We start from the raw sequence: 57,193 nt of genomic DNA, 5'->3' as shown, positions 1-57,193 counted from the left end.
TCTGTCGCTACATCCTTGTTTCTCCTTTTCTTTCTTCTTTTCTCAATCATCTTCATCTTTTCCTTTTTTGTGGTGATAGCAAATGTAGATTGCATCAGGCTGGCCGAGGCAGCTGGTGGCGAGAGCAGGATCGTGCTGCAAGGTGAGGCTGAACTCAAATGGGATAGGTTGAGCCCATGTGGGGTGTCAAAGGTTGCCACGCGCTTATGGACTGTGGTGTTGACTGTGTTTCTTAATTTTTCAACTTTTTTAGTAAGAAGGACTGTAATGTTTAATTTTTAAATTTTGTTTTCCTTATGTTTCTGCTTTGTAACTAAGATTATGTACCTAGGTACCTTTGTATCTAAGATGGTGCCGAAAGTGGCAACTTATAAACTTTCTACTGTATTCATGTGAGTACATGTGACAATGAAACTAATTCAATAGGAAGATTCACAGCATCAAAGGCAATGATGATATGTAATGGTGGGGATCAGCCCATAGAGAGGAGGAAGGGCACAAGAGAAATAACTGAGGACGGAAGGATGGAGAGTGGGGGGGAGTACATCAATGAACTCTTCTATATTCTTCTTCCTCTCCTACCTACTTCCGTTCTCCCTCTTCTTCAATGTGATTCTGTTTCCTAACTCTCCTCCCTCCTCAATTTTCTTTCTCACCCATGCTCTGCCTCTCTCTGTGATCTCTTCTCCACCAATATTATTAATGATGAGGGGGATAGAGAGTGCAACATTTCAAACTCTAATATAAGTGAAAATACAAAGAAAAATCTTTGTCGTTATTCCTATATTAAAGCATTCTTAGTTATTTGTCCTGTTCCTATGACACAACTGAAATAAACTACATTCTGTAGTTTGCTGAATAATCTGCTGTTCACAGTATGTAGACTGGAGTTTTAATTATGACTGATTGTTGGTGCTTGAACTCACAAAACCTCTGACGGTAATTTGAAGAGCCACCTCAAACAGGTGCAATCAGCAGAAACTCACTACTCTCACTATTCACGAGGCTGTGGTCATTTCTGTGTTTGGTATCAACGCCCTGGTTGATATTTAATGAAATAGTGTTAAAGCTCACAAAAATTTAATTTATTTTAGAACATAATTTATATTTAAAATTCTTCAAACAGTCATTTTCAACCAGCTTATGCTGATACAAGCCAACGAAAACATTCAGCCACAACTGATGTGCTTCTGTTTTTTGCAGATTGGTAAACAGGTTTTATTCAACCAAATGTTCTTTCCAGATATGAGACCAACTGAAGCAGTTTAATTTGAGGATGATACTCTGTGGTCTGATTTGCTTCATGATCACTGCACAGAGTAAACATTGATAATTATAAAAATCACACAACACCAGGTTATAGTCTAACAGGTTTATTTGGTGGTACTAGCTTTAAGAGCGCTGCTCCTACATCAGGTGTTCTGAAAACTAGTATCTCCAAATAACCCTGTTGGACTATAACCCAGTGTTGTGTATTTTTAACTTTGTTCACCCCAGTCCAACACCGGCAACTCCACATCATTGATAATTTTGTCAGACTCAAGACATATTGCAAACCTTTTCTTAGCTTTTAGCCCAAATAATTCTTAGTATTAGTAAATTATTAGACCAGACTAGATTCCCTACAGTATGGAAACAGGCTCTTCGGCCCAGCAAGTCCATACCGACCCTCCGAAGAGTAACGCACCCAGACCCATTCCCCTACCCTATATTTACCCCTGACTAATTACTGATTAAGGATGATCAACCATGATCATATTGAATGGTGGTGCAAGCTCGAAGGGCAGAATGGCCTACTCCTGCACCTATTGTCTATTGTCTAATGAACTTAATACTGGGCAATTTAGCATGGCCAATTCATCTGACCTGCACATCTTTGGACTGTGGGAGGAAACCGGAGTACTTGGAGGAAACCCACGCAGACACAGGGAGAATGTGCAAACTCCATACAGACAGTTGCCCAGGTGGGAATCAAACATGGGTCCCTAGTGCTGTGTGGCAACAGTGCTAACTACTGAGCCACCATGCCACCCCAGTACCCGTAGGAAATCCACGCAGACATGGGGAGAATGTGCAAACTCCAGACAGTTGCCCAGGGTGGGAATCAAACCTGGGTCCCTGGCACTGTGTGGCAACAGTGCTAACCACTGAGCCGGCCCAACTGTTTGTTAATTTTTTATTTGTTTTGTCATGACATCTGTGCCATGACAATTATAGTTACTTGTAGCATGGAAGTTGATAACTCTGTGTATGGAGAATGGACAAAGAGGTGGTTGAGATGAGGAAGCTGAAAATGTGTTGCTGGAAAAGTACAGCAGGTCAGGCAGCATCCAAGGAACAGGAAATTCGACGTTTCAGGCATAAGCCCTTCTTCAGGAATGAGGAAAGTGTGTCCAGCAGGCTAAGATAAAAGGTAGGGAGGAGGGACTTGGGGGAGGGGCGATGGAGATATGATAGGTGGAAGGAGGTCAAGGTGAGGGTGATAGGCCGGAGTGGGGTTGGGGCGGAGAGGTCAGGAAGAAGATTGCAGGTTAGAAGGGCGGTGCTGAGTTCGAGGGAATCGACTGAGACATGGTGGGGGGAGGGGAAATGAGGAAACTGGAGAAATCTGAGTTCATCCCTTGTGGTTAGAGGGTTCCCAGGCGGAAGATGAGGCGCTCTTCCTCCAACCGTCGTGTTGTTATGTTCTGGCGATGGAGGAGTCCAAGGACCTGCATGTCCTTGGTGGAGTGGGAGGGGGAGTTAAAGTGTTGAGCCACGGGGTGGTTGGGTTGGTTGGTCCGGGTGTCCCAGAGGTGTTCTCTGAAGCGTTCCACAAGTAGGCGGCCTGTCTCCCCAATATAGAGGAGGCCACATCCGGTGCAGCGGAATTTGTGGCGCATATGGAAGGATCCCTTGGGGCCTTGGAGAGAAGTAAGGGAGGAGGTGTGGGCGCAAGTTTTGCATTTCCTGCAGTTGCAGGGGAAGGTGCCGGGAGTGGAGGTTGGGTTGGTGGGGGGTGTGGACCTGACGAGGGAGTCACGGAGGGAGTGGTCTTTTCAGAACACTGATAGGGGAGGGGAGGGAAATATATCCCTGGTGGTGGGGTCCATTTGGAGGTGGCGGAAATGACGGCGGATGATACGCTGTATATGGAGGTTGGTGGGGTGGTTGAGAACCAGTGGAGTTCTGTCCTGGTGGCGGTTGAAGGGGTGGGGCTCAAGGGTGGAGGAGCGGGAAGTGGAGGAGATGCGGTGGAGGGCATCATTGATCACGTCTGGGGGGAATCTGCGGTCCTTGAAGAAGGAGGCCATCTGGGCTGTATGGTATTGGAATTGGTCCTCCTGGGAGCAGATGCAGTGGAGACGAAGTGGAATATGGAATGGCATTTTTACAGGGGGCAGGGTGGGAGGAGGTGTAGTCTAGGTAGCTGTGGGAGTCAGTCGGTTTATAGTAGATGTCTGTGTTGATTCAGTCGCCCGAGATAGAAATGGAAAGGTTTGGGAAGGGGAGGGAGGAGTCTGAGACGGTCCAGGTGAATTTGAGGTCGGGTTGGAAGGTGTTGGTAAAGTCCGTTGAGATGAGGAAGGCAACAAAGACTGAAGAAGTCTCCAATGGACAGCCTTGTGATCACTAATTATTGGACAAAGGTCAAAACGATGTATTTTTCATTTTCAAACATCTGCAGGAACTTGTTATTGTCATACTGAGCCTGAATAAAATTTCATTAATTGCAGCTGCTGTTTCAGTTCCCTTGGTAAATGTTTGACAGAGATTTCTAGTGTGGCAATAGCATTCTTCATCTCAGAAGCTACAAATTGACAACATCAGTTGGGACGTGTATCCTAAGGTGTATTTAACAGCAGATCAAAAGAGGAATACCCATACATCCAAGGCAGCAATGACATTAAGTGGTGAATTCAGTATATGCACAAGTGGGATGGTGGGACATTCCTGATGATGCGCTTTTGCCCGAAATGTTGATTTTCCTGCTCCTTCTGATGCTGTCTGACCTGCTGTGCTTTTCCAGCACCACTCTAATCTGGACTCTAATCTCCAGCAGTACCCATTTTCGCCTACAAGAGGGATGGTGACAGTTGAAAGAGGGACAAAGGAGGAAGAATCCAATGAGTATCTCTGTGCTGGAGTGAAGATCTTCACCAGACATCTGTGTCAGCTTCATGCCCCTCACTCTGTTTCCCATGTCTTACTTGACTCTAAGCACTTTTGCAGAAATTGGGAGGCAACTGCAGGCTCAAGAACTTGGAAAAGTAAAGAAAAGTTAGAGATAAGACATTAGATTTCAAGGACAAAGGGGTCAGGGGATTTTGTTTCAGGAGATGGTGATAATGGCAGATTGAAAGGAGAAAGGGACAACACCTGAAGAGAGAAAACTCTGAACTACATAAGCTAACGTGGGAACCAGAAGGTGCATCTCATCGGCAAGATGAATTCAGAGGGAACAGGTGGGGAACTAGGAGAGAAAGTAAAGGATGATGTGAGTTCAGGGCTAGGGCAGGTTAATGGAAGTTTGTCCCAGTGGGTTCGTGAAAGGGGGGGGGAAGTGACAGAGGCAGTGAATGGGATTGTTTTGCTCTTACTTTCATGAGCAGTGAGGTCGATAACCAAGGAGCAGAGTTTTAAAGTCTTATTTAACTTAGGAAGTAGTAAGAATATGGAACTTACTGTCTGAAAGAGTGATAGATGCAGCAATCCTTATTAGATTTTTAAAAACTCAGATATTAATTAAAGGGATTAACTTCTCCGTATTTAATTTGAAATAATCTTTCCATGTTTACACTATCCCATTAGATACCAGGTAACGTATCCCAGCTGACAATGACATTTACCAATATATTGCGTACAGAGCCTGAGTATTTTGGTGTGAAAAACACAACAGGCTAAGAATTACCCGCCCTCGACCTCTTTATAGCCAACTGCCGCCGTGACATCAACCGACTCAACCTGTCCACCCCTCTCACCCACTCCAACCTCTCACCCTCAGAACGTGCAGCCCTCCACTCCCTCCGCTCCAATCCCAACCTCACCATCAAACCCGCAGACAAGGGAGGCGCGGTGGTAGTTTGGCGCACTGACCTGTATACCACTGAAGCCAAACGCCAGCTCGCGGACGCCTCCTCTTATCGCCCCCTTGACCACGACCCCACCTCCCACCACCAAACCATCATCTCCCAGACCATCCAGGACCTCATCACCTCAGGGGATCTCCCATCCACCGCCTCCAACCTCATAGTCCCACAACCCCGCACCGCCCGTTTCTACCTCCTGCCCAAAATCCACAAACCTGCCTGCCCCGGCCGACCCATTGTCTCAGCCTGCTCCTGCCCCACCGAACTCATCTCCCAATACCTCGACACGGTCCTGTCCCCTTTAGTCCAAGAACTCCCCACCTACGTTCGGGACACCACCCACGCACTCCACCTCCTCCAGGATTTTCGCTTCCCCGGTCCCCAACGCCTTATTTTCACTATGGACATCCAGTCCCTGTACACCTCCATCCCCCATCACGAAGGACTCAAAGCCCTCCGCTTCTTCCTTTCCCGCCGCACTAACCAGTACCCTTCCACTGACACCCTCCTTCGACTGACTGAACTGGTCCTCACCCTGAATAACTTCTCTTTTCAATCCTCCCACTTCCTCCAAACTAAAGGAGTTGCCATGGGCACCCGCATGGGCCCCAGCTATGCCTGCCTCTTCGTAGGATACGTGGAACAGTCCATCTTCCGCAACTACACTGGCACCACCCCCCACCTTTTCCTCCGCTACATCGATGACTGTATCGGCGCTGCCTCGTGCTCCCACGAGGAGGTTGAACAGTTCATCAACTTTACTAACACCTTCCATCCCGACCTGAAATTCACCTGGACTGTCTCAGACTCCTCCCTCCCCTTCCTAGACCTTTCCATTTCTATCTCGGGCGACCGACTCAACACAGACATCTATTATAAACCGACTGACTCCCACAGCTACCTGGACTACACCTCCTCCCACCCTGCCCCCTGTAAAAACGCCATCCCATATTCCCAATTCCTTCGTCTCCGCCGCATCTGCTCCCAGGAGGACCAATTCCAACACCGCACAACCCAGATGGCCTCCTTCTTCAAGGACCGCAGATTCCCCCCAGACGTGATCGACGATGCCCTCCACCGCATCTCCTCCACTTCCCGCTCCTCCGCCCTTGAGCCCCGCTCCTCCAACCGCCACCAAGACAGAACCCCACTGGTTCTCACCTACCACCCCACCAACCTGCGCATACAACGTATTATCCGCCGCCATTTCCGCCACCTCCAAACGGACCCCACCACCAAGGATATATTTCCCTCCCCTCCCCTATCAGCGTTCCGCAAGGACCACTCCCTTCGTGACTCCCTTGTCAGATCCACACCCCCCACCAACCCAACCTCCACCCCCGGCACCTTCCCCTGCAACCGCAGGAAATGTAAAACTTGCGTCCACACCTCCACACTCACTTCCCTCCAAGGCCCCAAGGGATCCTTCCATATCCGCCACAAGTTCACCTGTACCTCCACACACATCATCTATTGCATCCGCTGCACCCGATGTGGCCTCCTCTATATTGGTGAGACAGGCCGCTTACTTGCGGAACGCTTCAGAGAACACCTCTGGGCCGCCCGAACCAACCAACCCAATCACCCCGTGGCTCAACACTTTAACTCCCCCTCCCACTCCACCGAGGACATGCAGGTCCTCGGACTCCTCCACCGGCAGAACACAACTACACGACGGCTGGAGGAGGAGCGCCTCATCTTCCGCCTGGGAACCCTCCAACCACAAGGTATGAATTCAGATTTCTCCAGCTTCCTCATTTCCCCTCCCCCCACCTTGTCTCAGTCGGTTCCCTCAACTCAGCACCGCCCTCCTAACCTGCAATCCTCTTCCTGACCTCTCCGCCCCCACCCCACTCCGGCCTATCACCCCCACCTTGACCTCCTTCCACCTATCCCACCTCCATCGCCCCTCCCCCTAGTCCCTCCTCCCTACCTTTTATCTCAGCCTGCTTGGCTCTCTCTCTCTTATTCCTGATGAAGGGCTTATGCTCGAAACGTTGAATTCTCTATTCCTGAGATGCTGCCTGGCCTGCTGTGCTTTGACCAGCAACACATTTGCAGCTAAGAATTTGGATCGCTTGGATTAAGCTAAACAATGAATTTATTGTGAGGCACATGTCTATACAGAAGATTGAAAAAACAACAGACAAACAAAACAATGTTCAGCATATACCCTAACCTTCTTCTCTCTAACAAAAACAGCCTCAAGTCCCTCAGCCTTTCCTCATAAGACCTTTCCTCCATAACAAGCAACATCCTAGTAAATCTCCTCTGCACCCTTTCCAATGCTTTCACGTCCTTCCCATAATGCAGCGACCAGAACTGTACGTCATTCTCCAAGTGCAGCCACACCAGATTTTTGTACAGCTGCAACATGACCTCATGGCTCCAAAACTCAATCTCTCTACCAATAAAAACTATCACACCGTATGATTTCCTAACAACCCTATCAACCTGGGTGGCAACTTTCAGGGATCTATGCACATGGGCACCGATGTCTCTCTGCTCATCCACACTACCAAGCATCTTACCATTAGCTCAGTACTCAGTATTCCTGTTAGTCCTTCCAAAGTGAATCATTCACGCTTTTCTGCATTAAACTCGATTGATAAAAGGAATCAAAACTGCATAAACAAACCGGTTTAACAACTGCTTGATAACTGGCTGCCTTATGCCACAAGGACAATTGATTGCCCTGCAGAAAAATTTAAAAGATTCATAGCAGGACAGGCTGTGTTTCTAACAGACCGCTAACAGTGAATGTAACAATGAACAGAGAAGCTGGATTGTGAGCAACTGGCTTTCCCTCCTGTAAAAATCCAAAAGACAGTTAGTTTTAACTTACTTGCTATAAGATTTACAATATTAATTTTTGTTGTAAAGTTAGTTATAAAATGTAAAGTTATACAGCTACTTCTACTGTCAGCACTTTGTAGCTAATGGGCTGTGAACAATCTATTTTGTTCAGGAAGTAAGAGATGTTATTTCCTAAAGCTAGTTAACTTCACACCTGGGTCTAAATGCTTTTTCTTCCAAGACTTTCATTATGCTTTGGTTATATGTATCTAACTATATGTTGAAAACTATCCCTATGATTCTTTGAAGAATCTTTAACTAGAACCTTTTTTAATATTCTGAAACATCCCTAAAATCTAATTATAATGAAGTAACTTTGCTGTTGTTCTGGTAGCTGCTTACGGTGTTAATAGGCTGTATCTCACACCTGGTGTTTATTGATTTACTGGGATAATTATTCTTTCATTAGTCACTCGTCTGTTTTGTAGGCATGTTCTTATTAAAACTGTCTCGAACAAACTGTTCATTCTGTTTACTCTTCTCAGCCATCTAGTGTTTTAGTGCTGGGACAGGCTGCCCCATCTTGTTTTGTCGGCCATTTTGTGTGAACAAACATAGGTCAGTTTGGTATAAGCATGTACAGTCCACACCTACATTCACAGTGATATTTTCTGCTTAAGTATGATAATTCAATCTGTTAACACCAGAAAGAACATTTTGAACAACTCCTTAACCCTGAATCCATAAGGATGGCTGTTCCCCTCCGATCAACACCCCCAGTGCCCTGTAGTAGAATCCATGGATGAGCCTCCGTCATGAGAAAGCTGCAACAGGAATCAAACATATGGGAAACAACAAAGGCTGAAGCCATAATAGTATTCCAGGTGAGGGCTACAAAGCAGGGGGAACTTTACACACATCAAGACTCCATGAACGTTTTTTTTCACATTTGAGAGGACATTAGTGAACCTGATGGAATTTTACAATAATTGATAATGGATTAATGGCCGTCACAAAACTTTTAATCCCAGATTTTTATTAAATTCAAATTCCACCGTCTACTGTGGTGAGATTCAAACCCAGGTCCCCAGAACATTACCTGGGTATCTGGATTAACAGTCCACGAATAATACCATTAGGTTGTCATCTCCTTATTGCTGTGTCAGCAACTTGGAATTCCTTCCTTAATTGTGAGTTTATCTATACCACATGAACTGCAGCAATTTAAGAAGGCAGTTCATCACCACCTTCACGAGGACAACTATGGATAGGCAATAAAAGTATTTGCCAGTCAGCAACACCCACATCTAACAGGTGAATAAAAATAATTCAGATAACAGGATATTTTGAAAGGTTCTTTACTGTTAAAGGAAACAAAGGACCCAATGATTGATGCCCTTGATACTCTTGTCTCAATATTTGTTTAATTGGTGAACTTCCTATTAAATCACTTATTTATCACTGACCATTTGCTTTTTCCTTAGAGTCAACCATTATTTAATGTTAGCGAGTTTTGAGAAGATTTGTTCCTCATGTTGAGGTTCTGGATTTCGGTTTGCTCGCTGAGCTGGAAGGTTCATTTCCAGATGTTTCGTCACCCTACTAGGTAACATCTTCAGTGGCCCTCCAGCCTCTGGAAATTAACCTTCCAGTTCAGCGAGTAAACTTACATCCATTATTTGATGTGTGTTTTGCTTCTGCTGCATTTGAATGTTTGGAAAAAGTTACATTTTAAAAGCAAAATTTCGGCACCATACTAGGTATGGACGGCACAGTGGTTAGCACTGCTGCCTCACCCTAGAGACCCAGGTTCAATTCCCGCCTCAGGCAACTGTCTGTGTGAGTTTGCATAATCTCCCCGTGTTTGCGTGGGTTTCCTCCAGGTGCTCCGGTTTCCTCCCACAGTCCAAAAATGTGCAGATTAGGTGAATTGGCCATGCTAAATTGCCCATTGTGTTAGGTGCATTAGTCAGAGGTAAATTTAGGGGAATGGGTCTGGGTGGATTGCCGTTCGGAGGGTTGGCGTGGACTTGTTGGGCCAAAGGGCCTGTTTCCACACTGTAAGTCAACTAATTTAATCTAATATAAGTAACATCTTCAGTGGCCCTCCAGCCTCTGGAAATGAACCTCCCAGCTCAGTGAGCAAACCTACATCCATTACTTAATGTGTGTTTTGCTTCTGCTGCATTTGAATGTTTGGAAAAAGTTACATTTTAAAAGCAAAATTGAAAATAAGACGAGGAAGCACTAAATAGAAAACACTAATCTCATCAAATTGTTACACAGGATATGTTAAAATTTCAAAGGATTATACATTTGTAATAATGTGCAAATTTGCAGAACTAACTCAAATACAAAGGTTACATTTAATTAATTGATGCACTTCAAGAAAAAAATAAATCAGACCCAGTACAAGGACACAGCTTAGGTTATCACTTCTTGGGAAGAACGAAAGGGCAGGAATATACCACCTCTGTCTTTTTCCACCTTGGAAGACTAGACATAAGCTACACAGAAGCTAAATAAGGACATCTCATCCTTACAGCTTGCAGTCTCAAACATTAGGCTTTCATCTGCACTCTGTGTAATTCATCATGTATTTCTTTGTCAAATGAAGCTAAGCAGAGTCACATAATGTTACAGTACCAAGCAAACCATACCAGTAAAACCCTGTTAACTCTGCAAAGTCCTCCTTATTATCATAGAGTGTGGAAGTTGTAAGAACTTAACATACTGCTGCACGATGGGATATTTGACCACGTTAAAAGCTGACCTGGCTCTCATGCTCACAGCTGTAGTGGAAATATACTGCTGGAGATAAAGACAATTGTATGATTATAGCTTGATGAAATATAGAGAGTGTATATTAAGCTCATTAGTCTCTCTGTCCTCGAGCAACATCGGGAACAAAGGGAGTTGTTGCACTGTACTTTTCTCTATCTTGATTTATTGTATTCAAGATTACTTGAGCGCTGCATGTAATTGAAGTAAAACAAGCAAAGTTGTTGTTGTGGAAATGACTTAGTCTGAGACTTTGAGTCTTGTTTTAAGAAGCTTTATTTTACTGTGAATTCACGGAGAGGCTGCCACAGTCTTCACTGTCCTACAGCACTCTCCCGAGCCGAACAGACAGCCTATATTTATACAATGATGCAAACAAGTTTGCTGTTTTACTTACATGTCAGACCTCGGTACAATATCTCTGCTGCATGCTGGAGAACAGTACCAACTGCCTGGGTCCTGATCATGTTACTGCTATTCTCAACATCCCACGACCCTCGACACAACAGGAGATGCTGTCTTTTTTTGGCATGGCGAACAATTGCTGCCAATGGGTGCCTGAATATCGGTGCATGGATGCGATTTTGCATGAGGTTACCCTCCAGGGTCAGCCTCATTCTATTAATCGGACCCCCGAGCGGCTGTGAGCATTTGGGAAACTTTGTACTACTATGACACAGGCCCCAGCCTTCGGCTCACCCGATGATTGTCGGCCTTTCATTCTCTATGTTAAGGATTGAGAGGGTTTCACAAGTGGAGTCTTTGCCCAAAACCATGGCAGTTTGAAGTGACCAGTGGTCTGTTAATCCTCTCAGTTCCCTCCGGTGGTCCGTGGCCTGCCATCCTGCCTCCGCTGTTGCCGCTGCTAACATGCTGGAAAAAGCAAACCCCGTTGTTCTGGATCGCCATTGTACTGTTATGACCCCTCATGCCGTTTTGCTTCTTTTCAATTCGACTGCTATTCAGCATTACATTGCAGCCTGTAAGTCTGGGTGTGAGGTCATGCTGTTGTCCAAGCCAAATCTATCATTCCACCATGCCCCTTCAGTGAATCCTGATCCTCTCCTTCCTTCTTCCTCTGACTTGAAATCCTACCACCATGACTGCCTCCAGGTGGTAGCCTTCGTGGCCTCTCCTCGCCCTAATTTATCTTCCTCGCCTCTTGACAATCCTGACATTGTCCTGTTCACGAATGGCTCATCCATGCGTCCCTCTGATGATTGTTTTCTTGCTGGTTATGTGGTCGTGACTCCCTTCGAAACGCTAGAGTGGTGTGCTCTCCCGCCTGGGACGTCAGCCCAGGTTGCCGAACTCTTTGCCCTTACTCGTGCATGTACCCTTGCCATGGGAAAATTTGTTACCATTTATACTGATTCCCGTTATGTCTTTGGGGTGGTCCATGACTTTGGTACACTCTGAAAGAATCGTGGGTTTATTATCTCATCCAGCAAACCTATTCGACATGCGACTCTTATCAACAACCTATTGTGGGCAGTGCTTTACTCTGCACGTTTGGCGGTTGTCAAATGTGCAGCTTGCATCACCGAGGTTTCCCACGGCTTCGCTGCTGCAGATGCTGACGCCCGTGAGGCTGCTTGGACACATGCGGTCACTGTCCCATCCACCGTCAAACTTACAGCAACTGGAGGAAGCGGCTGCAAAAATGGAGTGCGATTTCCGGGCTCATGCTGCATGCTCCCCCGATACTTCTTTTGGTCTTTTGCGGCATCCTGATGGTAGGGTGGTCTGTCTGCATTCTCTCCTCCATGCTCTTGCCTGCTGGCACATGGGCAGGGGCATGTAGGAAAAAGAGGGACCCTACATCAAACTGCCCAATAATGGTTTACTCCCAGTATATCTACTATCTTAAAACACATAGCCGAAACTTGCGCTATTTGCCAACAGTATCATAGAGGAAGGATTCCTGCACATTTCGATCATCTATCTATCCCTTAAGGGTCACTTGGGAACTTGCAGATTGATTTTGTCCATATGACTCCCTCAGGAGGGTTTAAATACATACTGCTCATAAGTAGATACGTTCTTTGGATGGATAGAGGCATTTCCCACTAGAAGGGCTAATGCCCGAACAGGAGTAAAATGTTGTATGAAAGATATAATCCCCCGATTTAGAATACCGGGAGAAATGAATAGTATCAGGGATACCCACGTTACTGGGAAAACAGCAACAGCACTTTGTGTTATATTGGGAATTGTGTGGAAAGTTCATCTCCCCTATCAACTCCAGTCTTCAGGAATAGTGGAACAAGTAACAGGATGCAAAAAAAATACCCTTGCAGCCTTGCCAATACCCTTCATACCCTTCAAAACCAGGTTAATAGAACCACTGGCCTAACCCCATTTAAAACTCTTATTGGAAGACCCATGTATACAGATACCTGACCCCCTCTGTCTACATCAAAAGTAGCCCTGATGTGGGTAGATGGAAAAACCCTACAGTACGCTCGAGCACTGAGCGAAGGAGCCTGGGCTAATCATTCAAAGGTAGTAGAGGCCATGCCAAACCCCATGGGTTAAACACACACCTTTTTAGACCTGGTGATTTAGGGTATGTTAAGTCTCTTGACAAAGGCTCTCTCTCTCCTAGACGGAAGGGACCATATCAAATGTTACTGACAACCCGAACTGCAGTTAAATTGGAAGGATGCGACCAACTGTAAAATGCATAACTCCACCAACTCGGCAACTCCTAAAGCAATGATGAGAACCCTGTGGATGCAATTCCAAAACCTCCTCAGCTTGCAAACAAGATGTAGGCCTTGTGATGGTCGTGACAAAAGTACCCGTCGGTTATGTAATGATGACACAATACAATGTGTCATTGCACTCTAACATGTTTTTAGTTGGAATGTGCAAAGGATGGGTGAGGGTGTGGGGAGAGTTAACCATCCGCAGTCAGAGGTCAATAAAGAGTATCAGATACTTTGTAATGTTGGTTCTTCTAAGTTAAGCTTCCGCTGTCTGGTGGATTTTCCAGTATTCCCTTGCAGAGCTCCTCAGGGACGTGAGGAGTGATCACGACCCGGATGGACTTCATCGCAGGGGAAAATATGAAAACTAAAAGGGTTTTCTAGCAAGTCTGTGAAAGGAGGGACAGGTTGCGGGCATGTATCATACAGAGATGTGATCTGAATTGCTTCTGATCCCTTATCAAGATCACTGACAATTCTCGTATAACACACCGGGCTTGCCAAACAGGGAGGGTCAGGGAGGCAGAGTGTATTTTTCCCTTGGGCAGAATCCTTGTACTGGTGCCTAGAGTCTCAGGTTGAGCTTTTAGAGAAACCTCGGGTGCCAGAGGTATTGCTCAGAAAAACAGCTTTCCCTTTGTAACGGGAATAAAGGAACTAAGACGATCAATACACCACAATACGTTATGTATCTGGCCTATCAAAGCGCTCGTTTGGCGGGAAAAGAAACTGCCTATTGGATGCCCTAATGCCGAACAGTTCGGGGTGGGGGGGGGGGGGGTATCCCCTTGTGGCCTGAAGTTGTCAAATGGTTAATACGCCAAAACTTTTCAGGTGAACCCGATGAGGATATGCAGGAGTGGAAGTCAGCATGGTATAATCCGGCCTGATTTCGAGATTAGTACCAACTCGACTATAACAGATCCCAAATGCGCCCTTTCTTTGTAGTCCTTAATAACATTGTTAGCAACACCATTTGCTTCACACAAGACGGGAACATCTCTACTGACATTTCTGTGGGATCTAGTCAATGTTCTTTTGTTATCCTCTGGGCTGAACCAATCCAAAATTTGAAGAGCTGACGTCACTTTTAGTTTAATTGGTCTGGTGTCCTTCATAAGACTCACTGTGGAAAGACCATGGTTCCCAAGTTGTGGAGGGGCAGAGATCCCAACTTAACCTCTTCCAAGGGCATCTATTTGATTTGATGTCTTCGGGCCCCCTCCTCTGGCTTCCCTCAAATCGATGAGGGTCATGGTGTATGGGATATGTCGTACCTTGCAGCAGAGTTTTGGATAGGTTACTTTCACCCCTGAAACCCAAGAGATCCCTCACTGGATCCCTCACTTGGGTAGGGATGTCTTCCCCTCCTATTGGAATCTAGCTGCATTCCCAAGAATTGGGCAAATTAAAAACAGTATTGGAAATTGTGGCCAATGATATCGCTGAAGTCCTGACTGAGATCAATGCTGAGCTAGTTGCAGTTAGAACAGTGGCCCTTCAGAACTGCTTGGCCTTGGATTTTCTATTATCCAAGGAGGGTGGCATTTGTGCTGTTGTTGTTTGGAAATGCTGTACCTACATATGCGACAATTCTAAAAATGTGATTTGGTGACCCACATTCACATGGAGGTCAAGAAATTGAGCTCCCTTTTTGATTCCGGGTGGTCTTTTGACGTTGCCTGACTGGGTAAATGGTGATCCTCCTTAGTCATTGGGCTCATCACCTTTACTATCATAATCCTGATACTTTGTATCACATAGAGAACTACAGGCTGTTGTTGTGCACAGTTTGTTCCTACCATATTTTCCACTCCCAAAGCTGGTGATCATCTACTGGACCACCCATGACAACCCCTACGATGAACAGGCATGTATGAGTATGAGTCCTTTTCCAGAAGGATGTGCACCTCCTTAGGTGGGAGATCAACAAGGAAAGAACTGTGGAAGTAGTAATTGTGGAACTTGACATACTGCTGCACGATGGCATACTTGACCAAGGTAAAAGGTGACCTGGCTCTCAGCTGTAGTGGAAAAATACTGTTGGAGATAAAGTTGACAATCACACAACACCAGGTGAGAATCCAACAGGTTTATTTGGAGGCACTAGCTTTCAAAGTGCTGCTTCTCCATAAGGTGGTTGTGGAGCAGAATCATAAGATAGAATTTATAACAACAGGATTGCTGTGTCATGGAATGTAATATTAAACAAATTTAGCTTAAGTCTTTCACCCTTTAGAATGATCGTGTTAGTTTCGGTTCCATCATATGCAAATCCCAGAACTCTCTTAAAGTTACATTCTCAAAATAACTCTAACAATAGGTGCCATCTCAGCTCAGATAATGCATTGAAGGTGTGAAGTTAAAGTCTGTCTGTGTCCCAATGTTATGTCAGACTGATTCTATTTCTAAAGTGGGATTTACAGAATCTTACATCGTTTTATGCAGTTTTTGAGCAAAATAACGTAATTCTGCAAGTACAAATTTACCCTACAAACCTGTGTGTGTGTGTGTGCGTGTGCGCGTGCAGGGGAGGCCGAGTGAGGGTGTGCATGTTGGGGTGTGTCTGTGAGAGAGTGTGTGTATGTGTATGTGTGTGATGGAATGGGGTATAGGTCTGTGAGAGGGTGTTGTGTGTGGGTGTGAGTGTGGGTATGTGTGAGCGTATGAGAGAGAGCTTGTCTATGAGAGTGTGTGTGTGTGCACGTGCACATGGGAGTGTGTAGTGCAGTGGGGGTCACTTGTAGTGTGACACGAACCCAAGGTCCCAGTTGAGACCATCCCCATGGGTATTGAATTTGGCTATCAGTCTCTGCTCGGCCACTTTGTGTTGTTGCCTGTCCCAAAGTCCTCACAATTTTATAAACCTCTATAAGGTCACCCCTCAGCCTCTAATGCTCCAGGGAAAAGAAAAACCACAGCCTATTCAGCATCTCCCTATAACTCAAAATCTCCAGTCCCAGCTTCATTCTTGTAACTCTTTTCTGGAACCTCTCAAGTTTAACAATATTCTTCCTACAGAAAGGTGTCCAGAGTTGAATACAGTATTCTAAAAGTGGCCTCACCAATTCCTGTACAGCCATAACATGATGTCCCAACTCCTATACTCAAAATTCTGACTAATTATCTGGGAACCAGGGCCAAAATTGGGTGAGCTGTTTTGTGGACTAGTCAAGTTACAGCTTGACAAAGTTATACTTATGGAATCAAACCTTGCATACAATGTCTCAGACACCACCGTCAACACTGACAGGACAGGCCCAGTGGAGGTCCTGAGGGAGGGGTTTGCTCTGGAAATCCTCAACATTGAATTCAGACCCCATGAAGTCTCATGGCTTCAGGTTAAACATCAGCAAGGAAACCTCCTGCTGATTAGCAAGTACATCTCAGGTGATGAATCACTACCCTCAACATTGAGCAACAGTTGAAGGAAGCAATGAGATTGGCAAGACCACAAAATGTACTCTGGGTGGGGGATTTCAACGTCCACCAAGAAGATTGGCTTAGGACGCAGCATCACCCATTGAGTTGGTCAGGTCCTAAATGACATTGCTGATAAATTGGATCTGTGGCAGGTGGTGAGGGAATCAACAAGACAAAAAAAAATATATCACATCTTCCTTACCTATCTGCTGGCTGCACTACATGACAGTATTGGTAAGAGTGACCACCACACAATCCTTGCAGAGACAAAGTCCTGCCTTCACAGTGAGAATACCTTCCAACTTGTTGTGTGGCACTATTACTGTACCAAAGAGACAGACTTCCAACAGATCTAGTAACTCAAGACTGAGCATCTATGAGTTGCTGGGGGAAATCGACAGCAGCAGAATTGTATTCCAGCACAATCTTCAACCTCATGATTTGGCATATTCCCCCACTCAACCCTGGTTCAACAGAGAGTGTGCGATGGCATGCCAGAAGCAGCATTAAGCATACCTAAAAATGAGGTGACAACTTGGTGAAGCTACTAAACAGGATTTTATCCATGTCAAATAACATAAGCAACAAGTTATACATGAAGCTAAATAATCCCACAAGCAATGGATCAGATTTAAGTTCTGCAGCCCAATACATCCAATCGTGAATGGTGGTGGACATTTAAACAACTCACTGGAGGAGAATGTTCCACAAATATCCCTATCCTCGATATTAGAATATCTTTCATTGTCACGTATATTCAATATAAAATATAGTGAAAAGTGTGGATTGTCGCCCCTGCATAGGCAGCATTCAAATTAACTTCAAATAAAATTTTTTAAACATTTAAAGAGAGTCCAGTTTTTCCTTCTTCGTTGCTACAGCACACTGCCATCAGAGTCACGCTCTGGAGTTTCCAGTCTCACATCATAACACTGTCCTTGATATCAAGGTCACATTTGACCAAGTATGGCACCAAAGAACCCCAACAAAACTGAGTATAAGGAGAGAAACTCTCTGCTGGTTGGTGTCATACCTGGCACATAGGAAGATGGCTGAGGTCTGTCATCCCAGCTCCAAGACAGCTTTGCAGAAGTTCCTCAGGGTAGTGTCCTTGGCTCACCGATCTTCAGCTGCTCCAATGAGGCTAGTTTATTTTGGGATTATGTTTAGCATGGTCTGGTTGCAACAAGGAGCCTGTCTCCGTGCTGTATGACTTTATGACCTTCCTGCTGTCATAACATCAGATGTGGGTATGTTTGTCAATTATTTCACAACATTCAGCACCAATCATAACTTCCCAGATACTGAAGAAATCTCTGTTTAAATGCAACAATATCTGGGCAATATCAGGCTTGGGCTGATAAGTAGCAACACAGAAATAGCAGGCAATGCTCATCTCCAATAAGAGACGACCTAAGTACTGACACTTGACACTCAATGGTGTTACCATCTCTAAATCCCCCACTCTAATATTCCCAAGCATTATCACTGACCAGACTCAACAAATAAATACAGTTGCTACAACAGCAGGTCAGAGTTTAGAAGGAGTAATTGGAATACAGAGTACTGGGCTGGCTAGTGGTAAGATTGTTGATAGTGTAGCTGAGCAGAGAGACCTTAGTGTCCAGGTACATAGATCCTTGAAAGTTGTGACCCAGGTTGATAGGATTATTAAGAAGGCATACGGTGTGTTAGCTTTTACTGGTAGAGGGATTAAGTTTCAGAACCATGAGATCATGCTGCAGCTATACAAATTCTGGTGCGGCCATATTTGAAGTATTGCATGCAGTTCTGGTCACTGCATTATAGGAAGGATGTGGAAGCTTTGGAAAGGGTTCAGAGGAGATTTATTAGGATGTTGCCTGGTATGGAAAGAAGGTCTTATGAGGAAAGGCTGAGGGACTTGAGGTTGTTTCATTAGAGAGAGGAAGATTGAGAGGTGACTTAATTGAGGTACATAAGATAATCAGAGGATTGGATAGGTTGGATGATGATGGCTAGCATGAGGGGACATAGATTTAAATTGAGGGGTGATAGATATAGGACAGAGATGAGAGGTGGTTTCTTTACTCAGAGAGTAGCACTCGCCACTTTAAGTTCATTTAAATGGTCATTGAATAGGCATATGGACAAGAATGGAATACTGTAGGTTAGATGGGTTTCAGATTGGTTCCAAAAGTCGACGCAACATCGAGGGCCAAAGGGCCTGTACTGCGCTGTAATGTTCTAGAGCCTAGGCAAGTTACTCACCCCTGATTCCCCAAAGCCTGTCCGCCATCTACATGACACAATTCAGGGGTGTGATGGAATACTCACCACTTGCCTGGATTGCTGTAGCTCCAACAACACTCAAAAATCAACTGTGACAAAGTAGTACGCTTGATTGGCAACACATCCATAACCATCCACTTCCTCCACCACCATGCTCATCAGCAGCAATGTGTACTGTCTACAAGAGGCACTGCAGAAATCCACAGATCTTTAAATATCATTTTCCAAACCTACAGCCACTTCCATCTGGAATGACAAGGGCAGCAGATAGATGGGAACACCACCTCTTGCAGGTTCCCCTCCAAACACGTAACATCCTACCCTGGAAATATAATGTTGTTCCTTCCCTGTCGCTGAGTCAAAATCCTGGAATTCCCTCCGTAAGAACATTGGAGGTCAACCCAAATGCACTGGTTCAAGAAGTCAGCTAACTGCCACCTACTCAAGAGCAACTCGGGGCAGACAACATGTGGTCAGCCAGTGAGGCCCATTCCCCATGGGTGAATAGACAAAGGAGCTGCATTGGCTAAACTTAGGCAAAATATAATGTTAGTGAATATACTTGAATTGTGTGATTACAAATAAACTAAGTCAATCATAAATTGTTGGTTTCTCCACTTATCCAACACGACCTCCAGATAATCATACTGCAGATGCTATTGAAGTATTTCACTGTTATTCACAATTGGGAACATCCTGATACATATTCTCCTGAATCACCTTCTTCCTGTGACTAAGGAAATCCTTCCAAGAAAACAGTAGCATCTGTGCATAATCAGGAGCTTCTGTACATATTGACGTCTTCATCTGGTAATGTTTGATGATCAGTTCAAAGGTTAAGTTGACTGTCTTGAAATGATTGGCTTGATGGTGGGAGAGGTTTGAGACAGATCCTGCTGAGACAGACAGTGTTTTGGAATGACAGCTCTCCCCGTGTGAGCACTGGAGAGTAAACAAAGATAGCTGCCAGTGCAATAGGAGCAGATGACCTGGCTCAAAATCTGTGTGGAGATGGTGCAGGTGAAACCGTTCTGGCACATCTCAGTATAAGGGATTGTCTCCCATGTAGATTTGGTGATGTTCTCAGAGGTTTTATTGGAGACCTCCCGCATATAGGGTTTACTCATGAGAGTGCACATTGATAGGAAGATAGGAGCAGAAAAAGGCCATTTAGCCTGTCAAGCAGCCCCATCATTCAAACTGATTACCCACTTCAATGCCATTTTCCCACAATATTTCCATATGCCTTAATACAATTGTTATTTGGCAGTCTGTACTGTGAACATGCTGAATGGATGAATTTTCTCAGTCCTCTTGGATAGAGAAATTCCAAGATTCACAACCCTGAGTGTAAAAATAAATCTTCATCTCAGTATAAAGTGCCTATTTGAGACACTGAAACTATGTCGTCAGATTCTAGACTCCTTGACCAGAAGGAACTTCTTACCAATAACTAATCTGGAGAAAGTGAGGACTGCAGATGCTGGAGAGTCAGAGTCGAAAAGTGTGGCCCTGGAAAAGCACAGCAGGTCAGGCAGCATCCAAGGAGCTGAAGAGTCAACATTTCAGGCATAATCCCTTCATCGGGAATTGGTGGGGGGGGCAGAGAGATAAATAGGTAGGTAGGGGTGGAGCTGTGGGAAAAGGTGGGAATTGCTGGGAAAGCAATAGGTGAATGCATATGTAATTGCAATAGGTCAGTGGCGGGGGGGGGGGGGGGGGTGAGCAGATCGGTATGAAGGAAGATGGACAAGTAGAACAGAGGGTGGTGCTGAGTTGGAGGGTTGGATCTGGGATGTGGTGGGGAGTGGGGGAGATTTAGAAACTAATGAGGTCGATGTTGATACCATGTGGTTGAAAGATCCTAAGGCATAAAATGAGGCCTTCTTCCTCCAGTTGTTGGGTGGCTTGGTTTTAATGGTGGAGAAGGACCAGGACTTGCATGTCCTTGGGGGAGTAGGAGGGAGTGTTAAACTGGTCAGCCATTTGGCGGTTGGGTTGTTTGGTTCATCTGTCCCAGAGATGTTTCCTGAAATGCTCAGTGACTGCAGCAAATTCAAAGCCTCCAAAAACAGTTCTCCCTCCGCTCCATGCTTGCAGCCACACATTGCCACCTACTCTCCCAGTAGTAGGCCCTGCCCAAGCTCAAGGCCACACTCTGTGAACTGCAGACCCACCCCCACATTAGTAATGAAAGACTTAAGCCTGAAACATTGACTCTCCTTCTCCTCGATGCTGCCTGACGAGCTGTGCTTTTCCAGTGCCACACTTTTCGACAATAGTAAACCTGTCTATCCTTTTAAGTATTTTGTAGGTTTCTATGAACTCATCCCTTGCTCTTCAGAACTGGTGAAAGTACAGGTTTGGGTTCCCCAATCTCTCTTGATAGAACAGTCTTGCCATCTGGGGAACAAATCCAGTGAACCTTCGCCTTTGGCAAAATCCTCCTTAAGTTAATAGAACTAAAACCGCACATAATACTACAGGTACAGTATAACCAAAGTTCTTTACAACTCAAGCAAAACTGTGTTACTCCTATACTCAAATCCTCTTGTGACTGAAGGCGAGGTCCCATTTGCCTTGCCATGTGGTCTTTGGCATAGCAACAATGTCACTGGATTGCAAATGGACCAGCTAAATAGCCTGAGGATACAGGTTTAGAAGCCAGCATGGCAGCTCATGAAATCTGAATCAAAAGGGGGTGTTGTGGCTGGGTAGTAATGTTCCTACCTCTGGAAGGACTGTGTTCAAATTCTATCTACTCTGGAAGTGAATCATAACTCACCCAGAACAGCTGTTTAAAAATAATTTATTGATTCCTCTGGGTCAGAAGGTCCAGGCTTAAGTCCCACCTGCTGCTCAGGTTGTCATAAAATGTTCAAAATAGGGCTGATTAAGAATAATTTAGTGACTCTTGCGGTGCAGTGGTAGTATCAATACCTCTGGGTCAGAAGGCCTGGGTTCAAGTCCCACCTGCGCTGGAGCTATACCATCATTGTCTTAACAGGGTGATTAATAGTTTACCATTAACCTTCATATTTGGTTGCTGCAATTGCACATTAGCCTTCAGTAACTGATTTATGAGGATACCCAAATACCTTTGCATATACCCATTTCTAAACTTTTATACTTAAGAAATACTCTGCACATCTGTTCCTATTACCAAAGTGGTTAATCTCATATATTCCAATTCTGTTTTCTATTATCAAGTATTAACTAAAATCCCAATTGATAATTTATGTCAGTACATTACCTCCTATACAATCTGCCTTAATGTAGCCAACCAAACTCCTGTGGGAAATTTTTATCAAAAGCTGAAAATTTGAAAACCAATGTATATTCATCCAATTTGCTTTTATCAATTCTGTGACAACCCCAAATCTCCAACAGGTCTGTCAAAAATACATTTGTCAAACATGATTTCCCATTCACAAATCTTTGCAGACAATGTCCAATCAGATCATTATCAAATGTCCACTGACCATACCTACAATACATTTCAATATTTTCCTTATCACTGATCTACCAAGGTCTGTAGTTCCCCGTTTTCTTTCTCCCTCCCATCTAAAACAGGTGGTCACATTTTTGACCTGCCAATCTGCAGGAACTGTTCCAGAATTTTGGAAAATAACTCCACAACTCCATTTTCAATGTGTTCTGGGATGTAGAGTCTCAGGTTCCAGACTTATCAAACTTTGTCCCATTTATTTCTCTATTAAATCTTCATATGAATACTGTTGGTGTACATATTTAATAAGTAAGGAGGATGAAACTGAAATTTGGAACTGTTTGCACATTTTGGATTCAATAGTGTTTGGAGTGCTATGTGTTTTTTATTGGAGTTTTGTGCAGCAGTAATTACTGAAGCCAATGTTTAATGTGTGTTGTAAGTCACCCATTTTTCTGAAAATCAAGTGACTTTGGAAAAGCAATGGAGGTAATCAAAGAGTTAAGAAATAAGGCTTATTGCCTTAAGTACTTGGAAATATAGCTTCATAACATACTTTGAGAGAACTTGAAGCCTGTGTGTTCGCCTAGCAACACAGAATTGTAGAATCCCTGTGTTAAAAGAGTCTATTCAGCCAATTGAGTCTGTTCCCAGCCGATGAAGACGATCCCACCCTGACCCAACTATCCTCGTAATCCCACCACTGACCCCTCAACTATCCTCATAATCCCACATTTATCATGGCTAACCCACCTCACCTGCACATCTTTGGACTGTGAATGGAAACAGGAGCACCAGGTGTAAACCCTTGCAAACCTTTATTGTGACACAACTTTGTGACAGCTTCAGATCATCATAGCGAAAAGACACTCAAAAAGTTTCCAAGTAGCTTTTTTTATAAAGCTCAGGAGCATAGCGCACACCCTGCTTGTACATTATTGGTCAGAAGAGCTGAGTTGTCCAACTATAATTGGATCTTTGGTACAGCATTACATATCAGCAATTTGCCTCCATAATTTACTTGCTGTCGTGTCCTGATTGGACTGGTCTGGCGTTCCAAAATTTTAACTATTGATCATAATTTTAATTTACTTAACACAACAGACATTCTGCCACCCTCAGCAATTTCATTGTACAATAGCTTGCATATTCCCTACCAGATAGTTCCTATACCAAGGATTCATTTCTCCCAGGCTTAGACATAGTCTGTGCAGTGCAGAAGAGGTCTACTGGAAATGTGAAAGCATCTCACCTAGGGAGAAGTAGCTGCAGCTGCCTGTTGCCAGCAACATTTAACTAACAAAAGCAAACAAAATAAAATGAGAATTCTTACAAGTAAAACTATATACTCTACCAGTGATGCCCCCAGTGAACCCAACTATCCAGTTGCCCAACTCCATAAGGCAGGAGATGGGGCATGACTGAGTTCGTCCATCTCTTTTCAGATATGTGCTGCTAAATCAGTGATCCCATCAGAATTGTCTGGGATATAAATACACCATTCAGCCCCAATTAGGGCCTCCCTTTTCAGCCAGTATCAAATCAATGGCTAGTCTGTTCTACAGTGCTGTTTCATGGATGGCTACTATTTCAGCGCTGATTTTATCCTTTATAATGTCATTGGCCATCTGTTCCAAAGCAGCTACCATGTTGATAGATTCCCTCATCGGTTTTGCGGTCCCATTCCAGGGGAACAAGATGCCAAAGAATCTGTTTCTGTCATGACCCTTGTGAATCGTTGCCGTCAGGGTATCCCAAATAGAGAGAATGAGTGACAAACAAAGGGAACAAGATAACTCAAATAACTCAGTCCCATCCGTGATGAGGGTAACCAAACATCGGCCTTTCAGTCGCAAACAAATTAAGTGCCATTACCTAATTATTATCTCAGGATACCCCATCTTTGCTGGAAAGTACCTTGCTGGTGAGGTTTTGGAATGTCAGGAAGGTAGAGTCAACATCTTAGGTTACATTCCAATATTGGGAAAACGTGCTGTATCCCATCTCCTGTGCTCCAGTCTGGGTTTTACATAAACATATCCCTCCTGATCGTCTCCCATTTCCGGAGGTGTTAGTAAGGGTCAAAAAAGGAGATCATTGTGAGGTGTTGTAATTAGGCAGATACCACCTCTGAAAGGCAGTCAGGTTGTTACCCGTCGACTCCCACTGCTCTCGGTGGGGAGTCAGTCATGCGCACCCAATATACCCTTGTCTCTGCTGAGGACTGCCATGTCAGTCATGCCAGATACTCTAAGGAGATTTTCTGGCAAATTATCCATTCTGCCATTTAGATGTATTAAAAGGGATTCGTCTTAAGAGAACATTCCTTTTCAAGTGGATGAATACGTGGGAGCATACCCAATAACTAGAAACATTAGCTTGTTTGTAATAGGTATAGGAGATACATAAAAAAGGTATTTACATGTAATTCCCTTTTCCTTCATCTCCCTCCTGGTGCAGGGGACTGATAAGTTACTAGTCAGCAAACATTCAAAATACATAGTTAGTAATATAACTAACTTCCACAGGATCAAATGGTTTTGGATCAAACATTATAGTCCTTATTAAGCTTCAACTTCAGTCACTGGTTGCTCTTTCAATGTGTAACACATGTATCCAAGCTTCCTTCCCTTGGACTTTTACTGTGGCTTGTGTGGTCAGCAACAACAGGTAGGGTCCTACCCACCTGGCTCCCAATGGCTCCTTATGTATTTTCTTAACGTAAAGCCAGGCTCCCAGGGATATCATGACACCCTTCTGGTAGATCACCCAGGGTGACGATACCTGTCAGGAGGTAGGACGGACAGTATTGGTCAGGTTTCTCTGTGTTCGACGGTCAGATCACTTGACATCATAAGACACCTCATTGCCGATGGAGGGCTTATGGCCGAAATGCTGATTTCCACTGCTCAACGGATGTGGCCTTACTTGCTGTGCTTTTCCAGCATCACACTCATGACAGATGCCTAGACACATTGAGTTTTCAGACCAGCCACACAGAGCTGTTACAGGAACTGTTTTCACCAGTACATATTGTTCTTCAAGTTGTTGGATCATGGACAAGATTCCTGCGTTTGAGGCTGGGCTAATGGGATATTGATGCATGGGGTGGTGGCACCAGTAAACGATTTGGGTTCCATCTGGAGTCGACCGCAATTGTTCTTGTTCTTTGCCCAGAGTTGGTGTTCTTTCAATTCTTCTTTTCTCAAATATCTAATCAACCATGTCACCCAGAATGCAATGAGGAATTTACCTGGATCAGGACGTCCCTACCTAAGAGAGTTTTTCCCACCAAGCCCGATGCAGTTAATTCATGTGGACTAAGTTCTATTGATACTGGACATGTTCTTTTGATGGTCAGGCTTTCACCCCCAGCACCACGGACTGATCGTATTTTACTATCCAAAGGCAGAGTTTCAATTGCATAGCCACAAGGAGGTCAATTCCGTCTGTGTCCAGGAGAAAGTCTGTATTTTGATTGCCTACCCTCGTAAATATATACATTCCATCGCCTCATTGTACTAGTGTAAGGGCAGACTCAGCTCGTGCTTTGTCAAATTAGGCAACTCCTTTTGTTGTGCAGTGGAGAGCTGTTTAAATCTCTCCAAGGGATGTGGTTCTTTAGGGGTGGTCCTCCAGACGTCAACATTTCAGCCTCTCTGTTTGCCCTATATATCTTTGGAAAATGGCCCTCTTTTTTGCAATAGAGACACTTTTCATGAGGTCTTCCTGACAATTGTTTGTCTGGTTCTCTGGATTTTCCTGCAGCAACCTGCAAGGTCCTAACTTTAGCTCCCATACCCTATCCAAGTGGTTGCACCAGTCCACCATGCCCATCTAAGTTATTCCTCTGCCTTCTCAGTCTGGTAGGAATATCTTCATTATCTTGGCCCACTACAAAATTAGTTTTCAGGGGACCAATAGTACTCGTATCCATTTCCTCAGGTCCCTCCTTCCTGATCCCTGAGTTTCTGTTCCCATCTGGCCTCTATCCATTCTTCATCATCCCAAAGGGACTTTTGGGCCCTCCTAACTGACCTCTTCCATTCTCGGCTAGGTACTATCATAATCAGAATCGGATCCCCATCCAATAGATGGATGTAGATGCCCTTCAAATGTTCCAATATTTCCCACATTTTCAACCTTCCCTTTTAGAGATGGTAGTTCTGTAGACTGTTTATCAATTTTCTTAGGATGTACTGGCTTATGATTAAAAAAGCTTGGCATACCCATGTGTGACAATGACCAGCCCATCATTATTCTTCATTTCTTCACATTTAACTTTAGTTCGTCTTGTTTTCAAAGGGTGAACCTTGGGCCACCTTTTTCACTCGAGACTCTGGAGGATTCCGAATGTTTCAAAACCCGTCTCGTGTCTCTGAGCTTTTCGCTGTTCACTTCCTAGTTGACTTATGCAGGCGTACCCTGGCCAAGATCAAGTGCATTTCCCCTTGACAGCTAGTAGTGTTTCCAATTCTTCACAAACTGCTTCCAGTTGGCTCTTGGTACTGGGCAAATCATGCTCACATTGGTAACACATCATGATTTTGATTTTGCTGTTGGACCTATCCCATGAGGACCAGGGAATCACTTGACTCATTCTTTCTCCTTCATGTGAGTCGCTTTTTCCCAGATGCTTTAAATGGCATCCAGGGACCACTGGAGTTTTAAATTCGCATGGAGGACAGATTGAATCTAGACAATCAACCACTACTCCGCAGTTATTTTATATTTTTGCAGATATCTCAGGAGTTTCAGAAAACAACATCTTTAACTCTCTCACAATCTGTTATCTACATTAAAAAAAACACACCTGTCTGACTTTGCATTTGAATTGAAATCTGTCAGAAAGATACTCTATCATTCAACAGACGTCAGCAATTCGATCTCATTTACAGGAAACTCGGGAAGAAGTTAACTCACTTCATTATGAAAATCTGGATCTTTGACTGGGTATCGCTTTTCACAAACATCGTACTTGGAGAGTTTCTTCTCCATGACAATCACATGGTATTTCAAGAAGTTGACAATAATACAAGATTATCCCAAAACTCACAAGTGAACCATTCATTTCTTGTGTGGATCCTCTGATTCACAGCAGTGACTTGGTTCAAGAAGTTCAATTGTCATCTGAATGACTAGTCACACACCCTGCACCTGGAAGGTATCCCCCCTGTGTGAATGTTCTCGTTTAACAGAACTGTCCAACATGTCAAAAAGGTTTTGTTGAAATTTAGATATGAAGTCTCATTTTCCAGTGTGGAGCTTCTGATGGACTATCAGGCTCAATTGTGTTGCGATGGCTTTGACACACATCTCTCCTTTTAAGGCTTTCTAATTATCATGAACCTTCTGATGTCTCAGGAAAGTGCTAGATGTGGCAAAAGCCTTCTCACACACCTCACATTTGAACGGTTTCTCGCTAGCATGCGAACGTTCGTGTGCTCGAAGACCAGATGAGTCTGAGAATGATTTATCACACTGCTGACAAGTGAATGGTTTCTCCCCTGTGTGAATGCGTCCATGTTTGCAAAGGGAGGATGACTCTGAGAATGATTTGTCACAGACCTTACATGTGAATGGTTTCTCCCCAGTATGCAAACGTTCATGTCTACGAAGACCAGATGACTGTGAAAATGATTTATTACACTGCTCACATGTGAATGGTTTGTCCCCTGTGTGAATGCGTTGATGTTGGCGAAGGGACGATGATGCTGAGAATGATTTGTCACACACTTCACATGTGAATTTTTTCTCCCCAGTATGAATGCATTGGTGTATGCGAAGGTGAGATGAATTTGAAAATGATTTGTCACAGACCTCACAAGTGAATAGTTTCTCCCGCATATGCAAACATTCCTGTCCACAAAGACCAGATGGGACATCACGTTTGAATGGTTTCTCCCGAGCATGCAAACGTTCGTGTCTACGAAGACCAGATGGCTGTGCAAATGATTTATTACACTGTTCACATGTGAATGGCTTTTCCCCTGTGTGAACACGTCGATGTTTGTGAAGGGATGATGAGTCTGAGAATGATTTGTCACACACTTCACATATGAATGGTTTCTCCCCAGTATGAATGCGTTGGTGTACACGAAGGTGAGATGAATGTGTGAATGATTTGTCACAGACCTTACACATGAATGGTTTCTCCCCAGTGTGAATGCGTTGATGCAGACGGAGATGTGCCGTCTGCGAGAATGATTTTTCACACACACTACATGTGAATGGCTTTTCTCCTGTGTGAATATGTTGGTGGGTCAGAAAGGTTGTGGATGTTGCAAAAGCTTTACCACAGTCTTCACATTTGAACGGTTTCTCCCCTGTGTGAATATATTGGTGTATGCGGAGATGCGATGACTTGGAGTATGATTTGTTGCAAATCTCACACATGAAAGGTTTCTTCCTGTGATGGATACTTTGGTGTTTCATAAGCATCGATGATTGTCTAAAGTCTTGGTCACAGACCTCACACTTAAATTGTTTCTCTTCCATATAAGTGTTCAACAAATGCACAAATGTTTTGGAGATCTTGACAGACTTGGAGCCCACCTCACATTCCTTACACTTGAAAAGCCTCTCACCTGTAGAAATGATTCAGTGGTTCATAAGGCTCCAGGAATCATTGAAGCTGTCATCACACTTGGAGCCACTCACACTTCTTCCCTGCCTCACCCTCATCAAGCTGAACCATTGGCTGGTTCTGATGGAAGCTCCACACCACTTATCAATTTCAGATCTGATGATCTGTCAAAGCTCCCCTGACCCGACAGACTTCCAATGATAGAGAAGGTTGGGCAGTGAAACTGTGTTGAGCAATGCAGTGAAAGGACTGGATGTCTTCCCACAGTTGTGCAGTTGTTACTTGGTGATGGTCAGGATCTATCTGCAGTCTCTATTCTCTCTGTATTCTCTGGAGAAGTACTGTGAAATCCTTCTGTAAAACAGGAAAAGGAAATATGTGGGTGCTTTTGCTCCATTTTCAATGAAGGGGTTTGTCAAGTGAGAGTCATGGCTCCTAATCTGACTTCAGACAGACTTTTCTCACACAGTCGGCTTCTCTTCTGCCCAGTAATAGAAGAACTGAGTTCTTGGGTGCCTAGCTCAAGGAGTCACATGACCAGAGATGTGAAAGTGCTCACTAGTGCCTGACCTTCTGTGTTTATACCATTGGTGCCCTATCGAAAGCTCATTTTCATACCATCTCAGACAGTGCAAACCAGGAGCTGTCCCTTCCTCTGTGTTTGACTGTTATCACCAGAGGGGAGGAATCTTGTTCCTGCGTCACAGGCAGGGACTGGAGGTGTTGCTGGATGGATTGGAAGGGAGCAGGACAGTCCTTTTAGTTTCCCATAGGAGCCACAGCACCAGCCCAAGTCTGCGTGGCCACAAATTGTAGCCTAGGTTGATGAAGCATCCTAGGTGCAACAGAATATCCAGCACTGCAGGAGAAATGTCAATGATCTTCTCAGTTCCCCAAGGTTAAATGCCTCGATCTTCTCTCAGCACCTCACACTCACAGGATCACCACTTAATCTAATGTTGCCACAGCATATGCCTCTCACCCAACGTTCAGAGAATACAAGTCTCAATATTGCAGGTATCATGTCCATCCTCACCAATCCCATTGTCCCATATGGCTCACCCTTTCTGCCTTCTGCATTTCCGACAACCTCACTGGTGTCACTTCACTACCTCTCCAGCTCATACACCACCAATAACTGCTCTTCCATCGATTTCAATCAAATGCAATTCCTCCCTTTGTCTCATTAATAAATATAGGGTCACGGGGAGAGGGTGGGCAGTTTGTCCTGGATGGGATGCTCTTTAGAAGATGAGTGTAGTCTCAATAAGCTGAAGGTCTCTTTACACATTGTGGGAATTCTATGAACTCAGCAGGTCTGGCAAAACCACCAGAGAGAGAAAAATAGTGTTAATGTTCCAAGTTCAGTGACAGGTCAAAAGGATTACTTGACTTGAAATAGTAACTGTTTTCTCTCCACAGGTGCGGAGTTATTGAGAGCAAATTCTGTTTTGTTTAGAACATGCTGCAGGTCTGACTTGAGTAAGCAGGGAACTATAAACTGACAGGTCCACCCCACGACTGTTCAGTGCTGCCCACTATGACAAATAGCCTGCCTCATCCTCCACATTAAAAAAAATGCAGGCCATAGAGAACTGACAACCTGTAACTGAGCATTAAAACCCTCTGCTTTAAGAAAGCTACCTTATGAACGCTGGCAGTTTGTGAGTCAATGCTGAAGTCAGTGAATGTGAGGTGCCAGTGAGGATGTGAAAAAAAATCGAGACCACAGATCATGTTTTCGTGTTCAACACTGAATTGTGGAGATTATAATTTACCATAACAGAAAATGAGCTGCTATTCCCTGAGCTTATGTTCTGCATTGTTGTAGCAGACAGAGGACAAATGATTGACAAATGAAAACATGTGACAGAAAATGTTTTGATGTGGTGGGTGGTCATGATTTGGAATGCACAGCTTGAGAGAAGGTGGAGACTGAAACTTAAAAAAAAACTGTAGAATGAGTGAAGAGAAATATTGTGCAGGCACAGGGAACAAGTGAGTAAGTGCGATTGACCAAGTGGCTCTTGTAGAAAAGCAACTGGCAGTAAAGCCCTTCCTTGTGCCCTAAGCTGATGATTTTTTTTGTTTAACCTATTTTAATATTAAACACTATGGACTCTCGGTCCAGAGGTAGGGACACTACCACTGTGCCACAAGACAGCCACTAAAATTGTGGTTCCCAGCCTGTACCCAACTCCTCTGACAGTGGGGAAGAGCAACAGGATAGGAGCAAAAAAGTGAGAATGGGAGCAATGAGGAGAGCATTGGACTACTTGAGTCAGGAGCCTACAAAGGCATGGATGAGGGTTTAAACAAGAAATAAGCTAACATAGAACAAAACAGCATAGTACAAGCCTTTCGGCCCTTGAGGTTACGATAACCTGTGGAACCAATCTGAAGCTTATCTATTCTACACTATTCCATTTTCATCCACATGTTTATCCAATGACCATTTAAATTCCCTTCAGGTTCCACACCCATACTACACTCGAGTAAAGAAACTACCTCTGACATTTGTCCTCTATCTATCAGCCCTCAATTTAAAGCTCTATCCCCTTGTGCTAGCCATCACCATCCGAGGAAAAAGGCTCCCACTGTCCACCCTATCTAACCCTCTGATTATCTTATATGTCTTAATTAAGTCACCTCTCAATCTTCTTCTCTCTAATGAAAACAGCCTCGATTCCCTGAGTCTTTCCTCAGAAGACCTTCCCTCCATACCAGGCAACATCCTGGTAAGTCACATCTGAACTCTTTCCAAAGCTTCCAAGGCACTGCATCACTAGCCTCTCCTGAAAGTGAACCTTTATCATTTTTCACTTTGTGGTGTTCCTGACGGAGAACTGTTCGTCAAATCAGACACAGTCACAGAAAGTCCAATACAAGAGGAATGTGGTAGAGCTGCATTGATAGAGGAGCAGCTTTTCAGGTGAGAATTCAAATGAGGCCCCTTCTCTTCTTTCTGAGATGAGGGTAAAAGAAGCCACAGCATGATTTTGAATAACAGGGGAGTTATCCCTGGTGTCCTGGCCAACATTAATCATGAATCAATACCATTTAAAAAACTCATTGTCTGGATATTATCACATTACTGTTTGTGAGAGTTGCTATGTGCAGACTTGGGTGCCAGTTTTCCCAAAAAAAACCTTCAGGACATCAGGTTGTTCTGAAAAGCTCCATATAAATATAGGTCTTTCCCTTACATCTCTCCTGAGGATGCTATATAAATTGAATGTGCTTACATGGATCTGAAAAGAGAGGCAGCATCCAAATCCCAACTCACAGAGCTGACCTTTCACTTTCCACAGGATAATAACCAGCTCCCAAAACATACACACAACTCAACAACAACACACACACATAACCACACACAACCAGGAAGAATCCGCAGACACTCAACAACCCCCAAATAATGACACCTCACCTTCTCATATTCAGGAATGAGCCATCAACAAAACTCAACCAGTAAATCAGAGGGAAATGTTTCCAATAAACACATTCAATATCCAACACACAGCTCCAGTCACACAGTTCAGCACAAAGCACTGAGTAAACAGCTCTCTCAGCTGGATCTTCTCACACAGCATAAGGGACATTTCCACCCCTGATTACCCACAGGATAGTCAGACTGCCTGAAGATTGGTGTGGATATTATGGGATACAATTTGTATCAAAGCTGCTCCTTCACTCACCATCTCCTCACTTGGTTTTCAGTCCCTATAGGAAGTGAACCAGCTCTGGAAGAGGAAGAGGAGACAATGGGCAGAGTGGGTGGGCTCTCTGATTGACGTCTCTCACAGTCAATCCAAATATTTCAGGAGCAACATGAGTTTCCAGAAACTTGGGAAACTGACCGGGGAAATGGAGGTGACTTTGAGCAGCAGATCAGGTGGGGATTTAAACTTGTCACTGTCCCATCCGAATAAAACCTCAGTTATTGCAGCTGCTGTCTCAGTTCCCCTGATAAATGTTTGACAGAGATTTCTGGCGTGGGAATAGTATTCTTCATCCCTGGAGACTTTCAAACTGTGGTCAGTGTCAGACCTGTATCTTCACATGTGTATCCTGAAGTGTATCACACCCACAGCATACAAAGCAGCGATGGAATCAACATATGGAGCCATATAGTCATCAAGATGTTCAGCTGAGAAACAGATCTTTCAGTCCAAATCTTCCATGCCGACCAGTTATCCTGACCTAATCCAGTCTCATTTGTCAGAACCTGTCCCACATCCCTCCAAACTCCTCCTGTTTATATACTCATCCAGATGCCTTTTAAATATTCCACCACATCCTCTGCCAGCTCATTCCACACATGCACCACCCTCTATGTGAAAAGGTTGCCCCTTAGATCTTTTCATATATTTTTCCTCTCACCTTGAACCTATGCTCTCTAGTTCTGGACTCCCCCACCCCAGGGAAAAGACCTTGTCTCTTTATCTGTTCCATGCCCCTAATGATATTACAAACCTCTATAAGGTGACCCCAGAGCCTCCAACACTCCAGGGAAAACAGTCCCAGCCTATTCAGCCTCTCCCCATAAGTTCAAACCCTCCATTTCCAGCAACATCCTTGCAAATACTTTCTGAACCCTTTCAAGTTTCACAACATACTTCTGATAGCACACAATATTCCAAAGTGGCCTAAACAATATCCTGTACAGCCACAACATGACCTCCCAACTCCTAAAGTCAATGCTCTGACTAATAAAGGAAAGCGTACGAAATGCCTTCTTCACAATCCTATTTATCTGTGACTCTAATTTCAAGCAACTATGAACCTGCACGCCAAGGTTCCCTTGTTCAGCAACACTCCCCAGAAATGTACCATTAAGTGTATAAGTCCTGCTCTGATTTGCTTTCCCAAAATGCAGCACCTCACATTTATCTAAATTAAATTCCATTTGTCACTTCTCAGCCCATTGGCCCATCTAATCAAGATCCTGATGTAATCTAAGGTAACCTTTTTTTCTATCCACTGCATCTTCGATTTTGATGTCATCTGCAAATTTACGAATTATACCACCTCAGTTCACATCCAAATTGTTTATACAAATGATGAAAAGTAGTGGACTCAGCACCAATCCTTGTGGCACATCACTGGTCACAGGCCTCCAGTCTGAAAAGTAACCTTCCACCACCACCCTCTGTTTTCTACCTTCCTGCCAGTTCGACCCCAGGGAAAAGATTTTGTCTATTTATCCTATCCATGCCCCTCATAATTTTGTAAACCTCTATAAGGTCACCCCTCAGCCTCCGACGCTCCAGGGAAAACAGCCCCAGCCTGTTCAGTCTCTCCCTGTAGCTCAGATCCTCCAACCCTGGCAACATCCTTGTAAATCTTTTCTGAACCCTTTCAAGTTTCACAACATCTTTCCAATAGGAAGAAGACCAAAATTGCACGCAACATTCCAACAGTGGCCTAACCAATGTCCTGTACAGCCGCAACATGACCTCCCAACTCCTGTACTCAATACTCTGACCAATAAAGGAAAGCATACCAAATGCCTTCTTCACTATTCTACCTATGACTTCACTTTCAAGGAGCTATAGGTTTAGGGTGAGAGGGGAAAGATATAAAAGAGATCTAAGGGGCAACTTTTTCACGCAGAGAGTGGTACATTTGTGGAATGAGTTGCCAGAGGATGTGGTGGAGGCTGGTACAATTGCAACATTTAAGAGGCATTTGGATGGGTATATGAATAAGAAGGGTTTGGAGGAATATGGGCCAGGTGCTGGCAAGTGGGACTAGATTGGGTTGGGATATCTTTTTGGCATGGACGGGTTGGACCGAAGGGTCTGTTTTCATGCTGTACATCTCTATGATTCTATATCCAATTGGTTAGTTCTCTCTGAATTCTTTGTTAACCAACCTCCCATGAGGAACCTTATCGAAGTCTTACTGAAGTCCATATAGATCAAATCCTCTGCTCTGCCCTCATCAATCCTCTTTGTTACTTCTTCAAAAAACTCAACCAAGTTTGTGACACATGATTTCCGATGCATAAAGCTATGCTGACTGTACCTAATCAGTCCTTGCCTTACTGGATACATATAAATCATATCCCTCGGGATTTCCTCCAACAATTTACCCACCATCGATGTCAGGCTCACCAATGTATAGTTCCCTGGCCTTTCCTTACCACCTTTCCGAAATAGTGGCGTCACATTAGCCAACCTCCAATCTTCCGGCACCTCACCTATGTCTATCCATGATACAAATATCTCAGCAAAAGGCCCAGCAATCTCTTCCCTGACTTCCCACAGAGTTATAGGGTACAGCTGATCAAGTGCAGGAAAGAGAAATACAGGGGGGGACAGAGGGATGTTGGGAGTATGATTGGGATTGGGTATGTCACCTGTGACTGAAAGAGTGATTTGGGACACATTGTGACAGTCTCCAACATGAGTTGATATCTGACATCTCTGCCAAGTTCAATGGCAGAGGAGCCTCCTGTAAAGATTCAGCTCCCTTCTCAACTCCAATTTCTGAGTATCAATGTTCATCTCATCCATTTCCTCTACCAGAATGTTCCAGTCCATTCACATCTCTCAGGAACCTGGTTTGAGAGTGATATTGTTCAGAGTGCAGTACAATAGAATGTTTATGGCCATTCTCTCTCTCTCTCTTTCTCTTGACCTGAAATACAGCAATCCACCCCAATATACGGCCAATACTTTGATCAGTTCTTCAACATCTCACTCACTTCTCTCAGTGAGCTGCCTTAGAGAGACATTGTGTAAATAAACAACACCTCCTACTGTGCTGCATGAAATGCAGACATTTGCCAGGGAAGAAAGGGATGGACCTTGTCTCTAACCAGCTCACCATCAGCACCATCACCTTCCCCAAATATTAGTGTGGTGTCTGAGTTCCTGACAATGAAAACATTATGGATGATCTAGTGTGAGTGGGTTCATATGGAGTATTCTCAGACAGCCATTATACATGACATGAAGGAGGGTAATTGCTTTCTATTCAAGGAGCTCTCTTCGTCTACTCATGTGAACTTCAGTGCCACGAGAGTGCAATCAGTCATTGCCAGGACCTTGGAAAAACGCCTATTCTTTAAAATATCAGCAAGTGTTGACTTAAATTTTATCAAGACATTGAGGCTAAGAGCACTTTCCTCTCCTCTTGGTTTCAATATTGTAAGGATAGAAACTGAACTATTTTAAAATATCATAAATAATAAAATCAAATCAGACGCTCCTTGCAAAATTATTGAGGTAATAATGTAATTATTATTCTATCAATTTATTTCAACTAATTCTCCTTTTAGAGTTATATAGCTGAACAGCATGGAAACGAACCCTTCAATCCAACTTGTCCATGCCTACCAGATATCCTAAATTAATATCGTCCCATTTGTCAGCATTTGGCCCACATCTTTCTAACCCCTTCCTATTCATATATTCTTTCGGGCATCTTTTAAAACTCGTAATTGTACCAGCCCCCATTACTTTCTCTGGCAGTTCATTCCATACATGAACTACCATATGCCTGAAAACGTTGCCCTTTAGGTCCCTTTTAAGTCTTTCCCCTCTCACCTTAAACCTAAGTCCTCTTGTTTCCGACTCTGCTACCCTGGGGAAAAGACCTTGAATATTCAACCTGTCTATGGCCCTCATGATTTTATAAATTTCTATAAGGCCACCTTCGATGCTCGAGGGAAAAAAGCCTCAGCCTATTCAGCCTGTACCTATTGCTCAAATTCTCTAACCCTGTCGTAGTTCTGTTCGCCGAGCTGGGAGTTTTTCTTGCAAACGTTTCGTCCCCTTTCTAGGTGACATCTTCAGTGCTTGGGAGCCTCCTTTGAAGCGCTTCTGTGCTGATTCCTCCGGCATTTATACTGGTTTGAATCTGCTGCTTCCGGTTGTCAGTAGCAGTCCGCTGCAGTGGCCGGTATATAGGGTCTAGGTCGATGTCTCTGTTGATCGAATTCGTGGATGAGTGCCATGCTTCTAGGAATTCCCTGGCTGTTCTCTGTTTGGCCTGTCCTATAATGGTGGTGTTGTCCCAATCAAATTCATGTTGTTTGCCATCTGAGTGTATGGCTACTAGGGATAGCTGGTTGTGTCGTTTCATGGCCAGTTGGTGTTCATGGATGCGGGTTGTTAGCTGTCTTACTGTTTGTCCTATGTAGTGTTTTGTGCAGTCCTTGCATGGGATTTTGTAAACCACGTTGGTTTTGCTCATGCTGGGTATCGGGTCCTTTGTCCTGGTGAGTTGTTGTCTGAGAGTGGCTGTTGGTTTGTGTGCTGTTATGAGTCCTAGTGGTCGCAGCAGTCTGGCTGTCAGTTCAGAAATGCTCCTGATGTATGGGAGTGTGGCCAGTCCTTTGGGTTGTGGCATGTCCTCATTCATTGTCTTTCCCTGAGGCATTTGTTAATGAAATTGCTTGGGTTTCCATTTTTGTTGAATACCTTGTATAGGTGTTCTTCTTCCTCTTTTTGTAGTTCAGGTGTGCTGCAGTGTGTTGTGGCCCTTTTGAATAATGTCCTGATGCAACTTCGTTTGTGTGTGTTGGGGTGGTTGCTTTCATATTCAGGACTTGGTCTGTGTGTGTGGCTTTTCTGTATACCTTTGTGGTGAATTCTCCGTTCGGTGTTCTTTGTACCATCACGTCCAGGAATGGGAGCTGGTTGTCCTTTTCTTCCTCTCTCGTGAATCGGATTCCTGTGAGTGTGGCGTCGATGATCCGGTGTGTGTTCTCTATTTCTGTGTTTTTAATGATTACAAAGGTGTCAACCACATATCTGACCCAGAGTTTGGGTTGTAGTTGCGGTAAGACTGTTTTTTCTAACCTTTGCATAACTGCTTCTGCTATCAGTCTGGAGATCGGTGAGCCCCTGGGTGTTCCGTTATAGGACAGGCCAAACAGAGAACAGCCAGGGAATTCCTAGAAGCATGGCACTCATCCACGAATTCGATCAACAGACACATCGACCTAGACCCTATATACCAACCACTGCAGCGGACAGCTACTGACAACCGGAAGCGGCAGATTCAAACCAGTATAAATGCCGGAGGAATCAGCACAGAAGCACTTCACAGGAGGCTCCCAAGCACTGAAGATGTCACCTAGAAAGGGGACGAAACGTTTGCAAGAAAAGCTCCCAGCTCGGCGAACAGAACTACAACAACGAGCACCCGAGCTACAAATCTTCTCAAAAACTTTCTCCTACCCTGGCGATCTTTTTATGAATCTTTTCTGAACCCTGTCAAGTTTCACAATATTCTTCTTATAGCAAGGAGAACAGAATTGAATGCAATATTCCAAAAGTGGCTAAACCAATGTCCTTTACAACCACAACACGAGCTTGGCAACACATCCATATGCACCCACTTCCTCCACCACCAATGCTCAGCACCAGCAGTATGTACTATCTACAAGAGGCACTGCAAAAATCCAAAGATCCTTCGTCATCACTTTCCAAACCTACAGCTACTCCTGTCTAGAATGACAAGGGCAGCAGGTGGATGGGATCACCAACACCTACAAGTTCTCCTCCAAGCACTTACCATCCTGACTTGGAAATATAACGTTGTTCCTTCCCTGTCTCTGGGTCAAAGTCCTGAAATTCCCTCCCTAAGGACATTGTAGGACAACCCATAGCATGTGCACTGTACTGGTCCAAGAACATAGTTCACTGCCACCTACTCAAGAGCAACTCGGGGTAGACAACATATGCTAGTCAGCCAGTGATGCTCATTCCTGATGCCACTTCGTTTGTGTGTGTTGGGTAGAATAAAAAAAGGATCTGTATTTGCTAAACTCAGGCAAAAAATAATGTTCATGAATATACTTGAATTGTGTGATTACAAGTAAAATAAGACAATTATGAATTGTTGGCTTCTCCACTAATCCGACACGACTTCTAGCTAATCATGCTGCAGAAGCTATTGAAGTGTTTCACTGTTATTCAGGGCAGCGATCATCATCACACACGTTCTCCTGAATCACCTTCTTCCCGTGATGGAGGACATCTTTCCAAGAAACCAGCAGCATATGTGGATAACCAGGAGCTTTTGTACATATCGACATCTTCATTTGGTGATGTTTTTGACCATCTTGAAATGATTGGCCTGATGGTGGGAGAGACTTGAGACAGACCCTGCTGAGGTAGACAGCGCTTTGGAATGACACCTCTCCTGTGTGACCATTGGACAGTAAACAAAGATACCTGTCAGTGCAATAGGAGCAGATAATCTGGCTCCAAGTCCGTGTGGAGATGGTATATATGAGAAGAGGTGCAGGTGAAACCATTCTGGCACATCTCAGTGTAAGGGATTGTCTCTCATGTAGATTTGCTGATCTTCTAAGAGGTCCAACACTGCATAGGCTTTATTAGAGACCTCCCACAGATAGGGTTTGTTCATGAGAGCACAGATTGACAGGAAGATAGGAGCAGAAAAAGGCCATTCAGCATGTCAAGCAGGTCCACTATTCAAACTGATTATCCATTTCAATGCCACTTCCCACAATATTTCCATATGTCTTTAACACAATTGGTATTTGGCAGTATGTCACTCTGTACTGTGAACAATAATGAATGACTGAGTTTCCTCAGTCCTCTTGGATAGAGAAATCCCAAGATTCACAACCCTGAGTGTAAAAAGAAATCTTCACCTCAGTGCAAAATGCCTATCTGAGACATTGAAATTCTGCCTTCAGATCCTAGACTCCCCAACCAGAAGGTACTTCTTACCAATAATTAGCTTGGAGAAAGTGAGGACTGCAGATGCTGGAGAGTCAGAGTTGAAAAGTATTGCACTGGAAAAGCACAGCAGGTCCGGCACCATCAACAGAGCAGAAGATTCGACATTTTGGGCATAAGCCCTTCATCAGGAATGTGGGGTGGGGAAGGGAGCTGAGAGATAAATTGCCGGGTGGGGGTGGACGTGTGGGAAAAGGTAGCTGGGAAGGCAACAAGTGAATTCAAATGGGAGGTAATTGTGATAGGTCGTTGGCGAGGGGGAGCAGATAGAAGGTAAATGGACAGGTTAAGAGGGTGGTGCTGAGGGTTGCATCTGGGATGTGGTCAGGGGAGGGGTGATTAGGAAACTAGTGAAGTCAATGTTGATGCAGTGTGATTGAATGGTCTCAGGGCAGAAGATGAGGCTTTCTTTTTCCAGTTGTTGGGTGGCTTGGATTTGGCAGTGGAGGAGACCCACGACTTGCATGTCCTTAGGGTAGTGGGACGGGGAGTTAAAGCGGTCAGCCTTGGGGTGTTGGGTTGATAGTTGCATGCCCCATGAGTTGGCATTTGTCTCCCTGATATAGAGGAGAACACATTGAGAACAACGGACACAATAAATAAGGCCAGTGGATGTGCAGGAAAATCTCTGCCGGATGTGAAAAGATCCTTTTGCACCTGCTGCAGTGGAATGGGATGGTGCCGGTGTGGATGGTACGTAGGTTCAGTGGTGCGGGGGGTGGACTTAACAAGACAGTCAGGGAGGGAATGGTCTCTGCAGAATGCAGACAGATGTAGGGAGAGAAATATATCTTTGGTGGTGGGGTCTAATTGTAGGTGGCAGAAAAAGCAGAGGATAATGCACTGTATCTGGAGACTAGTAGGGAAGGTGAGGACCAGAGGAACTTCTAGCTTTGTTGCAGTCGCAGTGGTGGGGTTCAAGGGCAGAGGTGCAGTATGTGGAGAAGATGCATTGGAGGGTATTATTGTTCACATGGGAGGGGTGATTGCAGTCAGTGAAGTAGGAGGCCATCTGAGATGTCCTAGAGGTGAGTTACTCTTCCTGGGAGCAGATCCAGCAGAGGCGGAGGAATTGGGAATAAGGGTTTGTGTTTTTAGGGGTGGAAAGTGGGGGGAGGAGATATAGTCCAGGTAGGTGTGGGAGTTGGTGGGTTTGAAATCGATGGCCGCGGTGGGTCGGTTGCCGGAGATGGAGACGAAGATGGAGAAAGAGAGAGATGTCCAAAATGGTCCAGGTAAGGTCAGAGTGGAAGATCTTAGTGAAGTCAATGAACTGTTCAACCTCTTTGTGGGAGCATGAGGTGAGGGAAATCAGGAGGGCAAAATGGGGACATGAGATAGCTTTGGCAAATTGAATTAAGGAGAATCCAAAGGGGTTTTACATATATTAGGGATAAAAGGGTAACTAGGGAGAGAATAGGGCCCCTCAAAGATCAGCAAGGCGGCCTTTGTGTGGAGCCACAGAAAATGGGGGAGATACTAAATGAATATTTTGCATCAGTATTTACTGTGGAAAAGGATATGGAAGATATAGACTGTAGGGAAATAGATGGTGACATCTTGCAAAATGACCAGATTACAGAGGAGGAAGTGCTGGAGGTCTTGAAATGGTTAAAGGTGGATAAATCCCCAGAACCTGAACAGAACTCTGTGGGAAGCTAGAGAAGTGATTGCTGGGCCGCTTGCTGAGATATTTGAATCATCAATAGTCACAGGTGAGGTGCCGGAGGACTGGAGGTTGGCAAACATGGTGCCACTGTTTAAGAAGGGTGGTAAGGACAAGCCAGGGAACTATAGACCAGTGAGCCTGACCTCGGTGGTGGGCACGTTGTTGGAAGGAATCCTGAGGGACAGGATGTATATGTATTTGGAAAGGCAAGGACTGATTCAGGATAGTCAACATGGCTTTGCGTGTGGGAAATCATGTCTCACAAACTTGATTGAGTTTTTTGATGAAGTAACAAAAAAGATTGATGAGGGCAGAGCAGTAGATGTGATCTATATAGACTTCAGTAAGGCGTTTGACAAGGTTCCCCATGGGAGACTGATTAGCGAGGTTATATCTCATGGAATACAGGGAGAACTAGCCATTTGGATACAGAACTGGCTGAAAGGTAGAAGACAGAGGGTGGTGGTGGAGGGTTGTTTTTCAGACTGGAGGCCTGTGACCAGTGGAGTGCCACAAGGATCGGTACTGGGCCCTCTATTTTGTCATTTACATAAATGATTTGGATGCAAGCATAAGAGGTACAGGTAGTAAGTTTGCAGATGACACCAAAATTGGAGGTGTAGTGGACAGCGAAGAGGGTTACCTCAGATTACAACAGGATCTTGACCAAATGGGCCAATGGGCTGAGAAGTGCCAGATGGAGTTTGATACAGATAAATGTGAGGTGCTGCATTTTGGGAAAGCAAATCTTAGCAGGACATATACACTTAATGGTAAGGTCCTAGGGAGTGTTGCTGAACAAAGAGACCTTGGAGTGCAGGTTCATAGCTCCTTGAAAGTGGAGTCGCAAGTAGATAGGATAGTGAAGAAGGCGTTTGGTATGCTTTCCTTTATTGGTCAGAGTACTGAGTACAGGGGTTGGGAGGTCATGTTGAGGCTGTACAGTACATTGGTTAGGCCACTGTTGGAATATTGCATGCAATCCTGGTCTCCTTCCTATCGGAAAGATGTTGTGAAACTTGAAAGGGTTCAGAAAAGATTTACAAGGTTGTTTCCAGGGTTGGAGGATCTGAGCTACAGGGAGAGGCTGAACAGGCTGGGGCTGTTTTCCCTGGAGCGTTGGAGGCTGAGGGGTAACCTTATAGAGGTTTACACAATTACGAGGGGCATGGGTAGAATAAATAGGCAAAGCCTTTTCCCTGGCGTGGGGGAGTCCAGAACTAGAGGGCATAGGTTTAGGGTGAGAGGGGAAAGATATAAAAGAGACCTAAGGGGCAACTTTTTCACACAGAGGGTGGTACGTGTATGGAATGAGCTGCCAGAGGATGTGGTGGAGGCTGGTACAATTGTAACATTTAAGAGGCATTTGGATGGGTATATGAATAGGAAGGTTTTGGAGGGATATGGGCCGGGTGTTGGCAGGTGGGACTAGATTGGGTTGGGATATCCGGTCGGCATGGATGGGTTGGACCGAAGGGTCTGTTTCCATGCTGTACAGCTCTATGACTCTAAGGTGAGGCCTTTATTGAGGATGGATCATTTGTCTCCAGTGAGGGGGGTAGGCCGGTGGGATGGTAAAACCCTAACAAGGCTTGGGGCTGATGTAGAGCTGGAGTTGAGAGTGGAGGTTGAGACTGTCACTGAAGTGAGAGTGGTCATGTGATCATTGGTGATATCATAGGTGACATCACTGGACGAAGTGACGTAAATAGCAGCAGTCATGGGGGCGGAAGCAGTGCGTTCGGTGGCACCCGCAGGGGCAGAAGTGACGTGTTCTCGGAAGCAGTGTCTTCAGTGGTGGCATTCTTGGTCACATGGTCAGGACTGATTCTGTATGTTATGTCTGTGGGGGTGGAAGTTGCATCTATGGTGGCTGATGCAGTGTTTTCGGCAGCATGTGCAAGGGCTGCAGCATTTTAGCGGTGTTCCAGTGAGTGACATCAGTGGGGGCGGAAGTGGCATTGGAGGCAGCAACCACAGGGTCAGAAGTGACTTGGCAGGCAGCATTACTGGAGGTTTCGGCAGTAGAGGTTTCTGCAGCATCCATGGAGGCAGTGCTGTTGGTGATCGTGAAAGCAGTATTGTTAGCGGTGGCTGCATTGCATTCAGTGGAGGGGCAGAAATGTCATCATCTGCAACAGTAGTGCTGGCTGTAGAGGCCACGAGGATAATAGTGTCTGACCAGTTCTGGAGGACGGGAGAAGGGTCTGGGAGTGGTTGAGGAATCTCGGGTTTGGAGGTAAGTACATGAACGTTTGGTTCCTTGATGTCCGATAAGCAGGAGATAGGCATTTGTGTGGATCTTTCTCAGAATGAAGAATAGCAGAGGTCATTTGCCGGCGTGGGAGAGTGTGGCCCTGAGCTGGGGCAGAACTGTCTGCAGGCAACGTGCGGCTGCGGGTGTGGAGCAGAGGACCAGGAGGAAGGAATGTTTTTGGAGGCTTTGGATTTGCTGTGATCACTGAGCATTTCTGGGACAGATGATAAGGTGCCACACGGGAGGCTGCTGAGCAAGGTGAGGGCCCATGGTGTTTGAGGTGAGCTACTGGGATGGATTGAGGATTGGCTGTCTGACAGAAGGCAGAGAGTTGGGATAAAAGGTCCTTTTTCGGAATGGCAGCCAGTGACAAGCGGTGTCCCGCAGGGTTCAGTGTTGGGGCCACAGCTGTTCACGTTATATATTAATGATCTGGATGAAGGGACTGGGGGCATTCTAGCGAAGTTTGCCAATGATACGAAGTTAGGTGGACAGGCAGGTAGTGCTGAGGAAGTGGGGAGGCTACAGAAGGATCTGGACAGTTTGGGAGAGTGGTCCAGGAAATGGCTGTTGGAATTCAACGTGAGCAAATGCGAGGCCTTGCACTTTGGAAAAAAAAAGCATAGACTACTTTCTAAACGGTGAGAAAATTCGTAAAGCCAAAGTACAAAGGGATGTGGGAGTGCTAGTCGAGGATTCTCTAAAGGTAAACAATGCAGGTTGAGTCCGTGATTAAGAAAGCGAACGCAATGTAGTCACTTATCTCAAGAGGGTTGGAATATAAAAGCACCGTTGTGCTACTGAGACTTTATAAAGCTCTGGTTAGGCCCCATTTGGAGTACTGTGTCCAGTTTTGGTCCCCACACCTCAGGAAGGACATATTGGCACTGGAACATGTCCAGCAGAGATTCACACAGATGATCCCTGGAATGGTTGGTCTAACATATGAGGAATGGCTGAGGATCCTGGGATTGTATTCATTGGAGTTTGGAAGGTTAAGGGGAGACTTAATAGAGACGTACAAGATAATACATGGCTTGGAAAGGGTGGACGCTAGGAAATTGTTTCCGTTAGGCGAGGAGACTAGGACCCGTGGACACAGCCTTAAAATTAGAGGGGGTAAATTCAGAACAGAAATGCGGAGATATTTCTTCAACCAGAGAGTGGTGGGCCTGTGCAATTCATTGCTGCAGAGTGCAGTGGAGGCCGGGACGCTAAATGTCTTCAAGGCAGAGATCGATAGATTCTTGTTGTCTCGAGGAATTAAGGGCTACGGGGAGAATGCGGGTAAGTGGAGTTGCAATGCCCATCAGCCATGATTGAATGGCGGAGTGGACTCGATGGGCCGAATGGCCTTACTTCCACTCCTATGTCTTATGGTCTTATGAACCAAGCAACCCCACCGCCCATTGGCTGACCACTTCAACTCTCTCTCTCACTCCCTCAAGGACTTGCAAGTCCTGGGCTTCCTCCACCACCAAATCCAAATCACACAACGACTGGAGGAAGAACACCTCATCTGCCACCTTGGGACCATTCAACCACTCAGCATCAACATCAACCTCTCTCGTTTCCAAATCTCCTCATCCTCCACCTAATCCCAGATCCAACTGTCCAACTCAGCACCACCCTCTTGATATGTCCATCTTCCTTCCCACCTATCTGCTCCACCCTCCTCACTGACCTACCACAATCACCTCCTACCTGCAGCCAACAGTCGCCTTCCCAGCTACCTTTCCCCCAGCCCCACATCCACATTCCTGATGAAGAGCTTATGCCTAAAACACCAACTCTACTGCCCCTCGGATGCTGTCTGACCTTCTGTGCTGTTGCAGTATCATACTTTATGACAATAATTAACCTGCCTATCCTTTTTGGTATTTTGTAGGTTGTCAAAAAATGCTCAAAATAGGGCTGATTAAGAATAGTAGTCTTTGCAGTGCATTGGTAGTATCAATACCTCTGGGTCAGAAGACCTGTGCTGAAGTTCCACCTGCGCTGGAGCTATACTATCATTGTCTGAACATGGTGATTAATAGTTTACCATTAACCTTCATATTTGGTTGATGCAATTGCACATTAGCCTTCAGTAACTGATTTATGAGGACACCTAAATACCTTTGCATATCTGCACTTTCTAAACTTTTATCAATTAAGAAATACCCTGTACATCTGTTGCTCTTACCAAAGTGGTTAATCCAATATGTTCCAATTCTGTTTTCCATTACCAAGTATTAACTAAAATCCCAATACATAATTCACATTAGTACATTATCTCCTGGACCATGTGCTTTCATGTTGCCAACCAAACTCCTGTGGAGAACTTTTATCAAAAGTCGGAAATTTGAAAACCAATGTATATTCCGTCCAACTTGCTTTTACCAATTCTGTGACAACCCCAAATCTCCAACAAGTTTGTCAAAAATACATTTGTCAAACATGATTTCTCATTCACAAATCTATGTGGGCAATGCCCAGTAAGATCATTGTTTTCAAATGTCTACTGATCATACCTATAATACATTCCAACATTTTCCTTGTCACTAATGTACCAAAGTCTGTAGTTCCCCGTTTTCTTTCTCCCTTCCATCTAAAACAGTGAGCTAACGTTTTTGACCTGCCAATCTGCAGGAACTGTTCCAGAATCTGTAGAATTTTGGAAGATGACTCTATAGCTCCATTTTCAATGTTTTCTTGGATGTTGGGTATCAAATTCCAGCACTTATCAAACTTTGACCCATTTATTTCTCCATTAAATCTTATAAATACTGTTGACATACATGTTTAATAAGTAAGGACGATGAAAATTGGAATATGGAACCGTTTACACATTGTGGATTCAATACTGTTTGGATGCTATGTATTTTTTATTGGAGTTGTGTCCAGCAGTAATGACTGAGGTCAAACATTTAATGTGTATTGTAAGTCACCGACTATTTTTCTGAAAATCAAGTGACTTTGGAAAACAATGGAGGAAATCAAAGAGTTAAGAAGTAAGACTTATTACCTTAAGTACTCAGAAAAAATTGATAGCTGAGTAACAAATTTTGAGAGAATTAGAAGCCTGTGGGTTTGCCTAGCAACATAGAATTGTAGAATCCCTGTGTGGAAAGAGGCTATTAGGCCAATTGAGTCTGTTTCCAACCGATAAAGACCAATTCCACCCCCCCTCCAGACCCCTCACTTATCCCTGTAATCCCACATTTATCGTGGCTCACCCACCTCGCCTGCACATCTTTGGATTATGGGAGGAAACAGGAGCACCTGGTGTAAACCCACACAGACGCAGGGAGAACATGAAAATTTCCTCACAGTCACACAAGGCTGGAATTGAATGAGGTTCCTGGCATTGTGAGACAGCAGTGCTAACCACTAAGTTATCATACCACCGACTCATCTGGAGTTGATAATGTTGCATAATGTTTCAAAGTTTCAGAAAACAGCATCTTTAATTCTCTCAAACTGAAACCTGAACTGTTATCTCCATACAAAAGCTACATCTGATTAGCTTTGCATTTAAACAGGTCTGTCTGAAGATATTCTAAATGTTAGATCGCATAGTCTACAGTGAGTCTGGTGGTAGGTTCAGGCAACCTTTATTGTGACACAACTTTGAGATCTTCATAATGAAAAGGTGCACAAAAGGTTTCCAAGTAGCTTATGGTATACAGCTCAAGCTCACAGTGCACCCCCCTCCCCCCACCTATAATACTATTGGTCAGCAGGAGTCATGATTTGGTGATCTGGTGTTGGACTGAGGTGGACAAAGTTAAAAATCACACAACACCAGGTTATAGTCCAACAGGTTTATTTGGAAGCACTAGCTTTCAGAGCGCTGCTCCTTCATCATATGTTTGTGGAGTATAAGATCATATCACACAGAATTTACAGCAAAACAATAGTGTGATACCACTGAAATGAAACACTGAAAAAAAACTGTCTTCTTTTGCTATAAATTCTGTGTGGTATAATCTTGTCAACCAGCTGGTGAAGGAGCAGCATTCCAAAAGTTAATGCTTCCAAATAAACCTGTCCAACTATAACCTGGTGTGTGATTTTTAATAATGAGATGAGTTGTCCAATTCTGATTGGATATTTGATACAGCACTTTACATCAGCAGTTTGCCTCCATAATCTACTTGCTGCCGTGTCTTGATTGGACTGATCTGGCATGCAAAAGGTTTAACTACTGACCGTAACTTTAATTTACTTAACTCAACAGCGATTCTGCCGCCCTCAGCAATTTGCCCAACTCCATAAGGCAGGAAATGAGGGGTTGACTGAGTTTGTCCATCTCCTTTCAGATATGTGCTGTTAAATCAGTGATCGATGGCTAGCCTGTTCTACAGTGCTGTTTCATGGATGGCTACCATTTCAGCACATGTTTTCTTCTGCAATGTCATTGGCCATCTGTTCTAGAAAAGCAACATGTTGATTGATTCCCTCGTCAGTTTTGCAGTCCCATTCCAGGGGAACAAGATGGCAAAGACTCTATCTCTATAATGACCCTTTTGGATCATTGCTGGCAGGGTATACCAGGTAAAGAGAATGAGTGACGGACAAAGGTGATGAGATAATTAAATCCCATCCATGAGGAGGGTAACCAGGCATAGGCCTTATCATCACAAACACATTAAGTACTATCATAAGGGATAAAACTCATTATTATCTCAGGATACTTTGCTAAAAAGTATCTTTGCTGGTGAGGTTTTGGAAAGGTAGGAGGGTGGAGTCAACACTCTGGGTTACATTCCAATATTGGGAAAACTTGCTGTATCCCATTTCCTGCCCTCCGTTTGGGGTCTTACATAAACATATCCCTCCTGATAGTGTCCCCTTTCCAGAGGTGTAGTAAGGGCTAAAAATGGAGAAAATTGTGAGGTGTTGCAATTAGGCTGATACCACCTCTGAAAGGCAGTCAGGTTGTAACCCGTTGACTCCCACTGCTCGGGGGGTGGGGTCAGTCATGCATACTCAATACCCCCTTGTCTCTGCTGAGGACTGCCATGTCAGTCATGCCAGATACTCTATGGAGATTTTCTGGCAAATTACCCATTCTGCCATTTCAGATGTACTAAAAGGGATTCGTCTTAAGTGAACACTCCTTTTCAAGTGGATGGAAATGTGGGAGTATATCCAACAACTGGAAACACTAGCTAGTTTCTAGCTATGTTGCTAGTAAGCAAACATCCAAAATACACACAGTTAGTAATATAACAAACTTCCAGATTTTGGATCAAACATCATAGTCCTTATTAAGCTTCAGTTTCAGTCCCTTTTCACTCTTTTAATGTGTGACGCACATATCCAAGCTTTCTTCCCTTGGACTTTTACTCTGGCTTTAACATCTTTAAATCTCTCACAATCCACAATCTGAACTGTTACCTCCATTCAAAAAACTACATCTGACTGACTTCGCATTTGAACTGAAGTCTGTCTGAAAGGTAGTCAATCATTCAACAGATGTCAACAATTAAATCTCATTGACAGGTGGCTCAGAGAAAAGTTAACCCATTTTATTGTGAAAATCTGGATCTTTGACAGGGTTTTGCTTTTCACAAACATTGTACTTGAAGGGTTTCTCCTCTATAACAATCTCCTGGTTCTTCAACAAGTTCATGATACTACAAGATTATCACAAAGCTCACATATGTATGCTTCATTTCTTGTGTGGATCCTCTGATTCACAGCAATGACTTGGTGGTTCAAGACGTTCCATGACCATCTGAAAGACTGGTCACACACACTACACCTGCAAGGTGACTCCCTATGGGAATCTTCTAGTCAAACATTTTATTGAAATTTAGGCCTGAAGTCTTATTTACCAGTGCGGAGCCTCTGATGGACTGCCAGGGTCAATGATCTTGTGAAGGCTTTGACACACACCTCTCCTTTTGAGGCTTTCTAATTATCATGAATCTTCTGATGTCTCAGGAAAATGCTAGATGTGGCATAAGCCTCCTCACTAACCTCACATTTGAATGGTTTGTTCCCAGCATGCAAACGTTCATGTGCTCGAAGACCAGATGACTGTGAGAATGATTTATTACAGTGATCACATGTGAATGGTTTGTCGCCGGTGTGAACACGTCGATGTTTGCGAAGGGATGATGAGTCTGAGAATGATCTGTCACACACTTCACATATGAATGGTTTCTCCCCAGTATGAATGCGTTGGTGTACATGAAGGTGAGATGAATGTATGAATGATTTGTCACAGACCTTACACATGAATGGTTTCTCCCCAGTGTGAATGCGTTGATGCAGATGGAGATGTGCCGTCTGCGAGAATGATTTTTCACACACACTACATGTGAATGGCTTTTCTCCTGTGTGAATATGTTGGTGGGACAGAAAGGTTGTGGATGTTGCAAAAGCTTTATCACAAACTTCACATTTGAATGGTTTCTCCCCTGTGTGAATATATTGGTGTATGCGGAGGTGTGATGGCTTGGAATATGATTTGTTGCAAATCTCACACGAAAAAGGTTTCTTCCTGTGATGGATACTTTGGTGTTTCATAAGCATCGATGATTGTCTAAAGTCTTGGTCACAGACCTCACACTTAAATTGTTTCTCTTCCATATGAGTGTTCAACAAATGCACATATGTTTTGGAGATCTCACCTGTAGAAATAAGTCAGTGGTTCATAAGGCTCCAGGAATCATTGAAGCTGTCATCACACTTGGAGCCACTCACACTTCTTCCCTGCCTCACCCTCATCAAGCTGAACCATTTGAAAGGTTGGTTCTGATGGAAGGCTCCACACCACTAACCAGTTTCAGATTTGATGATCTGTCAAAGCTCCCCCGACCCGACCGACTTCCAAAAGATAGTTTCACTGCCCAACCATCTCTGTGTTGAGCAATGCAGCTAAGGGACTGGATGTCTTCCCACAGTTGTGTAGTTGTTACTTGGGCAATGGTCAGGATCTATCTGCAGTCTCTATTCTCTCTGTATTCTCTGGAGAAGTACTGTGAAATCCTTCTGTAAAACAGGAAAAGGAAATATGTGGGTGCTTTTGCTCCATTTTCAATGGAGGCGTTTGTCAAGTGAGAGTCATGGCTCCTAATCTGACTTCAGACAGACTTCTCACACAATCGGCTTCTCTTCTGCTCAGTAATAGAGGAACTGAGTTCTTGGGTGCCTAGCTCAAGGAGTCACATGACCAGAGATGTGGAAGTGCTCACCGCTGCTGTGACCTTCTAGTGTTTATACCATTGGTGCCCTATCAAAAGCTCAGTTTCATACCACCTCAGACATTGCAAATCAGGAGCTGTGGAGTTTCACCATTATCACCAGAAGAAAGGAATCTTGTTCCTGCATCACAGACAGGGATCTGAAGTGATAGTGGATGGATTGGTAGAGAGGACAGTCCTTCTAGCTGGGGTCTACCACAGGAGCCACAGCATCAGCCCAAGCAATGGAACCCAGCATTACAGGAGAAATGTCAATGATCTTCTCAGCTCCCCAAGGTTAAGAGCCTCCATCCTCTCTCAACACCACACACTCACAGGATCACTACTCAATCTAAGTGCATATGCCTCTCACCCAGATTCACAGAATACTAACCTCAATATTGCAGGCTTGTGCAATCTCATGTCCATTCTCACCAATCCTATTGTCCCATATGGCTAACCCTTCCTGCCCTCTGAATTTCCTACCATCTCACTGGTGACACTTCACTACCTCTCCAGCACATACATCACCACGAACAGCTTTTCCATCAATTTCAATCATACTCAACGCCCCCCTTTGTCTCATTGACAAATATGGGGTCACGGGGAGAGGGTGGGCAGTTAGGTCTGGATGGGATGTTCTTTGGAGGATGTGTGCAGTCTTAATTAGCCGAATGGCCTCTTTACTCAAGGTTGGAATTCTATGAACTTAGCAGGTCTGGTAAAATTTGCAGAGAGAGAAATGGAGTTAATGTTTCAAGTTCAATGACAGTTCTGAAAGATCACTTGACTTGAAACAGTAACTGTTTTCTCTCCACAGATGATGTGCAATTGAGAGCAATTTCGGTTTTTATTTGGAACATACTGCAGGTCTGACTTGAGTAAGCATTGGCACAATAAAGTTACATGTCTACCCCATAGTGCTGCCCACTATGACAATCATCCTCTGCATTTTAAAAAAATGCAGGCCACAGAGAACTGACAACCTGTAACTAAGCACTATAATCCTCTGCTTTAACAAAGCTATCTTACAGAGGCTGGCAGTTTGTAAGTCAGTGCTAAAGTCAGTGAGTGTGAAGTGCCAGTGAGGATGAGACCATAGGTCATGCTTTGAAGTTGTAGAATTCAACATTGAATTGTGGAGAATACAATATACTTTAACAGAAAATGAGCTGTTATTCCCTGAGCTTATGTTCTGCATTGACGTAGCAGGCAGAGGACAGAAATTATTGACAAATAAAAACATGCGTGAGAAAATGTTTTGCTGCGGTGAGTGGACATGCGCTGGAATGCACATCCTGTGAGAAGGTGGAGACTGATTCACTTGAAGCTTAAAAAGAAAACTGTGGAATAATCTAAAGAGAAACATTTTGCAGGTCAAAGGGAAGAGTGAGTGTGATTGACCGAGTGGCTCTTGCAGAAATGCAACTGAAAATACAGCCCCTCCTTCTGTCCTAAGTCAGTGATTTTTTTTTGCTTCACCTATATTTTTTATTACACACCTCTGGTGCAGATCGGATTCTCGGTGCAGAATCGGCACACTATCATTGTGCCACAAGAGGGCCCCTAAAATTGTGGTTCCCAGCCTGTACCCAACTCCTCTCACATTTGGGAGGAGCAACAGGACAAGGAGAAAAAGAGCTAGAGTGGGAGCAGAGAGGAGAGCATTGGACTACTTGAGTCGTGAGACCACAAAGGTATGGATGAGGTTTTAAACAAGAAATAAGCTAAGGTAGAGCGGTACTGGCCTCTCCTGAAAGTGAATCTTGCACTTTTTTCTGTTCATGGTGTTCCCGACCAACACTGGGAAACGACAAAGGCCTATTCATCAAATCAGAAACAGTCATAGAATAGACCAGCATTTTACAGGTGAGACCTCAAATAAGGCCCCTTCTTTTCGAGATGAGGGTAAAAGAAGCCATAGCATGATCTTGTATAACAGGGAAGTTACCCCTGGTGTCCTGGCCAACGTTAATCCTTAATCAAAGCCATTAAAAAACTCATTGTCTGGATATTATCACATTACTGTTTATGGGAGTTTGCTATGTGCACATTTGGCTGCCAGGTTTCCTAAAACAAAACCTTCAGGACATCAGGTTGTTCTGAAAAACTCTATATAAATGTTCGTCCGCCTTTCACATGTTTCTTAGGGAGTCTATAGATATTGAATGTGCTTGCATGGATCCGAAAAGACAGGCAGCATTCAAATCTCAACACACAGAACTGACCTGTCACTGTAATAACCAGCTGTGCAAACACAAACACACAATCGGAAAGAATCCTCAGACACTCTGCATCTCCCAGCTAATTATACCTCACCTTCTCGTATTCAGGAATAAGCCATCAACAAAACTCCGCCTGGAAATCAGAGGGAAATGCTTCCAACACACAGCTCCAGTCAAACAGTTCAGCACAAAGCACCAAGTAAACAGCTCTCTCAGCTGGATCTTCTCACACAGCATAAGGGACATTTCCACCCCTGATTACCCACAGGATAGTCAGACTGCCTGAAAATTGGTGTGGATATTATGGGATACAATTTGTATAAAAGCTGCTCCTTCACTCATCATCTCCTCACTTGGTTTTCAGTCCCTATAGGAAGTGAACCAGCTCTGGAAGAGGAAGAGGAGACAATGGGCAGAGTGGGTGGACTCTGATTGACGTCTCTCACAGTCAATCCAAATATTTCTGGACCAACATGAGTTTCCTGAAAATGGGCAAATGACTAGTCAAGTGGAAGTCATAATTTGAAGATGCCACTGTTGGACTGGGGTGTATACAAAGTTAAAAATCACACAACACTAGGGTTATTTGGAAGCACTAACTTTCGGAGTGCTGCTCCATCATCAGGTGGTTGTGGATGTCTTATAATCTTATTTTCCACAATTACCTGATGAAGGAACAGCACTCCGAAAGCTAGGAATTGCAAATAAACCTGTTGGACTATAACCTGGTGTTGTGTGATTTTTAACCTTGTTCACATGGAGGTGACTTTCAGCATCAGGTCAGGTAGGGATTTAATCTTATCATTGCAACCGTTGTCTCAGTACCCCACCCAATAAATTTAAAAACGTCCATCAGATCACCCCTCAGCTTACGAATGTCTGTAAAATATAACCCTACTTTATTTAATATCTCATTATAATTTAATGCTTGCAGTCCAGGAATCTTTCAACAAAGTAAATTTACTATGCACTCCCTCTAAGATCACTATCTCCTTCCTCTGGTGAGTTGCCCAGAACTGCTCTCAACATTGCACGTGTGTCAAACCAGAGCTTTGTGTCACTGTAGCATAATTCTATCTCCTTGTATTCTTTTCTTTTCGGTATAAAGGCCAGTATTTCAGCTGCCTTTCTTGATTGATTTCTGTACCTATCTGTGGCAATTTCATGATATTTGGATCCCCAAGTCTCCTTGATTGTCCACTTTAGACACAATACCCTCCACCTACCCAGATGAATGCAGCTCTAATAACTAGCTCACACTTTCCATGGCAAAGTTAAAAATCACCAGGTGGTTGTGGAGAAAAAGATCATAAGACACAGGATTTATAGCAAATACTTACACCTCAAGAATGAGGCTGTGTGTAACTGGTCAGGGTGAGATGGGTGACACCCATCTGGGGTGTCTGGTTTGTTGTGGCTTGTTCACTGTCTATACTTCTCCTAATTGACTTTGGGAAAGTCCCCTTTTGGGGCGGCACGGTGGCACAGTGGTTAGCACTGCTGCCTCACAGCGCCTGAGACCCGGGTTCAATTCCCGACTCAGGCGACAGACTGTGTGGAGTTTGCACATTCTCCCTGTGTCTGCGTGGGTTTCCTCCGGGTGCTCCGGTTTCCTCCCACAGTCCAAAGATGTGCGGGTCAGGTGAATTGGCCATGCTAAATTGCCCGTAGTGTTAGGTAAGGGGTATGGGTGGGTTGCGCTTCGGTGGGTCGGTGTGGACTTGTTGGGCTGAAGGGCCTGTTTCCACACTGTAAGTCTAATCTAATCTAATCTAAGTATAAGTGCACTTCAAAGTGGTGAGAGCTTCAGTAGTTGATCAAGCATCATGAACCACTGCCTCATTCTGAAAGGTTAAAGTCTGTGAGAAAGTGAAGACTGAAGACACTGGAGAGTAGAGTTGAAAAGTGTGGTGCAGGTGAAGCACAGCCGGTCAGGCAGAATCCGAGGAGCAGTCGAGTTAACGTTTCAAGCCTCAGCTCTTCATCAGGAATGAGGGGTTGGATCAAGGCGATGAAAGATAAATGGGAGGTGAGGTTGGAGGAGGGGGGTAAGGTAGCTCAGAATGCGATAGGTCAATGAAGGCAGGGAGGTGATAGGTCAGAAGGGAGGCTGGAGTAGATAGGCAGGAGGGAAGATGGACATAGGACAGTTCAAGATGACGGTGCAGAGTTGAAATGTTGGATCTGGGATAATGTTGGGGGAGGGGAAGCAAAGAAACTGGTGAAATCTACATTGACGCCGTGTGGTTGGAGGATCCTAAGGCGGAAGATGAGGCATCTTTCTTCAGGCATCATGTGGCTAGAGTTTGGCAGTGGAGGAGGGCAAGGACTTGCATGTGCTTGGTGGAGTGGGATGGGGAGTTAAAGTCTTCAGCCATAGGGCAGTGGGGTTATTGAGTGTGTGTCCCAAAATGTTCCCTGAAATATTCTCCAAGTTGGCACCCTGTCTCCCCAATGTAGAGGAGACCACAGCGGGAGCAACAGACACAGTAGATAATGTGTGTGGAAGTACAGGTGTGGAAGGATCCTTTGGGGCCTTGGATCGAGGTAAGGGGGGAGGTGTGGGTGCAGGTTTCCTTCCCTTGCCACTGCAAAAAGTGCAAAACCTGTTCATTTGTTCATTAGTTGAGGCAGAAATTCAAGAGAGGTTAATCGATCTTCAGAGTGATATAACTGCACAATTTCAGTTTAGTCAGTTTCAAAATGATTTTTGGATCAAGACTGATCTGCCAAATAAAGTTACAACACCCTGAAAAAAAAGCCAAACCTTTTTTATTGCCTTTTCCTCAACATATTTGGATGAGAGCTGATTCTGCAAGGTCAGAAAATGACAAAATCCAGAAACAGAATTGATATCGCAACAAGAGGTAATCTTCAACTGTCACTGTCTAGTTTGGAGCCCATTATCTTGAAACTTGCAGAGAAGCTCCAAGCTCAAGGATCACATTAGGCTTCATAGATGTTTAATTTCATACAGTCTTTTTTCTAAGTTTTGTCCAGTATGTCAAAATGTTCAAGTTTTCTATCTATCTGTTCGTGTTGCATCCCAGTTTGAAAGTGGGTCCTGGAACCTGAGAAGAGCTCCAAGGGGGGCCTTGGCCAAAACACAGTTGAGAATCATTTATCTACAATGACAAAGGCAGCAGATAGATGGGAACACCACAACCTACAAGTTCCCCTCCAAGTACTTACCATTTGTGTCCCCAGCCAGAACTTTGCTGGCTGTGCGTTCTTTACTATGAGATAATGTGAAAGGTAGACCTTATCTTTCTCAGGTGTCAAGATAGTGTTTCCTCCCTTTGCTGAATGATCAGCGCAGGCTATAGCAAGCTGACATAGACTTGCCAATTAGTCCCACTTCCTTCTCGAGTTATTGGCACTTCACGGTCATTCAGCTAATTCGGGATATCTCTGCTTAGTGTTAGCAATATGTGTAACTAGAACAGATGGCGATACCATTTGTTCTGTCCACTTGTGGAATGCATAATAGAGCCTTAGTTTTGAACTTAATGACTAACCTCTAATTTAGTAGCAACTTGTAAGCATGCCAAATTGTGTGATTAACCCCAGCTCCTATCTGTTTTCTCTATATAATCCTGTGTATGCCTCTGCAGTGCACCGGACCTTGATCAGTATGCCGATGATTTGCTTGTGGCCTCGGCCTCGCCTGCGGCTTGTATGACGGACACTGTAGCACTGCTCCACTGTCTGCCTCAGGATGGACATAAAGCCTCACTGGAGAAAATGCAGCTGTGCCAGAAGTGCAGTACCTGGGATATGAGCTTACACACAGTCTCAGAGGCTTATCTCTGGATCGCGTTGCTGCCATTGTCAATCTCTCTCCTCCTGCTTCGCATACTGAACTGCTGTCTTTCCTGGGCATGGTGAACTATTGCAGACACTGGATCCCAGACTATCGTCTTATTGATGCGCCTCTCCGTGAGGCTTCCTCACCAAAGCAGCCGACTCGGGTGACATGGATGCCTGAGATGTCACATTTAAACAATGCCTGGTTTCAGCTCCTGCTCTGGGCATACCTAACTATACGCTGCCCT

General features: G+C 44.4%; 1 protein-coding gene across 1 annotated transcript; it reads right to left on the bottom strand.

Moving 5' to 3' along the window:
- Nucleotides 1-23,233: 23,233 nt before the first annotated feature.
- On the bottom strand, nucleotides 23,234-32,806 carry LOC132832782 (zinc finger protein 271-like). The gene is made up of 2 exons (XM_060850928.1): nucleotides 32,781-32,806; nucleotides 23,234-29,439 (listed from the first exon to the last, which is right to left on the bottom strand). The coding sequence occupies exon 2, from the start codon at nucleotides 28,995-28,997 to the stop codon at nucleotides 27,834-27,836; it is 1,164 nt and encodes a 387-aa protein (XP_060706911.1). The 5' UTR covers nucleotides 28,998-29,439; nucleotides 32,781-32,806; the 3' UTR covers nucleotides 23,234-27,833.
- Nucleotides 32,807-57,193: the final 24,387 nt, after the last annotated feature.

This window comes from Hemiscyllium ocellatum, chromosome 35, assembly GCF_020745735.1.
Source record: "Hemiscyllium ocellatum isolate sHemOce1 chromosome 35, sHemOce1.pat.X.cur, whole genome shotgun sequence".
In the NCBI taxonomy this organism is placed as follows: Eukaryota; Metazoa; Chordata; class Chondrichthyes; order Orectolobiformes; family Hemiscylliidae; genus Hemiscyllium; species Hemiscyllium ocellatum.
The sequence above is the reverse complement of the archived record's forward strand: the minus strand, read 5'-3'. Positions and strand labels throughout refer to the sequence as shown.

What these genes read in the sequence shown, in the direction of transcription:
- LOC132832782 (XM_060850928.1), bottom strand. Translation starts at nt 28,997, where the DNA reads ATGGAAGAGAAACAATTTAAGTGTGAGGTCTGTGACCAAGACTTTAGA.